The sequence below is a fragment of the Serinus canaria genome, chromosome 25 (genome assembly GCF_022539315.1).
Source record: "Serinus canaria isolate serCan28SL12 chromosome 25, serCan2020, whole genome shotgun sequence".
Lineage (NCBI taxonomy): Eukaryota > Metazoa > Chordata > Aves > Passeriformes > Fringillidae > Serinus > Serinus canaria.
The window spans coordinates 3361362-3431691 of record NC_066338.1 but is presented as its reverse complement, the minus strand read 5'-3'; the positions used below and the strand labels follow the sequence as shown (position 1 = coordinate 3431691).

Sequence of the window (70330 nt, the reverse complement as noted above, 5' to 3'; positions counted from 1 at the left end):
CCCCGAGCCCGAGCCCGAGCCCGAGCCCGAAGCCCGAGCCGCACTCCCCTAGCCCCGAGTCCCGATCACTTCCGCGCGGAGCCCGCCGGGTCCTAGACCCCCCACTGAATCTTTCCGGGACATTCGCGACTCCCCTGTCACCCATCCTTCCCGCCGCCCGGCGGCGCAGCGCCGGGGGCGCGGCCGGCTGCGCGCGGGTCCTTTTGCGGGGAGCTGGGGAGAGGACCACGGGCGCCGAGAGGGCGGCTGGCGCGGACGCGCGGGCGGCCCCTCGCACGCCGCAGCTCCGCCACACAGGCAAAGCACCGCGCGGTGATCCAGAGATGGGCGGGGCGCGCGAGTCCACGGCGGAAAAGCCCGGAGGCGCGAGAGTAGTTGCTGACCGCATGCGCAGGGGAGCGGCAAAGAGCGCAATTCGATCAGGGGCCGCACTCAATACCGCTACCATATAAGGGAGAGATCCGTCCACTGCAGGAGGCAGGGCAAGCCCAGGGGTCGGGAGCGGTACCACCCCCGAAGGGAGGAGCGGGGGTCGGAGCCGAAAGAAACGGCACGGAGCGCCGGAAATTTATCGGCAGTCCACTTCCGACTCTGAGTCAAGCAACAGCTGCTCAGACAGCCCGGAAGAGCTTGGCCGAGTCCGGATGGGACTCGGAAGCTGAAAGAGCAGAACTAACGCGGTTTCAAGCGAAACCGAATAAAGCCTTAAGCAATATCGGGAAACAATCGCAACACAAACTCACCGATTGGGAAAAATAGAATAGCTTTCGCGAATTGGGCACCCGCAGCCGCGATACATGCCTTCCTGGTTAAAGTCACCGGAGCACAGGGGTCCAGTATAGCTGACATGATCAGACACGTTGCAACAAAGAATACCTAGCTCCCTTCAGCAGCAGTTCATCACACTGCAATAACGAGTGTCATGGCACGCTTTAAAGAGGCCAGCCTGGGCAGGCAGCAATAAACTGCCCCCAGTCAGACGTCACCAGCAGCTGCCCCACCACGTCAGGGGAAACCTAGGGACCATGCTGGCGTGGCAGGAAAGGCATGTAGCTAATGAGCAGACCCAGCATCAGGGAAACGGCAGAGGGAGGAGAGGCACCGGCCGTATCCAGCCTCCTCCACTGGAAACACATGCAACGGCCCAGCTCAACCGCAACCCGCAATGGGCACAGCGATTCCTGTGCCCACCACTGCCAACCCCTCCGGTGAATGTCCAACTTTGCTGCCCAGCCAAGGTCCAACCGACCACACCTGCGCCTCCGGAATACCAACCACAAACAAGCCCCTTGGGGGACGAGGTCCCTGGGTGGCTCTGGCCATAGAACGCATGGGAACGGGACCCCGTGGGTGGCCGTTCCAGCAAAACGTATGTGGCAAGCCACCCACTGATTCGTGGTGGGCAGTGGTGTCGGTCTCCACAACAGTCTCGGACGACGACTCGGCCATCTGCCTTCCCTTTTGGGTGGACACGGGGTCAGACGGCACCAGTCATCCCAGGAATCCAGCCTATGGGACCTGTCCAAAACAGCGCTTACCCAATGAACTCGATGATACTCGAGAGGACAACCCTGTGCAGTGCTCGACAGGCAAAAGACTGGCTTCCTTTCGATCCCCCTGCATGCAGACGACAAAGAATCGGTTTCGCCTTGTCCATCGTCTTCCCACACCGCCAGCGGCCTAACCGACGCTTCCAATGGAGGATGCTGTCCACCGGAATGCTCAATTCCCCTACCATCTGCCAGAGCACACACCGTGTGACCGAGCGCTAGCACCTGTCCCGGCAAAGCCGACATCCAACTGTAAAACCATCTTCACAGACGGACGCATCCATGGGTCAGACCTCCACCGGCGGCAGCAAGTGTGGCAGTCAAGAGAACAGTGGCAATGTGTCCAAGGCAAAACCGACCCTACGCGTTGCAGTCCAACGCTTTGAAGCAGCAGCTTGTGGCACTAGCGTGCGGACTGTTCCCCAGAGGAACACCTTCAACATTGTGAACTGAGACTCCATATTTTGTGGGCAAACCTCTGCCTAGCCATGGCCGGACCAGGCGTGTCCGTGTCCCCATTGGCAACGATGGCTGGAGGAGCACGCCAACACTCCTATGCAACTGACAGGCACTATATCAGTCATCCACGTTCAACAGCCCCGACCCGATCAAAGGGTTCTAACCAGATTAGGCAATGACAACGCTGACGGCCGCAGCAAAGGGCGTGATGGACGCTGAAAGAGTCGTCAGTCTGCACGAAAACCCTTCACCATCGGAAGGCAAAGCCGCTTGCGAAAAAGTGTCGGAATCTCTAACTGTCAGACGCAAAGCCGACTCGTCGCAACGTGCCCTCACTGCAGAAGTTTGCCACTGTGTGTCGAGTGGGGTCAACCCCCAAGAGGTCTCAAGCCTCAGAAGTTAGTGGCAAACAGACTTCACCTTATGCCAGCTGTTGAAACCTCGCGCGTGGCTCGAATTTACTGTAGATAACGTACAGCGGCATGAGGTGGCCACACAGCATCCTTCAAGACGGACTTCCAACGCGACATTCAACCTGGCTGACAGCCATGGGGCAGTGGCTTGGGGTTCCAAAGCAAATCAAAACAGACAACGGCACGGCCCAAACTTCATCGCAAGGCAAGTCCAGACCTTCGCCTCGAAATGGCACATCGCCTTGGTTGCAGGGCAGCCCATACAACAGCACCGGACAAGCCATCGTCGACAGAGCAACCAGACTCTGAAAGCTAAGTCTAGAAGTGCTAAGCAAAGGCAGAAGGCTTCTCCAATGCCATTCCCCCCCGGATGACACAAGCGCGCATCCGGCAACGGCGCTGCTAGCGTTTAAATCAACTAACCCTAGGAGGGAATGAAACAAACATCCAGCTCAGCAACACTGGCACCTCGGGCATTAGGGAGGGCCCCCGCGGGTGGGTGATCAAAAACGAACTGGGGCAGTGGGGAACAGGGGTTGGAGATTGGTGCTCACGTGCCGGGGCTGATATGCGGTCTGTCACAATGACGGGCACATTAAATGGTGTCTGCGTAAAGTCAATCAAGCCTGACTTAACCGATGACAGAATGGAGACTGGATGAGAGCTGTGAGTTCTGGTTTATCAGGACATGCTCGTGGGCGTCCCTCGGACGCGTACATCCCCGTTCCAGAGGACGGACCACCAAGCCGTCCGCATCGGCCCAAGAAAACCACGCGGGTGAGACTCAAACGTCAACGTATTTCTGTTCTGTTTGCTGTTGGGGCTTGTCGCCAGAGGGCAAGCCAACCCAGACCACTACCCTCATCATCAGCCATTCAGGTGGGTCATGCGACACCTTAGCAGTGGTAAGGTGCTCAAAGGAGTCACCACACCAAACAAACCATCCTTCATACTCCGCTTTACCGACTTGTTTCCGGGACGACCAAGGTACTACCCCCATTCCTCACACGCCCACACAACGTACCTAACCTACTGTGTCCAGCCTCAACCCAGGAAAAAAGCTACTGCATCACCCAGGGTGGGATACTGGTGGCATGGGGCTGCGAAACCTTGTTTACAGATGCCAGACCGTCAGGGCCAGGGTGGGATCCACAAGAGCCCGACAGGTTCTTGCAGTTCACCTGGGCACCCACTGCTGCAAACACCCTTCTTTTTCCATGGAAATTTCCATCGAACAGTCATAAAATCCCCAATTTCAGAATGCACTAACTACAACATGACCAGTTTTACAGCCAATCACCCCATTGGACCACAGCAGAACTGGACAGTAGCCGTTCAAGGGTCAAAAGAGTGGGTGAATGTGCAAATTATCCGACTCCCAGCCTCTATGTCCCAATCAGTCGGACCCAATCCGTTCTATAGCGAGCAACCCAGGGAAGAGATCACAGTTAACAGTAGTTGCTATCCCCGATACGCAGAAGTCAAACTAGTCTCCCCATCCAGTCTCCTAGCCGAACCGAACCTTTCCAATTCATTCATAAACGTGCTAAATTCTACCTTCATATCTTAAATCAGTCCACCCAAACTCCACAGAATCATGCTGTGTGTGCTATGATGCACAACCCCCTTTTTACGAAGCGTTGCCTTCGATCTCCCATTCATCTTCTCAAATCAAACATCCATGCCAATGCAGATGGGACACCCCCCGGAGAGCATTACCCTGAGTCAGTACGGCCAAGGCAAATGCTTTGGCAATGCAACCTTGGCGAGGCAGACGGGCTGTCTGCAAGAATTTGCAAACTTAAGTGAGGGAAGTTCCAGTGGGTGATCCCATGTGCATCAGGATGTGGGTCTTCACCGATCCGGAGTAAGCCCTGTGTACCCTTGACAATGGATCACTCTGAACGACTTTTGTGTCCAAGTCTAATTTTCCTAGAGTCCTGTACCACTCAACGAAGAAGTGTACAACCTCTTCGAACAAACCAGCCGTCTCCACAAAAGAGAATATTGACAGCGTGTTTTTACCTAGCCGTGCTGTCTCGGCCTGGGAGCAGCCGGACAGCCACAGCTCTCAGCCCTAGCGACCCACACCAAGGACTGTCCCAACTGCAAATGACCATCGATGAGGACCTGCAAAGGATCGAGAAGTCCATCTCTTCGCTGGAAAATCCCTTTCCTCACTCTCAGAAGTTGTCCTCCAAATAGAGAGGACTGGACCTCTTGTTCATGCGCAGGGGGGCCTGTGTGCTGCCTTGAAAGAGAATGCTGCTTTTATGCAGACCACACCGGAGTCGTCAGTGGACTCTATGGCCGAACTGAGAAACCGGCTGAACCAGAGAAAAATGGACAGAGAAGCTCACCAGGGCTGGTTCGAGTCATGGTTCAATCAGTCTCCATGCTCACCACCCTGATCCTCTACCCTAATAGGCCCAGTCACCATAATCTTACTAACCCTAAGCTTCGGGCCTTGCATATTAAACAAACTAGTGTTATTCGTTAAAGGCGTTTGGAAACGGCAAACATTTTGTTTCTCGAGCGCCGACAATTACTTTAAAGCATGCTAAAGTTACTAACACAACGATTTTACATTAATCCTACTAACCCATGAAATTTTGTAACCTTTACATTTTATAACTTTATGAGATTTTTACTAATCATGGTGGGGGGGGAAATGTGGGAGAGTTAGGGATTGCGGCCGGAAGATCTCGGGCTGTTACGCGTAGACAGGAAGACCCCTCCTCACCTTCAGTCTGACCTTGGCTACCTGGCCGCACCCAGGACAAGGGCAGAGGAAGTGACATAAACTACCTAGGCCATAAATACCCCTGAAACCTTTGAATAAACGCCATTTGCTATCCACCATACTGGTGTCAGCAGCACATGGACCGAGTGACTCTGTGTTTGAGTCACCGTGCCGCACTCCAGAACCAGGTCACCTCGTAGCCAGCGGCTACAGTGGCATTTAACAATTGGTTATCAAATGCTTAATGCTAACATGAGACATTTTATCACAGCTGTCCCAAATATTGCAAATCTCACTGCTACACTTTATGTGCAGGCATCTGCACATAAACTAATGGCAGTTTTGGATATAAAATATTGGGTACTCTAGAGAAATTGTGTTCCTGGATTTTCTATAATAGCAAGACCCTTGTACACATGATTGATACATACATCTCAGTTGGTCACAGATCAAATGGATGTCACTGAAGGGCCAACAAAACCTACAAAGTTACAGATAGCTGTGACTCCAGTCCTGTTAGATCTACAACACCCCCATAAGCCCAGTTCTGTACTGGTTGCTCCTGCATTCACTTCAGACTCTGAAGGCAAAGCTGTGTGGTTCACTGATGCCACAGCCAAACACACTGATTGGAAATCTAAGTACAGAGCAGTTGCTTTCCACATTGAAACAGGAGTGGAAGTAGTAGAAGAAGAAATGGGAATTGCACAAGTAGGAGAGCTGAAAGCTGTATTGCTGGCAGTAAAGGAGAAAACAAGATCCAGAATTATTGAGAACTCCCTCTGGGAGGGGCTGAGGGACCCAGAGATACACTCAGCCCAAATACAGGAGTGTCAGAGTGCTTATTGTAAAGAAATAGGACATAGGAAAAAGAATTGTCCTAGGTTATGGATTCCAAATTCAGATTCTTGGGGCATCAGGATACCCTTATGACACAGACAAGGGATTAATTCTCAGCCTGCAGTGATGGCAGAAGTCGAATTATGGGGAGTGGGAAAATCTACGCTAGCAGATCCAATGGTTGCAATTAGGCTAGGGAATCAGAAAAAAGAAACTGAATTTCTGGTCAAAACAGGTGCTTCACATTCAGTGTTAAATCAAGAACTAGATAAAGATAAAGATTTTGTAGAAGTAATAAGAGCCACTGGCCTACCAAAGAAAGTGTACTTTTTGCAGCCAATTAGGTATCCAATAAGTAAACAAACTGGAATACATAAATTTTTATACATGCTGGAATCCCCAAAATCGTTATTGGGATGTGACTTGTTAGAACTCTTATGAGTTGGAGTAACTTTTAGGCAAGGAAAAAAATAAAATCTAAAATAAAGGAAGATCAATTAATCAGAAATACTAAGCTTGGCATTGATGCAACCTGAAGTGAGAAGTAAAGTGCCTCAAGAAGTCCTGGATCAAGTATATCCAGGAGTGTGGGCAGCAGGGACACCAGTACGAGTTAAAATGGAGCTCCAGTAGAAATAAGATTGAAACCAACAGCCAACCCTGTTTAAAATAAACAATATCCATTGAAAGCAGAGGATCAAAAAGAGATAAAAGAAATAATTAATACTTCTTTGGAATTTGGATTACCCATAGAATGTGAACCAGAATATTATACTCCCATTCTTCCAGTTAAAAAAACCCTGATGGTAAGAGGTATAGATTAGTGCAAGATTTAAAAGCAATAAACAAAAATGTGGAGGGTTTTTACCCAGTGGTAGCAAACCCCTACCCCTTGTTAACCAAGTTTAAAAAAATAATCAGGTGTGGTTTCAGGTACTATATTTAAAAGATGCCTTTTCCCATTTGGCTTTAGCCAGGATAGTCAGAAGCTATTTGCTTTCGAATGGGAAAATCCAGATACAGAGTGAAAGACCTCGTTAAGCTGGACAGTATTACCCCTAGATTTCAAGAACAGCCCTACCATAAGCCCAGCAACTGGGACCTTACAAGAGAGCTGTTGCTTACTTCTCTAAGCCATGGGATGAAGTAAGCAAGGCTTGGCCTGGGTGCAATGGCTTATGAGCCATTGCAGCCATTATTCTTAACATTCAAGAGGCCTGCAAATTCACTATGGGCTGGAAAATGACTTTGACACAGTCTCTGCGGTGTTAGAGCTGAAGGGGTCACTGGCTCTCCCCTCCTGGTTCCTGAAGTATCAAGCTATACTGGTAGAACAAAATGATGATAATTTTGTAACCACTAATATTGTAACACAGCGTCTTTTCTCAGTGGAGCTACTTTGGCACCTGTAGCCTCTGACTGTTTGGAAATCATGGAGACAGTTTAGTCCAGCAGACCTGACCTGAAGGAGGAACCTCTGGAGGATGCTGGGGACTCCTGGGCCACAGACAGAAGCAGCATTATGAAGTCAGGGACTCATAAGGCAGGATATTCAGTGATCACTGCCCCCAGGTAATCAAGGCAAAACCTCTACCTGCAGGGATAGCCATGCTGCGAGAAGAGATGATTCATCTACGAGTCCTGGAATTGGCAAGAGGGGAGAGGATTAATAATATATGGACTGACTCCAGATCTGCATTTGAGATAGGGCCTGCTCAGGGTGCTGTCCGGAACAGAAGATTGTGTGAAGGTCAAGGTAAGTAAATTAAACATGCAGAAGAAATTTTATGTCTATTGGAAGCTGTAAATTTAGAGGAACAGGTGGCAGCCATGCACTGTAGAGGTCACCAAAGGGTCAGACTGAACAGGAATTAGGAAACAGATTGTCAGACCGTGAGGCTAAATGGGCAGCAGAAGGGGCTCAGACTGAGGCACTGGCTTTGATACCAGGTGCTAAGCCATGGGTACAGAAAGAGAATACCAGCTCTCAGGTGGTAGGAAGAGGATATGAAGCTGGTGAAGGACTTAGAAGCAAACAAGCATGGAACTGTGCTCATTTACACCTGACAGTCTGGTTCTCATACCTTCAAACATATTGTTGAAGGTTGTCCTAGAGGAACATAATAAAACTCACTGGGGAGCAAATGCATTGTAAGCAGATTTGACTAAATGCATAACAGGCCATAATCTGTATACCATTACCAAACTGATCACTCAGCAGTGTGCAATTTGCCAGAAAAATAACACAAACACTACAAATAGCATAAAATTGGAACAACTGGAAAAAGGAAATATACCAGGCCAGCAGTGGCAAAGTGACTTTTCTGAACTCCCAGGAAAAGGGGGGTACAGGTACCCATTGGTACTGATAGACACCTTCACTGGTTGGCTGGAAGCTTTCCCATGCAGAACAAAAAAAAAATCTATTTTTAGAAGATAATGAAGTACTTTTAATAAAATTATACCTCAGTTTGGGGTACCTTGTGACAGTGGCGAACATTTCTGTGCACAAATAGTTCAACGAGTTAGTATGGCTCTAGGGATAAACTGGCAATTACATACCTTATCACCCACAGGGCAGTGGACAAGTAGAGAAAATTAACCATTTTATCAAACAGCAATTAACAAAGACCTGTCAAGAAACAAATTTGCATTAGAAACAGGACTGCCACTTGCTCTACTCAAAATAAGTCAAACCATGGTCTAAGGAAGGCCTAAGCCCATTTGAAATATTATATGAGAGGTCTTATCAAACTCAATATAGGGGAGAACACATCAGCCAAATAGGAGAAGGATACTTGAGATGGTACATAAAAACTCTGGGAAAACCATTGAACAAAATTCATAAGAGGGTTTTTGAAACCAGGGCTAAAGGTTTGGACCAAGCAATTAGTTGGTTTAAACCTGGAGACTGGGTATTTGTTAAGGCTTTTTCAGGTCAGTGTCTGGAGGAGAAGTGGAATGGATCACACCAGGTGCTTCTGACAACCTTCATGCCAATCAAGATGAAAGAACAGCCTGCCTGGATTCACTATTCAGGAGGCATCCAAAGGAGCATGGACCTCAGAGCCAGTAGGACTAACGATCTGCAAGTTCTGATGCTGACCCTTGGTGTTCTGATCAGTATCATAATTCTGGCTCTAATCTTTACCTTACCCTGGCCATAGTCCCCCACACTCACATCAGCTGTCGGCCGTGATATTTTCTGAAAAATCCCTTCGCCAGGATTTCTTCTCATGGGAGATTGGGAGGCCTTGGAGAGGAATGAAAATAATAATTATCTAATTGCTTTTCCCTGTTTTGCTGCTTTGGAATTTCATCTGGAGATTGTTTGTCCAGCAGGTGGTTGGTTGATTGGTCTCATGTGAATTGTTTTACCTAATGACCAATTCCTGTCCTGCTGTGTCAGACTCTGAGGAATCAATCACAAGTTTTCATTATCATTCTTGTTAAGCCTTCTGTCTCTGTTGTTCTCTATAGTTTAGTATAGTTTGAGTATAGCATTCTTTAATATCATATAATATATCATATATCTTATATCATATATATCATATATCATATATATCATATATCATAATATAATAAATCAGCCTTCTAAGAACATGGAGTCAGATTCAGTCATTCCTCCTTCATCCTGGGGACCCCGGAAACTACCACATTTAGCTATTCCAGTATGGCTGGGAAAAATCTCTCAAATTTTAATTTGGCTAAGGTGGCTATGCACAGAAATAAACCCATTCAAAACATGATGGGAAGAAGAAAAATGGGACTAGTATTCTAATTGAATAATTGGGGAAGAAATACAGATAAGGTGTAGAGGAATCAATACATCCATGCATGGAAAAGGAACTTGTGTAACTCAAATCACTGTAAGGGATTTTACAGAATATAACAAAGGGAAGAAAATTGGTCAATCTGTTTGTGCATCCGATCAATGCTGGCACAACTTTACCTTAGATAAACCAGTTTCCATTGTATGTCTTTGGACAGTACATTGCCATTGCTGCAGTGGCATTGTGACACTGTGGGGCCCCATGGAACCAAGGGCCATTGTTACTTTCCTCATGGAACCATGGAGACCATTTCAAAACTCTGGGGACTTGTATAACCAAGGGTCCATGGTATTCCTCTCCCTGGCACTGCCCTGTTCAGCCTCTCCCTGCCCCAGCAGAGCAGCCCAGCCCTGTGTGGCCCTGCATCAGAAACTGGAGGCACTGGAGGTCAGGGACAGCCATTCTGTGTCTGGAGTGCTTAGGAGATGGTCAGCTCAGGCAGCTCCTGCAGCCCTAGGTCCAGCCCCGCTGCCCAGCACAGCAGCACAGAGTTGGCCCCGGGGCTCCTAAGGCAGCTCCTGCTAGCCCAGGGACAGGGCAGCCTCTTGCCAGGGCTCCTCTGCACACCCACATGCTCCTGCTCTGCTCCTGGCCCATGCCAGCTGCCCCCAGAGCCTTTGCCAGGGGAACACGTCTGTGCTGGCCCGAGCAGCCATTGCTGCAGCCGCTGCCCTGCTCTCCACAGCCTGAGCTGGGACTGCTGCTCTGCAGAGCATGGGGGCTGTGCTGCCCAGGGCCCTGGGCTGCCTCCTCTGGGCTCTGCTACTCAGCCTGGGACACAGAGGCAGCTGATGGTGCTCATTGCACTGACCCCCTCCCACACGGGCTCTGCAGGGCCATGAAAGGGGGCTCAGAGGTGCCTGCCTTGTTCCAGGGCTGCCAGAGGGGCTTAGGGCTGCCCTGGATCCTCCTGGGGGAGTTCCTTGAGGGTCAGCAGAGCCAGTGACCAGACCCCTTTCCCTGTGCCTGCTGTGTCCCCTGAGCTGCAGAGCTCTCCTGGCAGCCCTGGAACAAGGCAGGCATGTCAGGCTCACAGCAGACATTCAGTCCTTGATCTCGGGTGACCCCACCCTGGCCAGGCCTGTGCCCAGCGAGCTCCACTCCCTGCTGGTCCCTGGCACACACTGTCCCTGCAAGTCCCCTGTGTTCTCCTGCAGCTCCCAAGGCCCTCCAGACAAACATTGCCCTGCCATCAGCCCTGGCACAAGCTGCAGAGCCTCAGGAAGGTTCAACACAGACCATTCACCTTCTGATGGGCGCTGGCCACCAACAAGCAAAGCCTGATCCAGACCTGAGTCCCCTCAAGCCCCCAGTGAGATCCTGATCTCATCCCACTGAGCCCTGGGAGAACGAGGAACACGAGGAGCCTCTTGAGAGTCCTGAGAGTGACTCTGGAAGAGGGCAAAACCTTCCTGCCCTGCCCTCAGGAGATGCCCTTTGCTGATGGAGCTGCTGTGCTGGAGCCCAGCTGTGTCCCAGCAGTGCCCATGGCCTGTCCCTGCCTGAGGTCACAGCATGGACATGCAGCAAGACAGTGACCAAGCTGCCAGGAGCTTTTTATAAAGAAATACTATAATTTTTTTTTTTTAGAAAAAACATTAAAACACTAGAAAAATAATAAGAAAAATTCCCAGTAGAAAAACAGTCAAATAGGGAAAAAACAGCTGAGATTGTAAAGAGTTACATTCTGCAGGTTCTTGTCGGGGGACGATCTTGGGCAGTGGGACAGGTTTACAGTAAGCTGTAGGGACGTCCTCTCCTTGAACCTAAGTACAAGGAGGTGATAAGCAAGAAGCTGGGAAGCAAGGGATGTAAAACAGGATGCTGAAAACCGCAAGGCAAAAACAAAGTGCTAAAGCAGCGCAGATGTAACCAGCCAATTAGAAATTGATAAGGACGCGTGCGTGCCTCGTGCACAAAGCGGGCCCTCCAATTATATTTTGTGTGATCGCGTGTACGGAAGAGAAAAACATAAGAATATGAGCTTTGTAAACAATAAACGGAGCTTCTTGGAATTCTACATCGTGTCGGTGTGTGCTCTCCTCTACCTGGCCGCGGCAGAGCTCATTCTTCGCTTCCTGGATTTTTAGTGGAAGGAAACGCAAGAGCAGACAAACTGACAATGGTTATTTCAAACACTCTGCCAAACCTTTTTGAACAAGCTAAGCAGAGTCATGCCTTTTTTCATCAAAATGCACAAGCACTTGTGTGAATGTTTCAGATTTCCAAAAGTCAAGCCAAGGCAATCATCAGTACTTGCCCTGACTGTCAGCTTGTGCAGCCTCCTGTTTCTACAGGAGCGGTCAACCCGCGAGGTTTGCAAAGCCTGCAGTTATGGCAAACGGATATCACTAAATACCCTTCCTTTGGTAAATTTAAAAACATTCATGTTTCAGTGGACACGTTCTCTGGTGTAGTTTTTGCTTCCTTTCACACAGGTGAAACGGGTAATCATGCCTGTCGTCATTTTTTGCAAGCTTTTGCTTCATTGGGTGTGCCCCAAGAAGTAAAAACCGACAATGGTCCCACATATATATCTCAAAAATTGGCCACATTTTTAAAAGAATGGGGTATTCGTCACATCCTTAGTATTCCTCACTCTCCCACAAGTCAGGCAATTATTGAGCGGACACATCAGATATTAAAACATATTCTTGATCAACAGAGGGGGGGAGTAGAGGTCACGCCACAGATGAGGTTGAACAAAGCTTTGTATGTTTTTAATTTTTTAAACAGCTCTGTTGCAGAACCTGATCCACCAATTTTTAGGCATTTTTCAAATAACACACAGGCGAAGCTGGAAGAAAATCCCCCTGTTTTAGTTAGAAACCCTGAGACAGGACAAATTGAAAGTCCTTTCCGACTAATCACTTGGGGCAAGGGGTATGCTTCTGTCTCCACAGGTGCAGGAATTACGTGGGTCCCAGCCAAGAACGTCAAACCGTATTGCACCCCAGAATGTGTTGACGAGTCCAAAACTGAGGAAGCAAGTACGCAGACGTGAGCCGAACAGAGGGATCCCGGGTCACGCCTGACACTCCTTGTTCATTGGTGGAACCTGCAAATGTTACATGGTTTTCTGGGGTCCCAGGATGAGGGAAGAGACGAGACAGTTGACTCCATGCATCAGAAGGCTTGATTTATTATGATATGATATATAAGATATAAAAACTATACTAAAAGAATAAAGCTAGAGATTTCACTACCAAGGCTATCCTAAGAATAGCTAAGAATGTGTAAACTGAAGTCTTCTCAGCCCGAGACGGGCCGAACAGGTGAATTGTGATAGGCTCTTAATTGCAAACAGTCTGACGGGGCCAATCACAGATTTCTCCCCATTGCATTCCACAGCAGCAGATAAGAATTGTTTGTAAACAATTGTTTGTTCTGAGGCCTCTCAGCTCTCAGGAGAGGAAAATTCCTAAGTAAAGGATTTTTCATAAACTATGTCGGTGACATGCAAACTCTGATTTTCTGTTATTTACTCCGTGTGTCAATTGTTGGGTTTGTGGAGCCTGCAGTTTCTGATTTTGTGTTAATGCTATTTTATAAGTGTGTCAATTGTATGTCAAATGTTTGTTTTGTAGAGCTGACTTTTGGCAAAAGTTCAGGGTTTTGTTTTGTTTAAGGCAAAATTTTAAAATTGATATATATGTAAGGATTCTGCCAAAATTTAGCTCATTAAGAAGATGGGGCAAATGCAAGTTGTATGTTGGTTTTGGTGGGTTTTAATTGTTTTTTGTCACGCAGATTTGCCTGTGGAACAACCAAAGACAAATGTTTGGGTGACCTTAGCCAAGGCAGCAGGCTCGGATACAGTATGTTTGTCTAATTTGGAACCAGAAAAGCCTTTCTCAACCTGTCTGGTTGGTGTGCCAGTAAATGATTTGCCTTTGATTAAAAAGCAGTCTAATGGTAAGCCTGGTGAAATTGATAATGGGAGCAATCTTATATTGAATTGGAACATCTGGGTCAAAGAACTTCCCAAAGCAGTATTTGAACCACAAGAATTGGAAATCCTTGGTTCTTTAACAATGGATTTTTGCTTTACCTTTATAGTTAGTGATTGGCGAGAAGCTGATCCTCCAAAATACAGTGGTACTCCCCATTATTTTGCATACAGAAATTTAAGTTTTTGGTGTAATTATTCAAACAGTTGGGATGTGCTTTCTGAGGCTGACCGAAATCCATGACAATTACTAAAAGGATATTGGCTCATCTGTGGAGATAGGGCTTGGCAGGGCATTCCATCACACCTTGAATGTGGCCCATGTAGCATTGGGATGCTCACTGTGATAACACCTACTGCTAAAGCAGTCATGAAAAAGAAACATAGAGGAACAAGATCTGCTCATCGTTATGATGAAAACTGTAGGAGTGATTTCATGCTTTGGAAAGCTGCAAAAAGGGTTTCAGCAGGTTTGTTTTTACCCCAACTGGCTTCAGCAGTGGCATTGAAACAATTGGATTGGGTTGGATGTTGGCTGAGTAAACAGACTAATGCCGCATCCACTGCAATCAGTGATATGTTGACCGATGTTAATAGTGTTAGGCACGCTACCCTTCAAAACAGAGCAGCAATTGATTTTCTTTTACTGGCACAAGGACATGGTAGTGAGGAATTTGAAGGATTGTGTTGTATGAACCTGTCTGATCATTCTGAATCCATCCACAAAAGCATACAAAAACTGAAAGATTTGACAGCTCAAATTAAAGAAGATGGCGGGTCCTGGTTAGATGATTTGTTTCAAGGATAGAGCTTTGCACCTTGGCTAAGGGACCTTTGTAAGACAGGTCTCTGTGTATTGGGTGTTCTGGTAGTTATATTAGTAGTAGTACCTTGCATACTCCGGTGTGTGCGACAAATGATGGACAAAACTATCAAAGAAGTTTTTATCATACAAGAGAGAGGTAGGAAATGGATTCACAGAGAGTTCTCAGAATCTTACCGAGATGGTGGATGAAGGTATAGATTTAGAAGAAGGTTTCGAATTAAGACCTTGGAACCGACAAGACTTTTTTAAACAATGACTCGTAATTATTGTCAGGCATTATTTATGCCCTTTGACCTGACTGGACCTTCACAGCATTAAATTGCTGTGTTGTAATATAGCAATGTTTAGGGCAAGCTAAAAAATGCTTTAAGTAGGTAATAAGCAGAAATGTTAGAGCAAGGCTACGAAACACAAGGTAGTAAACAATGGCACGGTTACGAAGGTTCCTTTTTTAGTGAACCGAGAGGGGGAATTGTGGGAATCCACAAAATTAGAGGGTTTTGGGAAAGCTGCAAAAGACAGGCCTCAGAGACAGCAGAACTGTGATTAGAGCTAAGCAATAGCCATGAGATAGGTCAGCAGAAAAATTACTTAAAAAGCAGAAAAGCAAGGACAAATAGAACAATGGTCCACGTATTAACGCTTGTCTAGGATAACTTCCTAAGCTGCAGAAAAGTTTATCTAGCAAGATATTAGGAAGTTTGAAGCTTAATAATGGAGCTCTGTGCATTGTGTTTTAAGGCTTACAAGCAGGCATTGTATTCGAAATTAGCAAGCATTGTTTTACCAAAGGTACGTGTGCTTATAGAGGTTGGATGGAACCGCTGTCAGTATGCTTTTGCTTTGTGTGATTGGTCAAAAAAGTTATAAAGTAAGTTGTAACATTAAGTTCTTTGTCTGTTGCTCGGGATGTGAGCTGCTGGCATCTTCCCATTGTCATAGCCATGTAATGAGACTGATGCTGAAAAATAAAACAGCTCAAGGCACGTTCCACAGCAGTCCCGTCCCGTTCGTGATTTGTACATAGCCCCCGGCCGGCGGCATGCCACCACAGTGCCACCAGCACCTTCATCTCAGCCATGGTGAAGCTCTACCTGATGCAGTTCCTGCCACCACGTCCCCAATGTCACCATTATGGTGTCCCAGCTGAATGTCACCCCCCACCAGGGCAGGATGGGAACTTGTTCAACTGGTGACAAGTGGTCCAGGAGCGAGTGACAGCCACCGGGGTGTCCCAGGGCCACCACGCTCAGGGGACCCTAACCACACCTGGGGACACGGCAAGGGTCAGTGTCACCCACAGGGGTGACGTGGGCCCATGCTGGGTGTCACTGGAGGCGTGCTGGTGGCACTGTCCCCACAGGTGTGGTGACATTGTCCCCTGGTGTGTGTCCTGGTGGCATCATGTCCCTTATTTGTTGATGACCCAAGTTCCATCATCCTTGTTCTCCTCCCCAGTTCCAGGCTGTTCCCCATTCCCGCTTTCCTATTGGTTCCTGTTCCCTGCAGCTCCTCCCCTCAATCCCAATTGGCTGTTGCCCTTTTGTCCCGCCTTTGCTCCGCCCTTGTTCCCTCTTCCCATTGGCCCTCAGACCCAAAGTGGCTGGAATCTTTTTAAGCTGAAATCTTTTTAAATACAAGTGTTTGTAGGGGTCCCAGGACGAGGGAAAAGACAAGAATCTTGACTCCATGTTTCAGAAGGCTGATTTGTTATTTTAGGATAGATATTATATTAAAAGAAAATGATCTATTTATACTAAAAGAAGAGAGGATTTCATCAGAAGGCTAGCAAAAGAATGATCACAAAAGCTGGTGATTCTCAGAGAGTCTGAGCCAGCTGACTGTGATTGGCCATTAATTAGAAACAACCAGCATGGACCAATCAAAGATGCTCCTGCTGCATTCCACAGCAGCAGATAATTATTGCTTTTCTTTTCCTCTGAGGCTTCTCAGCTTCTCAGGAGAAAAATCCTGGCCAAGGGATATTTTAGAAAATGTCATGGTGACACCAAAGCTCCACCTCCCTTGTCCCATACAAAATCCTGGGCCCTGCTCTGTTCCTGGTTCTTTGTGCCTGCACCCCTTGGGTGTGTTGGCCCATAAACCACCACTGAACTCCAAGCAAGGAGCCCCTCCTTCCTCGTTTTCCACGCACCTGGAACCACCATCTGGTGCTCACTGGGCCATCCCTCCCTTTCCTGGAGGAGCTGCTCCTTGGAGGGCAGTGCCTGGGGCTGGGGCTGGGGATGGGCACTGGGACTGGAGGAGCTGCTCCTTGGAGGGCAGTGCCTGGGGCTGGGGCTGGGGATGGGCACTGGGACTGGAGGAGCTGCTCCTTGGAGGGCAGTGCCTGGGGCTGGGGATGGGGATGGGCACTGGGACTGGAGGAGCTGCTCCTTGGAGGGCAGTGCCTGGGGCTGGGGATGGGCACTGGGGACTCCTTTGGGCTGGGGAGGCTGAACTTCCTTCCCAGGGGCTTCTCTGGGGCAGAGCTTGGATTTGGCCTGGAAAGAGAGGGAAGATCTCAGGAAGTTTTTGTTCCTGCCCAGAGCCAAGGCCTTTCCTGTTCCTCATTCTGGGGGGCACCAGAATGGGGAGAGACACAGCTGGGACAGGGGACCCTGACCTGAGCCCAGGGGATTCCCAGACCATGTGGAAGAAGAATCAGTCTGGAAAGAGGGGGAAGAAGCAGAAAGGGGAGGATGCTGGCAGTGATGGCATTTGTGTCCCCAGGTCACCATTCCCTGGGGTGGAGCCCTGCTCACCTGGGGATGGATGAACACCCACCTGCCCGTGGGAAGCAGGGAATGAATTCCTGGGTTTGCTGCCTTGCACAGCTTTTCCTTCCCCACTGACCTGTCTGTGTCTGAGCCCAGGAGTTTGGTCTCTCACTCTCTGGATTCTCCCCCATCAGGTGCTCCAGAGAGACACGGAGAGGTGGAGCTGTGCACTCCATTAAAATCAGGCACAGAAAGGGGCAGATGGGTTTTACACCCTTCCCTGCTGTTTGCATTTCCTGCAAGCTTGCTGTGTGTTGCTGGCAGTATTTTTGTACTTTTTTAGGTGATTTACTCAACACCTCACAGGACACACACACAGCAGCAGGAGGATTATATGACATACCCTGGGAAATACCAAGGCTTTAATTGATTAGTTACTGTTTGAGTCTAAAAGTGGGCACTGCAAACTTTAATTTTTCACTTTCAAGTGCTCACAGCATATCCTTCCAGATCTTTGCACAATATTTGTTAGCTACATACAGTAACAAATCTCACTTACATCACTGCTCAACAGCTCAACATAAAGAACCCAAACTACTGCCCTATCCCTAAGACTACACAAAAAGAATAAAACAAATATGGTTTGCTTCCCACTTTGGCTGAATTTGGGATTTTTGAGTTTTCATTACATTTTAAGATGTACTTGTAGTTTTCTTGTTGTGGCCCGGCTCTGAAGTCGAGTTTGTCATTGTTGTGAAACCAAGATTAATCAAGGATTAATACAGAAATAGATTTCTAATCTATCCTTACACTTCTGCTGGTCCCTAGGTGATTTCTGTCTGTGTTCAAATATTTAAAGCAACACCATATAATTTCACACTTTACATTTCAGAGAAACAATTTAATGGCATCTTAACATTGTTTTTACTGTCTTATAACGTGCATATTTTACTCCTTGTGAAGCTGAAATCTTTTTAAATACAAGTAATTCTACTGAAATTTTAGAAGTTTCAAAACCATTTTAACATCCTGAAAACAAAACAGTCTAAAAAGACAGGTCCAACAGCCATTAAAATGCAGGAAAAAGCAAGAGGACTTCAGGTAAAAGCAAATACATTTAACAGCTACATTTCTTCACTAAGTATTTATGTGCTAAGAAAAACAGAGTAAATTTAAAAGAACAGAAGTTCTTTAAAGCCAGAATTTCTAATGCCAGCTTTGAAACAACCTTCCATGCAGTTCTATTTATTTCAAAATGTAAAATTGGCTGATTTGTGTCCCAACATTCTGAAGCACCAGGGAGGAAAGGTGGGAAGGGGTTGCAGTTCTAGATCTGTAAAGTTTATCAATGTAAAGGAATGTTGAACACACTGAGTAGGACAGGAAAATGCAACTGAGAGAAAAACAACCCTGCAAGCAAAGCCAGGGCACTGGGTGTCTCTGCATTTTAAGCAAAGAACTTCACAACATCTTTGATTTTCCTTTTCCTGTCGGTTTTGGAGAGCGCGGTCCAGCCGGCCTCGCGCATTCTCCTGGCGGTTTTGAGCTTCAGGGCAGAGCCTGGAGACTTCTCACTGGATGGAGCTGGGGTCTAGGAAGGAAAAGAAATAAAAAAATAAAATAAATCCATTGGTTTCTGTAAACCATCTGAGGAACTGTTTGGTTTAATCTTAGGGAAGGCTCACGTACCTTTTTTGGTGCTGCGGAATGGAATTGTGAAGCTTGGGGGTAATCTTTGTACAGATTTTTAAACATTTCTTCTTCTGAGACTATGCTCTAATAAATGAAAAAGTTACTTAGTCACATTATATTAAAAAAGACTTTTTCTCCCTAAGGATATTAAACTATTAAAAAAAAAAGTTAAGATGTCTTTATGAGGCAAGACAATCCAATAAAAATAATCTTAATTATGTACATCCAAAGAACCAATAAATTAAAAATATGCACATAAATATTGGCTTGAGTGTGGAAGCCCAAACTCTTTATTTTCATTCCTAGACCCACAAAGGAGTGCTCAGCACATGATTTGTCCCCTGACTTACCAGGAGGTCGGCGTGCTCAGAGCTGTCTGACTGACTGTCCAGCTGCAGAAGCACTCTCTGCTTTTTCCTGCTGCTCTGCTCTGAGGGCAGGTTTCTGCTTCTTCCACTCTGCATTTTATCTGCTGGAGGAGTCTTTATAACGTAGGTCTGGCAAAGAAAATGTATTTTTAGATTCTATTTTATGGTGTAAGCGTGGAATCTAAACCAAAACTCCTGAGCCAGTTCACAGTCTGAGTGTCCAAGAAGACACCTGAGAGAAATGGCTGAACTATTATTCATCCATCCAAACATGAAACCAAGACCCAAACAAACTGGGGTGGGGTGGAAATATCATTTTTTATCTTCTTTTTGTTGCCAAATGAGGAGAATGAAGCTATGGAAGAGCTGAGTTTTGTGGCACATTGTATTTAAGTTCTTCATTCTTATCAGCAGAAATTCAGGTTATTTTGAACACCTGCACTAAATGGCAACAAAGAAAACTGCAGGAAAAAGCTTTCAGAGAAAGTTTGATGGCTGAATCAAGATTGGTGGTAATTAAAATAGTCTTTTTATAGAAGTTCAACTGAGAAGCATTGCAAAGGTCCAGTGCAATCCTTTTTTAGACAGAAAGCATCAAAATGGTGCTGGATTCACTGCTCCAATGTGAAAAGCACAAGTGAACTCCTGACAGGCAAGAAATCTTTGATAGTTTGATCATTTTTACAGCTAGAAAAGCTTTTTTCTCTTCCATAGACAAAAAGTGCCTTTACAAATGGACACTTCTAAGACTAAGTAAAACAATTTTAGAGACATAAAGCAAGAAAAATGACACAGTGGGAGCCCTTCCAGAAACTGCTGTCTAATATCTCCATGGAATGGTTTGATCCTTTAAAATCCCTTCTTATCCCAAGGAAAAAAAATCAGAGATGTAAGAAATACAGGCAGAAAAATGCAACAAGAAAAAAATCACTGTTAGGAGTTACCAAACTTCAATGTTGGACTGTCCAAGGGGCTTCCTGGAGAGGAGACATTTTTTATTTTCAATTTTTTTGACTTCCATAGGAATATAATTTGGAGACTTCCTATTTTTAACATGAATAGATTCACTCTAGAGCTATAACCAAGGTTTAGGAGTCAGGAACAGAAGTTTGTATTTCCTATAATTTAAAAAGTTTTAAATCCAAAGCATTTTAATGTCTTTTGTGGAATGCAAATAAATGATGATGGCACTTCAACTGATTCTACCCAAATTCCAAACCAATTCAAAAGTTAAATTTACCTTGTGTTTCTTTTCACTTTCAGGAATCACACTGTGAGAGTGCTCTTTTATAAGATTCTCCTACAAAAGAGTTATTTGACAGGAAGGAAAGATTTATTTGAATTCAGTCTGGAATCACAGAGTGTTACAAAGTTCACACAAAAACATGACCAGATTTTGTACAACCTCATTCAAAAAACACTGGAAAAAAAAAAACTACAGTTTAGGGAACTTTTTTGTTTTAGCTAGTTAAAATTAACTAAAATAAAGGAGAGTTTTGTATTGTTTGTTTATTTATATTTAATCTATAATCAGAGACTGTTACAAAGTTGACACAAAAACATGACCAGATTTTGTACAAGCCCAGCATTCAAAAATCACTGCTTTTCTATCCAGTTTCATTTCTTATCCAGCTTCTCCCACAGCACAAGCCCAGGCCACAGCTCTGCTCAGTGAATAAAACAACTCCACCTTCTCTTCAGTTGCTGCTTTCAGTTGTTCCTTAAGGGAGGACAGCTCACTTTTCAAACAGGACAGCTCATTTTCCTAGAGACCATTAAAGAAAGGACAGGGTTAACTGTGCACAGCCCAAAGGAAAACAGTCCCAAATGAGACCCTAATTAACAGGGATACTCATTAGACACACGAGATAATTCTGTTTGCTTTCCAAGTCTACACTTTGCTGTAGCTTGTTTAGAAAAGACTGAGGTACCAAAGGAACAGGAGCTTGATCAGAAGTGTTCAAGGGAATTTTTTTCTCCTTAAAACCCTTGGAAAAGCAGGGGTGAGAGGGCACAATCCAAATATTTAAAACAAAAGTTTCCTGCTCCAAGTGGGAAGTCAGAACAGGACACAGGAGCAGGCACAAACACACTGCTGCTCCAGTTTATTTGGAGAAACATTTGGAGTTTTCAGTGCCCAGAATTAGATCTGGTGGGTGGGACTGCTGCTGGTAAAATTAAAACCAGGCTGGAAAAGCTCCCAGGGCACAGCAGGACAAAGAAACTCTAAGCAAACTGAAAAAAGACTTTTAGAAGCCACCAAGTGACTGAAGATCACATCTTTTGTCTCTCTGTGCTGTCAGGAGGGAGGGATTGGGAAAAAAAGTGTTTTAAAGGTTTATTTCAATTCTCATTGCCCATTTTAAATTCTATTATTAATAATTTTTTGATACTGTTGAAGTTTGAACCTGCTTTACCCTCAAAGTGTTTTTCTCCTAATCCTTATCTCAACTCAGTCCTTGAATTTTTCTTTCCCCTCCTCTGCTCAACTACAGCAGAGAAAAACGAGTGATTTTTTTTTGTGTGTGTGTGTGTGCCTGGCACTTAGCCAGTATAAAACCTCTACACAAGGCCCTTGACTGAGTTATTTACCACTGGAAAATCTTCCTTACCAGTGCTCTTTCTGATGAGAACTGCTTCTGCTGTTTCATTTTATAGACTTTCAACTCTGCATCTTTTTCTTCAACCACTTTATCATATTCATTCTGTGTTGAAAAAAACCAAACCAACAACAAACTCAAACCATGGGACTCAATGTTACAATTCTAGAGCTACCCAGACTTAAAACATCATTTTTTTTTTTCAAACCAGGTTCTTAAAATTCAGAAAGAAAAATTTCATTGGTGCTTCTGCAGAAAGTGTAAAACAGAAAATGCTCAGTATTTTATTTTATTTTATAAAATTTTATTTTATTTAATAAAATTTTTATAATAAAATTTTATTTTATTTTATTTTATTCAAGGTTGTAAGCACCTTGCAAATCTCTCACCTTGTGCTTTTCCATCAGTGCCATCATCTCAGCTATCTTGTGCTGACATCTGAGATCAGTTTCTCTCTGGATCATTGCAGTTTCATCATAAAGCAACCTCATCTTTTCTACCTGTCAGTAATAAACTGCATTTCATCCATCAACAGGACAAGATCTATTTTAAATATTGAAAAAATATTTAAAATATTTAAATATTTAAAATTTTCTTCCTCCCCCTGGGGGGGCAAAGCATGCAGTCCCATTTTTGCTTTTAAGATCCCTTTCAAATCCCTCATCTTTTCTGCAGATGATTCCAATTTTTAATGGAGTTTTTCTTTTCAAAAGCAAATTCAAATTCTTCATCTTAAGCACCTGAGGTACTAAAGCTTTGCTCACAGGCAACCACAACAAATTCCACTGCTGGCTGAAATGTAAGAGCAAGGACTCTGGCCCATAAAGCTTCACAAAAACGTTTTAAATTAAAAAAAATTAAATTGCAGTAAAAAGTAACACCTCTCACCTCTTCGCGAAGTTTATTTTCATTTACTTTTCTTGTTTCTATGTCTTTCTGATAGATGTCAACTGCTTCCTTATGCTGCTGGTTCATATTTTCCATCTCTAACTGCAATTTATTCACCTTTGGAGAATGCAGAACTGCTGCTGTTATTTGTTTAGGGATTACTGTGTTAAGGATTTGTTCTTACCTCTTATTTTTGAGCAGAAACACCCTGTTACTTTTCAGGTATATGATTAAAATGTTTCCTATTTAAAAGTTCAGCTTATTTTTTTAATAAAGAGTTGAATTTTGGCCTGAAGTGAGTTAGAAAATACTCCAAGAAACAATGGGGAGCACTGCCCTGAGCAGTCACCCAAAATGCTGTGAATGCCTTGGAAAAAAACCAAAACCAGATGGAGATTTTCTTCCCTCTCTGGTAAATCTGTCTAAGATTTTCACAGGTTTTATGGTACATTTTCCTCCCAGCTGTGCATTTGATTTCATTTTTTTCCTTTTATCATATGAATATCCTCCAAAAAATCCACTTTTCTTCAAGTGCAGTGCCCAAAGCTGGACACAATATTCCCATCAGAGGGATTGCCACAGCAGAAGACATTTAAAGAGCAGCCTAAAAAGATTAATATATATGTATATATCTGTGTCTTTGAAATGCTTTTCTGTTACAATGAGGTTGCTGAACCCAGTCCACTGCCAACAAAAGAATTAAAAAAGAAAGGAACAGATTAGAAACACAATTAATTGCAATGTGAAGTCCAGCTCTTAAATGTCCAACAGTCAGAGCCCAATGATTAAAAGTGGAAGCATCTTCTAAAAACTATGAGCTCATTCCTGCAGGATCTGTATCCCAGTTCAGAGGGTGTTGGCATTAAAAACACTCACCTCATCTTCTGGGATGTTATTTAAACCTACCTTCCCTTCATAAGAAATGCTTTTCTTGCTTTCTGCAGCAATTTTCTTTTTCAGCACTTTATTCTGTTGAAATAAAACAGAACAGGCTCTGTTCCTTCATAAATGAAGAGAATCATGTCATGGTTTAAGTGCATCAAGAATGTCAGAATCTCAGAATCTTCAAAACTTCAAAGATTTCATCAGGCAAATGATTCCCCATTGTGCAGCTCAGCTTCCAGAACAATTCTTCAAACAAATCAATCATCTAATCTAATCTAATCTAATCTAATCTAATCTAATCTAATCTAATCTAATCTAATCTAATCTAATCTAATCTGATCTAATCCAATCTAATCTATTCTAAACTAATCTAATCCAATCCAATCTATTCTTATCCAATCTAATCTAATCTAATCTAATCTAATCTAATCTAATCTAATCCAATCTAATCCAATCTAATCCAATCTAATCTAATCTAATCTAATCCAATCTAATCTAATCCAATCCAATCTAATCTAATCCAATCCAATCTAATCTAATCTGTTGTGATCTAATCTAATCTAATCTTATCCAATCTAATCCAATCCAATCTAATCCAATCTAATCTACTCCAATCCAATCTAATCTAATCCTATCTAATCTAATCTAATCTAATCTAATCTAATCTAATCTAATCCAATCTAATCCAATCTAATCTAATCTAATCCAATCCAATCTAATCCAATCTAATCTAATCTGATCCAATCCAATCTAATCTAATCTGATCCAATTCAATCTAATCTAATCTAATCTAATCTAATCTAATCTAATCTAATCTAATCTAATCTAATCTAATCCAATCTAATCTAATCTGATCCAATCCAATCTAATCTAATCTAATCTAATCTAATCTAATCTAATCTAATCTAATCTACTCCAATCCAATATAATCTAATCCTATCTAATCTAATCTAATCTAATCTAATCCAATCTAATCCAATCTAATCCAATCCAATCTAATCCAATCTAATCTAATCTAATCCAATCCAGTCTAATCTAATCTAATCTAATCTAATCCAATCTAATCCAATCCAATCTAATCTAATCTAATCCAATCTAGTCTAATCCAATCCAATCTAATCTAATCCAATCAATCTAATGTAATCTAATTTAATCCAATCTAATCTAATCCAATCTAATCCAATCCAATTAAATCTAATCCAATCTACTCTAACCCAATATTTTAATCTAATCTAATCCAATCCAATCTAATCCAATTTAATCCAATCTAATCTAATCTGATCCAATCTAATCTAATCTAATCTAATCTAATCTAATCTAATCTAATCTAATCTAATCTAATCTAATCTAATCCAATCCAATCCAGTCTAATCTAATCCAATCCAATCTAATCTAATCTAAATCTAATCCAATCTAATCTAATCTAATCTAATCTAATCTAATCTAATCCAATCCAATCTAATCTGATCCAATCCAATCCAATCTAATCTACTCCAATCTAATCCAATCCAATCTAATCCAATGCAATCCAATCTAATCTGATCCAATCCAATCCAATCTAATCTAATCCAATCCAATCTAATCTGATCCAATCCAATCCAATCTAATCTAATCCAATCCAATCTAATCTGATCCAATCCAATCCAATCTAATCTAATCCAATCCAATCTAATCTGATCCAATCCAATCCAATCCAATCTAATCTAATCCAATCCAATCTAATCTGATCCAATCCAATCCAATCTAATCTAATCCAATCCAATCTAATCTGATCCAATCCAATCCAATCTAAATCTAATCCAATCTAATCTAATCTAATCTAATCCAATCCAATCTAATCTGATCCAATCCAATCCAATCCAATCCAATTCAATCCAATCCAATCTAATCCAATCCAATCCAATCCAATCTAATCTAATCTTCTAACTAATTTCTGTGATAATTACTATTTCTTCATGGCCTTAAAGGCTCCTTCTGAGCAACAGCAGGGAATAACAAATGAGGTGCAGAATGGGAATTAAAACTAAGATGCTGCTGACAGAAGGTGTGAAGATGTCATGACAAGTTATTTATTTTTACAGTGAAGTTACTGGAATTTGTGCTAGTTATTTATTTTTACAGTGAAGTTATTTATTTTTACAGTGAATACAAGTTATTTATACAAGTTATTTATTTTTACAGTGAAGTTACTGGAATTTGTGCTAGTGCAGAATTCTTTTCTGCTAGCAGTAACTGAGATATTTATTGCAATTATATAAATAATGCAGTGCACCAAATGAAAAGGAGTAGAAGTTTTTTAAAGATGTTATTTTTGTAATTGCTTTTTTTCAAATTAAGCCTCATTTAACAAATCAAGTGATTCCAAAGATGACTCCCTAATTTGCTCAGGGTTAGGATAAGAAAGGGAAAATTTTTAAATTACATAGGTGTATCTAAAGATGCCACAGCAGATTCAAACCTGCTGAAATCCAACCCAAAATCTAAAGTGTTTATGTATTTGTGAAATAAAAATCTCCACACACCTCCTGCTGCAACTCTTCAATGCATTTGGTTTTATTTTCCACCTGTTTCTTTAAATTATTCATCTGAAAGAGACATTTCAAACATGAATTAGGAAGTTTTAAAAGTGACTCTCTGTGTTAGCAATCCCTGTAAATGTTCTCAAACCTGCACCAGTCTGGGTTATTCCAATGGGACTGAAACACAAGGGGACACGTTAGAATAATCAGAGTTTTTACAAGATGTTAACTAATAGCAGTGAACCAGTTCCTTAGTGGTTATAGAGTTAAAAAAGAAGAAAAAAACCCCAGGATCCTCACAATTTAAAAAATACACTTGTATGAATTTCCCTACATCCATGAAAAAATGAATTTTCCCAATCATTTTCTAGAATCTTCAATTGCTTTTCCTTCCTTGCCATTTCATTTACAGTACTCTCCACCTGAAATTACAATTGTAAATCTCTGACTTTTACAATGAAATTTTGAAATCCATTCTAATGCTAAAAACCCCAGGTTGCTCTGAAAAACTAGAAAGAAAGTAAAAATGTTTGAATGTATTTAAGCTAAAACTCAAAGTATATATAAGAAGCTAATCCAGAGCCCATCCATCACTGAGTGGGTATTTGAAAAACCAGAAAAGCAGATTCTCTGTTTGCCTGAAAACAAACCAATCTTTAATATTAATATTAATATTAATATTAAACTTCCCAGCAAAGAGTAAACATCCCAGTGGCTGTGCCTGTCTTTAGAAATCCCAGGGCTCAGCATGTGCACAGAAGAAACCTCTGGCAGAGATCACATCCCCCAGGCAGAGCTTTGCAGAAAAAAAACCCCAACAAAGATTTGACATTTAATGCTGTCCTACAGGTTATTATTAACACATTTTCATGACACCACATACATTTTCTTCTCTTTCATCCAGTGTGCTTTTCATCTCTTCACCTGTCTTTGCCATTTTCTCCTTCAAAGACTCCAGCTCATTTCTAAGTGCCAAATTAACAAGCATTAGTAAATATTTACTTATTGCCTTTAACTTATTTTTCAGTACTTCTAATAAACCCAGATTTTATTTTCTAAAAAGAGCTGCTAATGTTGATGGGAACTTCATCATCTGCTCAATGAAAATGTTCTTAAAATGAAACAACATGCCAGTAAGTCAATATGTGAACTGTCTATATTTTTAAATAGGAAAAGATGTTCCAGCTAAATTAAGGAAAATCCTAACCTGGAATATTGGAATGCAGCTGTGAAAGATGGGAGTTGCCTGTCTTGCCTTGTCACATTTAATCCATAACCTTCAACTTCCATTTGAATTCCCTTCCCACCTGAGATGTCTAATGCAAAACAAGGCAGCTCCCACTACATAACACAAACTGATGGCAAACATTGCTCCTGTAGCAGTAGGTGTTTCTAATCTGAGAATATTTCTATTTGGCCAACAGCAATCCTGAATAATCTAGAAAAACATTACTCAAAAAGATCCCAGAAAGCAGCATTTGAACACAACTCACTCTTTGAGTCTAATTCCTTGAACAATAGCAGATATTAATATTTGGGTTTACTTGCCTTAGCTGGCTGTTTGCCTCTTCTAGATTTTCAACTAACTGCTTTGTATTTTCTTCTTTCTTCTTACTATCCTAAAGAAAGACCCACGAGTCAGCAAAGAAATAAAATTCAAAGGGACTCATTAAAGAATCCAGAGACATCCAAAGCACACTGACCTGCCTTGTTCACAAGTGTAAATACACTTCCTTCCCAATTCTAACACAAAAACCAGCTCAGGCACTCTACAGAACCAAATCATGTTGAAGCTCATCATCTAATTAGTAAAACTGATTTTTAACTCAATTTTAAATTGGAGTATTGTCCTTTCAAAAATCCTGGAAGTTTACAACTTGCCTCTTTCTGTTCTTGTAGCTTCTGGAGTTCTGCAGCCACAGCATTTTTCTCTTGTGCTGTTTGTTCTTTCTCCAGGGAGAGCTTAGTGAGATACACTGTCAGCTGTTCATTCTTTAACCTAATTTAAAACAAAGGGCCAAGAGGAATAAGAAGATGCATTTTGAAACCTCCTTTTAAATGAAATATACCCATTATCAAGAGTTATTCCATGCTGGAAAAAGTCCAGGCCTTTATCTACAAATACAAGCTTTGCAGCAGAGCCACAGTGATATAAAAAGGTGACAGAAGAAGGAAAGAAAATCAGAGTTTTATAGAAATATAATAGTTAGTAAAGGTGATGTAGTTCAAAGCAAGATTATCAAAGAATTCAGCAACTTTCTCTTCTTGTAAAATAAGTCAAAGAGAGATGGAACAACTACACATGCCATGGAATACATACAAACAGAGCAAGTGTAATTTAGAAATATAAGTATATAATTAATGGCATTAAAACTTCCATTAGAAAACAGTCATGGTTCATTTCACTGTGTATTAAAGCTACTTCTAAATTACACCAGAACTAATGAAATATTTTATTTTCAAACTGGTCATACGCCTCTTGTTCCAGGTCTGTTTTCAGAGTCACAAGCTGCTTTAAATAATCTTGCTCCTTCTCAGCTGTTCTTGTCAGCTGGGCTTTCACATCATGGAATTCTTTCTGCAAAATGAAGAGTTTTGAGGATTTACACAGTTTACCTGTGTAAACTGCAACTCCTGGAGGTTACCAGGCATGAACTAAGAGCTGGAGGCTTTCAGAAGAACCAAACAACATCCATGCCATGGATTCTCCAGATTGTGACTTTCCAATCTCTGGTGGGACCTGGAAGTGGGGTGAGATCCTGACCTGTGACACCAGGGCTGGTCATGTTCCCTGCTGTGAGTTCAATGCCCATGTCTGCAAATTTAGGCTGGGACACTGCTGGGGGTGCAGTTTCTGATCTACAAACTGTACACAAGCCATGACTGGACCTTCACTATGTCTAAAAACAACTTACTACTGCTCTGCTTCAGACCTCTCTCATGTGGAGAGCATTTTCATTTCTCTCCTAATTCTTCTCTCTCTGCAAATTTTCTACAGCAGCCTCAAAATTCTTCTTCAGTAAAAGTCCTTCAATTTGCCCATTTTTAGAAAATTAATTTAGAACTCAGTTCAGGACACTCAATGCACACAAGCAAACAGAGTAAAATGCACACCTGATTTCACACCACATTAACTTCAGCTGATATGGATCCTTGTTAGACTTGTAAATATAAATTATAATGAAAATAAACCTCTGTTAGGAGTGTATTTCATGTAGCTTAGACTTCTGTGGCAGAAAATGTCACAGCACAGGAAGGTTCACAGAGGCCAGAGCTAACTGTAAGGAAGGAAAAATGGGAAAACTTTCTATCCAGAGGGAGTGGCACTTGAATGGGCATGAACAAAGAAAGAAATAACCAAAAACCTTGAGAAGGAAACCAAAAGCACAGGAGACAAGAAAAACCAAAAGAAAAGGAGACAAGAGAAACCAAAAGCACAGGAGACAAGAGAAACCAAAAGCAAAGGAGACAAGAGAAACCAAAACCACAGGAGACAAGAGAAACCAAAAGCACAGGAGACAAGAGAAACCAAAAGCACAGGAAACAAGAGAAACCAAAAGCACAGGAAACAAGAAAAACCAAATCTAAAAGAGACAAGAGAAACCAAAAGCAAAGGAGACAAGAGAAACCAAAAGCAAAGGAGACAAGAAAAACAGAGGCAATAAAGAAGTTCTTTAAAGCAAACACTGAAATTGTGGGAGAAAGTTGAGTAGAAATGTTCAGGTAGATTAGATGGTGTTTATTTATGGCATTTAAGGTACTTCCAAAGTAAGAGGAATTTCATATGAAGAGCAAATGCCATGAGATGAATAAAATGAATATTTACCAGAGTTTCTGACAGCTCTTCAAGTTGCACTTCTTTATCACATTTTACTTTAGTCATCTCTTCTACAGCACATGGAATGTAAAATTAATAGAACAGAAATCATTTTTCATATTTAGCAGGCAATATAAAACATTTACCCAGTTCTCAAAACTTGTTGGATTAAGTTAAGAAACTGAAAAGCTAATTTATGACTTCATCTAAATGCAGACTTGAAAAAATGATTCAGACATTAAAAAAATCTCTATCTGAAGAGAAACTAAATATTTATCTTAAATAAAATGTAGAACCTATTATGTTTTCCACAATTACAGTTTCAAATCAACTGTTGGAGCTCTGCACAGGTGCTGTAAAATCATTTCTCCAGCTACTCCATTTCCAGAACATTTTTATTACTGCCTAGCTCATGTTCTGCCTTTCTACAAGCCTTACCCAGTTCAGCAGATTTCTTCTGGAGCTCCAAGGTAAGCAGCTTTAAATCATCTTCAAATTTCTTGAATCTAAGGAAATGGTAATTTAAAAATCCCAAATGTAGAGTACAAAGCACTGCACTTGAAACTTCAAGGACAAGAACACAAAGTCTTGCCACAAGCACTTTAAGAACATTTACCTTGCAACAAGCAGATGATAAATCTGCCTGCAACACACATCAAATTTCACTTTTACAACCTCAGAAAACAGCAGACATAAAAGTAAACAAATATATACTTATAGAAATCTGTATTTCTTAAAGACAGAGATGGAGGGGGCAAAAATTTACTTTTTATAGACCAGCATCAACTATCACAAACAAAAAAATTACATTAAATTCTCTGTATTTAGACCACTCTGTCAAAAAACCTCCACATTTCAGCTTTGTTTCCAACTGTTCTTGATTCTGTCATAGACTGCAACCTGTAAGATCACTCTTGGAATTTAAACTCTTTCATTTACCTATTTTGCTCTTCTTGCAGCAAGCTTTTCAAATTGGCAACAGAAGTCTCAAACTCCTCTGTCAGGGCTGCAAGCAAAGCCTTCATTTTTTTACATTCTTCCTCCTGCTCCTCCTTTTCCCCAGTAACCTGAATTAATGTTTTCATTGTAGTCTGGAATTCAGTCTCTAAGTTCTTCTGAGTAACCTTCAAAACATGAAATCTTTTCTAACCATGTTTTGTAACAAACAGCTACAGCTGTTTCATATCTAAAGCATCCATAATTATTGATGCAAACACTCATCCAGGCTATTTACACTGTAAAACTGTGAGCAAGGTGTACCTCTGCCTTTTGCAATGAAATTTTAGCCTCTTCCAGCTCTGCCCTCAAATGTTCATTACTGACCTGGGACTCCTTTAACATTTCTTCATTATGTACTAAACAAAAAAAAAAAAAGATGGTTTGATTTTTAAAAATAGGATATTGACTAAAAAATGCTGCTAAAATGGAAAAATTACATACATTTAGAGAATTTAACAAAGACCAATGGTACTGACATCATATACTATAAATTAATATATAAAATTTGAATATAAATAGCTTAAAACATATTGAAAATCAAGTTTCCTCAGTGACATCTGCCTGTAAATTTGCAATACTGAAGCAATGTATTTTCCCCTTGCAATTTTCAAAAGCTCTCCCTGCTTGACTCACCCTGAAATCCACCCTCCCACCTGAGCAGCTCCTGCTCCAAACAAAAATAAAGCCTTCAAGGCCCCAAAATTCTGCTGCCAACCAGCACCAGAATGAAGCCATCATGACCCTGTTTCCTATGCTTCTATAAGCAATTATATACAAGAAATATACAATTAGAAACAATTTGAATTCTATAAACAATAACATTTGTACTAGCAGGCAGAACTCTTACATTTTGCTTCCATTAAATCAGCAATCTTATTTTGTGCTGTCTGCAGCTGAGCCTTGATGTCTTTTATTACATCATCTTTTTCATCTCTCTGTATGGTAAGAGCTGAAATCTGGCAAAATGCAACAAATATCATCATCAAGTCTGGAAAAGGGACAGATATTTATTCTTATTTGTACCCCAGGTATGATAAGCACATATTTTGCTGTCATTCAAGTAGATAAATAATATTTGGCTAGATATAATCTTAGCCAAATATTGATCCAGTCACATTAAACAAAGAAGTTCTCCAATTCAAAATCAAACCATTAATTCCAGTAGACTAAAAGTATTGAAACATCACTAAACTTAGCAGAATTTGACTTAAATGCAGCTTCAGATGTTATTTTGACTTTTTTACTAATACCCAGAAACACTTCTTGGCTCTTGCACTGCCCCTTTAGTCACAAATAAAACTCTACACATTAGATGGTAAAACGGAGCTAACCTGCTTTTCCTTTTGACTGACTTCCAGTTTGCATTCTTTTTCAAACTTGTCCACTTTTTCTGCTTCTTCTTTTACTTTTGAGATACAGTAACATCCACAGTTAACATTCTAGCTGAAATACACTCCAAGTTCAATACAACTTCAGTTTAAGATTGCTTGGCATTGTACAGCTGTACCATTTGTTCCCCAAGAGTAATTGTTGAGGCAATGATTGATTTTATAATCAAAATATCTTTTTGTGCCAGCTTTCCACAGAGTTAGTCCATTGCTCCATGTTTGTTACAAGAAACTAACAGAAAAGAGCAAGTGAAAATGAAACAGGAACACAGCAGGCTGCACATACAGAGAGAGCATTTAGCTGAATTTCCTGGAGCTTTACATTAGTGCATTATCATTTAAATAAACAAACATGAAATAAGGATTGATCTCTAGACTGCACTTCACAAAACTTGGACTTCCGGGGACTGTTTGAAAAATAAAGTTCCAAATTTAAAGTTCCACTAATGTTCCAGTGAACAACAGAAGGGGCCAGGCAGTGAGCAAAGGCAGCAGGAATAAAAGAAGGGTCCCAGTGTCTCAGTGTGAGCTGCTCACCATTCCAGCATTTCCCATCTGTCTGCCCTGACAGGTGTAATAAAGTATGAAGGTGTAATGAAGTAGGTGTAATAAAGTATGAAGTACAAAATTGAACACAATAAACAGAATTCTCACATTTGAAACTCATTTCCAATCTGTCGTTCTCTGCTTGCACACGAAGCTCTTCAAATGCCACTGTCATTCTCTAAAAACAAAATTTAATATTGGAAGTTCAATATTGGAAATTCTGAAACTTCTCCAGAGGCTGCTGCCCACCTCAGCCACTCTGAGAAACCAGCAGGGAGGTGGAAGAGAGCCCAGAAAGAAGGCAGAGGTTGTGGCAGTCAGGCAGCACTCAGCACACACCCCACAGATCACAGGATCTACATCCCTCATGCTTTCCCCACTGAATGTGCCTTGTAGAACACCAAAATCATTCTTGAAAAGGGATTGAAAACCCAACTTCCTGCATCACACATGACCTGATACCCACACATGATGGGTACAAAGAGTTTCTCAACAGAAACATGGAGCTCAGCTCACCTAGCTCACTTTCCTTCCATCACTTACTTCAATGTTGCTCTGAAGTTCCTCATACAATTGTATTGTTTCTTCTTTTTCCTGTTCATCTATCAAAGCAAGAACATGTGAGGAAGTTTTTCTTTTGAACAAGAATGCCAGCTATCTAAGTGATTATACTTAATCAGCATAATGAATTAAAAAAGGAATTATCAGCTCCATTCTGATTAAATAAGTCATTATGAAACATGGTGCCAAAGTTATAAAATCTAAGGAATTGTGTATTTCATTGAAACATTAAACTCAGCTTTTAAATTTCCTTCCCAATGTATTTTTTCCTGCGAAAAGTGTAATCCTGGGTCAGTGTGTGTAACCAGATTAATTATTATATTATTCATGCTGTTGAATAATATTGTATCAAAACTGTTAGTATTTGATAAAGTGTAATCCAGGGTTCAGCACCAAATTTCCTCCTATCAGTAGATACCTCTAACCACAGAACTGTCATTATAAAATTGCAACAACACTCCATGTCCATATTTTCCTTCTTTCATTTCACTTTTGTAATTTATACTATTTTTCCCTAAGAAAACAATTTAAAAGAGAACAGTAAAAGAAACAGCTATCAAAAAAGAACAGTACATCTATACACAAGTGTTTCTAGAAATAAGGCTAAAAAGAAACAGACACTTCTTAAATATCCACAATCAAGTTAGTAAAATTTTAATGATTTTAATAACAATCCTAAATTGCATATAAAGGAAAACTCCCAATCAAGAACATATTTTAAAACCTCAAGAATTTAAACTTCATTAAGGTTTTTTTCCAGCTTGTTCAGTTCCATGAGGAGAATTCTAGTTACTCATTAGACCTTGGGGTTAAAACCTTCACTTCCAGTTTTGGGAGCCACTTAAAAATCACATCTCACTCTAAGAGCCACATCCAGTCAATCTCAACTGGAGAATTTACCTCAACAGCACAAGAATGTGTGAATTTAGAGCAAGTTAGAAGGACATTTACTCTGATAAATAAAAATTAAAAAAGCATTTACATCTGCTGGTCTTCTCTGTGAAGTGAGTGCAGGTTTCCTTGAGCAGGTCACACAGATGCCTCGAAGCAGCAGCTCTAAAGGAGGGAAAAATATCCTGTTTTCAGGGGAGTGCACAGTACTTTGTGTACCTAAGGATTAACAATGTAAATGACCTTCAAAATTTAACAGCTACATAAACCTGCCCACATGAAAACTGATTATTTGCACCACAAAAATACAGACTTGGTTCTACTACTCACTCTTTCAAGAGATCTTTGTTTTCACATATCTCATCTTCCAGTTTCAAATGGAGTTTTTCATTTTCAAACTGATTTCACAGGGAACAAATGCAAAAAGACACTGTTACTGAAAAATATATCAGAAATGCACTTGGACTTCTCAAATCCCTCATGAAAAAGTAATCTTGGGCATCAGGAGACAGATGTCTGTTTTATCTGGTTTTATATGCTGAGTCATCTTTTGCATGAAAGATGTGATAATTAATGAACAATCATTTACCAGCAAATGAGACACTTACAGGTATATTCTTCATACACACACTCACACAGCACAGGTACCTGCAACTTCTCAAAATACTCATTTTCTCAAGGCACAAACCAAACTGCAACAGCCTTTAAGATTTAACTGTATCAATAATACTGTCATACTGAATCAGGCAGCACTGAACTTCATCTATTCAATGTGTACTATACAATACTGGCCTGCAGTTCCTGAATGGTTTTATTCTGTGCTTCAATAATCTTTTTATTCTCTTGCAGTTGTCTTTCTTTCTGGTTTAGTTCTGATTCCACAGTCAGTTTCCACTGCTTGATCTTCTCAGCCTCTTTGTAGAGTTTTGAGAACAATTCATTCATTGTTTCTGGATTCTATTAAAATGGGTTCCACAATTTAATCTCAAACACTAACTAATTAATACTGTTGTAGATAATGTATTTATCTCTTAGGAACATCACAAGAGTAATAAATATCCCAAACTCCCTTCAGACATCACCAGACAGATGGGCTTAAAGACATGGATAGCTGCAGCCAACCAAAAATCAATGACAGTTTTGCCAGAATTATCAGTGAAGCCAAAATTCCTTCTAGCAGGTTCTTCACACCATTTCTGTCCTCTCCTTCTGACAGACACTGCTGAGTTCAATCAAAAGCAGCTTCAGAGACTTTGCCCAAGAGTTCCTGTGAGATTGCCACGAGCACACACAGAATCACAGAGTAATGAGGTTGGAAGAGACCTCTGAGATCATCAAGTCCAACCTGTGCCCTAACACCTCTCAGCTAGACTGTAGCACCAAGTTCCACGTTCAGCCTTTTTCTAAACACATCCAGAGATGGTGATTCTCCCACCATCCCTGGGAAGAGCATTCCAGTGCTTTGTTATTCTTTTGGTGAAAAATTTCCTCCTAATATCCAACCTCTGCCTTCCCTGATGTAGCTGGAGACTGTGTCCTCTTGTTCTGCCAGTGCTGCCCTGTGGAAGAGACCAACCCCACCTGTCTGCAACCTCCCTCCAGGAAGGTGTAGAGAGCAGTAAGGTCACCTCTGAGCCTCCTCTTCTCCAGGCTAAACACCCCCAGCTCCCTCAAATGTTCCTCACAGGGCTTGTGTTCCTTGTTGCCCTCCTCTGGATGTGCTCAAGCATCTCAATGTCCTTCCCAAACTGAGGGGCCCAGAACTGGACACAGCACTCAAGGTGCAGCCTCACCAGTGCCAAGCACAGGGAAGAAAGCTCTCCCTGCTCCTGCTGGCCATGCTATTCCTGATACAGGCCAGGATGCCATTGGCCTTCTTGGCCACCAGGGCACACTGCTGGCTCATATTTAACTGGCTGTCAGCCAGCACCCCCAGCTCCCTCTCTGCCTGAACACTGTCCAGCCACACTGTACCCAGCTTGGATAATGTTGTAGGGGATTTCTGTGGCCAAAATGTAGAACTTGGCACTTGGACTTATTAAATTTCATGCTGTTGGACTCTGCCTATCCACCCAACTGATCTAAGTCTCTCTGCAGAGCCCTCCTTCCTTCCAATAGACAACACAAGCTCCCAGCCTAGTGAAAATTTACTAAGGACTCGATGCCCTCATCCATGTCATCTATAAAAATATTAAATAAACTGGTCCCAGAGCCCTGAGGGACACCCCTGGTGCCTGGCTGCCAGCTGGAGGCAGCCCTGCTCACCAGCACTCTCTGGGCCTGGCCATGCAGGCAGTTCTGAACCCAGCACAGAGTGCTCCTGTCCCAGCCCTGGTCACAGAAGGTTGGTCAGACATGACCTACCCTTCATAACCCCCTGCTGGCTGGCTCTGACACCCTGGCCATCCTGTGAGTGCTGTGATAGCACTCAGTATGAACTGCTCCATTCTCTTACCTGGCACTAAGGTCAGCCTAACTAGCCTGTAAATTCCAGGATCCTCCTTCCTACCTTTTTTGTAAACAGCTGGCCAGTGTCCAACCATCTGGAACCTCAGCAGTGAGCCACAGCTCCTGATAAATGATGGAGAGCAGCTTGGCAAGCTCATCTGCCAGCTCCCTCATCATCCTAGCATGGATCCCATCTGGTCCCATGGATTTATAAAAATCCAAGTGTCCCAGCAGTTCTCTGCTCACACACAGAGCAGGAAGGAAAACCACCACCCTTGTGCCCTTAGAAAACTTTGAAAGTGTCCTACAAGCCAGTGGTGGAGCCAGTGAGAGCCCAAAGAGCTCTTTGGTTCACTTACAACACCCCCAACACCATCCTTGATTTGGCTCCATCACAGGATTGTTACAGTCCTGATGGTTCTTGAATTAAAAAAGTCTAAAAAGTGGTCAGGGATATGAAAATCAGCAGGGAGAGTGCAGGAAATGTGTTTTATTTTGTGGTAGCAAACAGTGTTTTGTAGCTGCAAAGTACAGAAGCTATTGCAAAAAACAAAGAGCTTTACTGAGTGGTACTAAAGCAGAGATCTGCTGGGAAAGACACTGTGAAAAGAACCCAGAGGAAAGCACTAAATTAATTGTTTTACAGATAAAACAAAGCCAGAAAGGCAATTGGGATAATCTGCTTCAGTTTTCCAAAGAATACTCTGACTTCAACCTTTCTGCCCCTCAGCAGAATATTCAGAACCAGCTCCACAAGGATACTTAAGTGTTTAAATCTTACTCTAATTCAAGCTCATAGACTTCACAGGCACTTAAAACAAAGAAAAAACAACAACAACTTTGCAATCACCTTAACTTTTAAAGATTTGTCTCCAGGCATGTTCACTAAATCACAAATATCTCCTCTAAGTGATTCAGCTTTAAACAGGAGACAGAAACCATGATTCCCTTTTGACCACTTCCTTTAGCCCTGAAATATCTACTAAATAATGTTTTAGGGACTGTTTGGGAACAAATTCAAAAGACCCCAAGGAATTAGATTTGCAGAGTTGATACTTAGCTGACCTCTTCATCTACTTCAGAGCAAAGTTTCACTTGCTGTGAAATTGTATCTGAAACATGAAGAGATTTTGGTCAATATATTTCTAAAGAAAGTAAAAGTGAAACTGTATTTAAAGTTACAGATATGAAACTGTGAGACTACTCATGAAAGTGAAAACTTGACAATGTATAAAAATCTAAAGAAGGTGCAAGGCAAATATTTCAATCGTACCTGAATCAGGGATTTCACCACGGTTTGACACATCAAAGGGCAGCTTAAATTCATCATCTGAGCATTTGTTAAAACCCTGCACAAATTTAAAAATTAGTTTCTTATAAGAAAAATTATAAAATCCAGGAAAAAAATAAATCCCCACAGATGATGTGAAAATAGAATTTTTCATTAATAAAACAGCTGCCTACAAATTTCAAAGTATTGGTAATGGCTTTGGAACCCACTTCTTACTTCACATTGGTTTATAAAACTGTTGGTGTCCTGCAGTTTGCTTTACAGACTGTGGCCAAAGGGGAGCTTTCAATGCAGGGAACTCAGCAGCTCCTTCCTCTCTGGGCACTGGTGCATGGTAAATGACTCAAGGAGTCAAATTATTTTTTTGAAGACCAGTAGTTGATATTTTGTTCTTCCTTTACTTCCAAGGGCAGTTCTAAACCATATCTGATTATGTTTCAGCATGAAAATACCCTTTTCCAAGGTTTTTAAGTCCCAGAGGTTCATCCTGTAAACAGCTAACTCATTTGCTGTCAGAATATCCCATTTGAATCTCAACATATTTCATAAGGAGATATGAAATATCTCATCACCTCTCTACATTATGAATATTTCATTTTTCGACATGAAAAATAACTTGTTGAATTCCCATAACTCAGTGTGGGGACAGAACATTTCCACTGAACACCTGATCTGGTGAGACCAAGAAATCAACGCCGGTGTGAGCATCTGAGTGGGGAATCCATAAAATCAGAGGGTTTTGGGAAAGCTGCAAAAGACAGGCCTCAGAGACAGCAGAACTGTGATTAGAGCTAAGCAATAGCCATGAGATAGGTCAGCAGAAAAATTACTTAAAAAGCAGAAAAGCAAGGACAAATAGAACAATGGTCTGTGTATTAACGCTTGTCTAGGATAACTCCCTAAGCTGCAGAAAAGTTTATCTAGCAAGATATTAGGAAGTTTGAAGCTTAATAATGGAGCTCTGTGCATTGTGTTTTAAGGCTTACAAGCAGGCATTGTATTCGAAATTAGCAAGCATTGTTTTACCAAAGGTACGTGTGCTTATAGGGGTTGGATGGAACCACTGTCAATATGCTTGTGCTTTGTGTGATTGGTCAAAAAAGTTATAAAGTAAGTTGTAACATTAAGTTCTTGGTCTGCTGCTTGGGATGGGAGCTGATGGCATCTTCCTAATTGTCAAAACCATGTAATGAGACTGATGCAGGAAAACACAACAGCTCAAGGCGCGTTCCTCAGCAGTCCCGTCCCGTTCGTGATTTGTACAGAGATCCCAGGCTCGCTCTCGGTGCTGAATTACCCACACCAAACGCAGACTTACAACACAGAGCAGATGCTCGAGAAGATGATTCCCTTCATTTTTGACAGAAAACAACAACAAAAACCTTTAAAGTTCAAAACCACTCTAGGCATACGCACAGAAATGAGTCCAGCACAGGACTTTGCCCTTTGCAGGACTAGGGGTGTGTGTGTGTGTGTGTGTGCTCCAGCTCGGGGCTCTGCCGGAGCAAGGGGCAGGTGTGTGTGTGCTCCAGCTCGGGGCTCTGCCGGGGCAAGGGGCAGGTGTGTGTGTGCTCCAGCTCGGGGCTCTGCCGGGGCAAGGGGCAGGTGTGTGTGTGCTCCAGCTCGGGGCTCTGCCGGGGCAAGGGGCAGGTGTGTGTGTGCTCCAGCTCGGGGCTCTGCCGGGGCAAGGGGCAGGTGTGTGTGTGCTCCAGCTCGGGGCTCTGCCGGGGCACTCCCTGAGCCCAGCACTATCCCCGTGTCGCTTTCCTCCCGCTCCCCCTCAGCCGCGGCCTCCAGGCCAGCACAGCCTGAGGGGGCGGCCGGGGGAGGAGGTAGCTGTGGGCCGCCCTCAGCGCCCCGCGGCCGAGCGCTCACCTGGGATCTGCCCGCAGACACCTGCCCAGCGCTCAGGCGCGGCGGCATGAACAATTTAAAGCGGTTTTCCTTCTCCATGGCTCCGAAAACAGGGGCGGTCGGGGCGGCCCAAGCCCTCGTCGGCCGCTGAGGGAGGGCGCGAAGGGCGGGAAGGTGCAGCGGCCCCTCAGCGCTGGGGCGGGGGCGCCACCTAGCGGAGCTCGCGGGGCACGGCCCGGCCGGACGGAGCGGTGGCCGCGGGGCCAGCGGGACCCTCAGCGGGGACATCAGCGGGGACATCAGCGGGGCCATCGGCGGGGTTTGCTCGTCGCCCATGGACGCCAAAGAGGTCTCGGGGCAGCCCGGAGGGCCGGGAAGGTTGGGGATGTCGCCGTGGTCGCCGGCCATGGTGGGGGCACAGCGGGGCTTGAAGGCGGGAAAGCTCTGAGGGGAAGGGGGGGGGGGTCCCGGCTGTACAGGGAATAACTGGGGGAGCCCTGTCCTCCTGTGTGACAAATGCGTGTTTTAGCATTGGCTTTTGGCAAATATTGAAATGAATATTGTATGTGTGATGTCAGAAAGTTACGCTGTGTTAATTTTCTTAAGTAGTGTGTTAAATATAATTTTAGGTTATAACATAATGTTAAAATAGAAACTATGCTATGTAATATAATTCTCTTAAAGAGAGGGCTCGCACCAGATAGCAGCCACAGGCACCTCAGTCTTTCAGAGAAAGAGAATTTATTGCTCTCTTATCAGAAGAAATGAACTTCTTCCTGCTTCACTCAGTCATAAAGACGCCATTAGGATTAAGAGGAAGAAGCTGACACTGTCCAGACAGAATCCTGCTTTTGAATGGAATTTATGCACCATGTATGAGATGTATCAATATGGAACAGGTGATTGTTTTTAAGGGTTAATCCTCTATTAACAGGTGTCCTTTTTTGGGCTTATGTTGCCCAGAAAAAGGTACCTGGACTGTCTGTAACTCTTTGTTTTTATTGTCTCATAGTGTCCTAAATCCTAGTTGTCCAAATTATTATTGCTCTAATTATATTGCTATTTTTATAACCATTTTATTATCATTAAACGCTTAAAATTTTAAAAACAAGTGACTGGCATTTTTCACATCCTGTGACCTCCCCCCCATGTTGTAAATGGCTCCCCAGAAATGTTGGTGCACGGGATGTTGAGACTGTGTGAAAAACACCAATTACTTGTTTTTAAAATTTTTAAAGTTTAATAAGATTTGCAAATCTGGCAAACTGATGTCACACACATCCCTGAATTTGGCCATTTAAAATACACACATGTGTCAGGTGTCACCTTTTTCTCAGCAGTGTGGGCTACACACAGGTGAAAGAGGACGGGATACCATGGCACACTGGCAATCAGCTTTTGCAGCCTTGGCCATTCCTCAAACCATCAAAACTGATAAAACCAGACAATTTCTACAGCTCTGGGGTGTATCACACCAAACCAGCACCCCTCATTTACAAGCAATAGTGGAAAGAGCACATGGTGCCTGAAAAGGGGTACTTAATAAAGAAGAGGGAGGTATGTGGTGAGACCCCACAGAGCAGAATAGCTAAAGCTCCAAACACATTAAATCATTAACAGTATTAGGAAAGTCCAGAACCCAGTTATGCTAAATCACTCCTTATTAATGCAATCATGGGATGTTCAGCTGCCCAAACCCAAGGTAATGGTACAAGATCTCCTTCCCAATACATGGGGGGGTCCCTGGGATCTCATTACCTGGGGGTGGGGACATGCCTGTGTTCCAGCAGACAGTGGGACACAGTGGGTACCTGCCAGCCTGCACTGCCTCCTGCTTGGGATCACAGCAGGATGCAGTGATCCCAAGCAGGATCCACAGGCAGCACCCTCCTGATCAACCCTCAGCAGACTCAGAGCCGTGTGATCAGTGATTGATGACAGCCTCATGGAAATCTGGGACTGCAGTTCACATAATCTGTTTACAAATTATCTCCCTGTTTACAAACTGTTTTCCTTGTCTACAGATTGTTTCCTAGGTTTTGAGTTGTTTTTTTTTTCTTCTTTAATACGGGTTGGATGATTCTTGTTCTTACAGACTGTTTTATTTTCTTCAAGGGTTAAATGGTTTGTTGTTTTTACAAATAAGTAGTAATCTGCAACCTGTAAGCCTAATGCCTGTGGCATGTTTACCTGAGCTCTCCCCTAGCAGGTTGTGGACATAAATGTTGCAGCTATAATGCAAATCAAAATTATAGAAAAGAAAGGATGAGCTGTTGGTGTCACGTTGCCAGCCCTGGGCTCAGTGACAAGGGCTTTGGCCAATTAGATCTCTCATAAGCCTGCAGGCATTTCAGTGGCCCAGGACCTGAAGGGCTGTGGAGTTCAAACCAATGAGAGCATCCAGACTGGGCCTTTCAAATGCTCCATATAAAGAAGGAGTGGAAAATAAAACTCTCTCTTGCCACACGAACATCAGGGTGAGTGGTCTCTGTCTCCTGTGCCATTCACCCCCCCTCACATGGGACCTAACACAGTGGCAGATCCAGCTCTGGATCACCTCCATGCAGATGAATCCTGGTGTGTGATCCATGCTGGAATCTCATGGATCTTCTCATTCTGCAGAAACAGGCAGAGAAACCAATTGCTTGACCACGGGTACAGAGCAGAACCTGTGTGGGATTCCAGAAGGAATATAGGGCAGGATTCCAGACCAGGGCTGGATTCCAGGATCAGGCAAAAATCTAAAGTGTATCTGGGCTGGATGGAGCAGCATTGGACTGGGATTCCAGAACAGGACTGGGGGGATTCCAAAGCAGATCAGGTGGTATTGATGGAGCAGGATTGGGGTACAATGGATGCAGTAGGATCTGGTGGGATCCTTGCTCTCTGTGGGCTCTTCAGCCAGATCCAGCCCATGGGCTGGGGACAGAGACAGGGTGACACCAATTCTTACTCTCATCCTGGCAGGAATCACCAGCTGAATGATCCCCTTCCCTCTCCCTGCAGAAAGCCACAAATTGCTGGCAGAGGTCATCCTGCTGTTCTCACTCATCACACAGTAGCCCTTCCTGACTGACTTCCTGTTTTCCCATGTTTTAAACACAAGAATCACAGTTGTTCAAAATGTTTTAATTCTGTTGTAAAAATACCCTGGTTTGGGCAATAAATCCCAGTTCCCTCCTCCAGTGCCCAGCACTTCCTCTCGGGAAACAGGAATAGAAAAGGGGACATTAGGAACTGGGATGAAGACACTGGGGATTGGGAGACTGGGAAAGGACTGGGGACACCAGGAGCTTGGACTGAGCACAGCAGGAGTGGGATGAGAACGTTACACCCATGCCTAGATCCATTCCTTGGAATTCATTTCCCACTCTGTGTCCCATGTCCAGGAGCAGACACGGGGACCAGGGATCATGGGGACATGGTGGATACAGGGGACAGAGACATCCAGGGAACACAGTGGGGACATGGGGGACACAGGGAATTGGGATCCAGAGGATGTGGAGATAAGGGATTCACAGGACACTGCGACAGGGACACCAGCAGCTGGCTGGTGACACCAACACCGGGAATGGCCACACTGGGGCTAATTCCCCTTTATTCCCTGCCAGATGCAGCCCCCGTCTTGCTGCCCATCCTGGGGGCCTCGGGCTGCCCAGTGCTGCCTCCTCCAAGGAGCAGGCGGCTGTAGGCGCCCCGGCGTTCCCGCAGCTCCGCCGGCGTTCCCGTCTCCATCACAGCCCCGCGCTCCAGCACCACCAGGCGATCGGCCCCATCCAGCACCCGCGGCCGGTGGGACACAACCAGCACGGTCTGGGCCAGCCCAGTGCGCACCCAGCGCTGTGCCTGGAGCCAGAGAACTCTCATCCCAACCCATCCAACTCAGAGAACTCTCATCCCAACCCACCCAGCTCAGAGAACTCTTATCCCAACCCATCCAGCTCAGAGAACTCTCATCCCAACCCATCCAGCTCAGAGAACTCTCATCCCATCCCATCCAGCTCAGAGAACTCTCATCCCATCCCATCCAGCTCAGAGAACTCTCATCCCAACCCATCCAGTTCAGAGAACTCTCATCCCATCCCACCCAGCTCAGAGAACTCTCATCCCACCCCACCCAGCTCAGAGAACTCTCATCCCAACCCACCCAGCTCAGAGAACTCTCATCCCATCCCATCCAGCTCAGAGAACTCTCATCCCATCCCATCCAGCTCAGAGAACTCTCATCCCAACCCATCCAGCTCAGAGAACTCTCATCCCAACCCATCCAGCTCAGAGAACTCTCATCCCAACCCATCCAGCTGTCCCAGCTGATCCCACCCAGTCCCAACCAACCAATCCCACCCCACTGTCCCATTTCTCTCAGTCCCACCCTAACCCCATCATCGGGTTCTTACCATCCCACCTTCCTGTTCTCCATCCCCTCCCCTTGCCCACTATGCCATCCTGTCCACACCATCCCCATTCCCACTGTCTCATCCCATCCTACTCCCAACCACCCCAACCCTTCCCATTGCATTCCATCTCTCTGTCCTCATCCCAGCATTCCTATCCCCTTCATTTCCACCCCATCCCATCCCATCCCATCCCATCCCATCCCATCCCATCCCATCCCATCCCATCCCATCCCATCCCATCCCATCCCATCCCATCCCATCCCATCCCATCCCATCCCATCCCATCCCATCCCATCCCATCCCATCCCATCCCATCCCATCCCACCCTATCACATCTCCTTGTCTTCACCCTTTGATTCTACCTTCCTGCCATCCTACACCCCTGGTCTCTATCCCATCCTCACCATTCCCATCCTTCTTTCCTGTCCTATTTCTTCACGTTGTTAACCCACACCACTCATCCAATCCCTGTCTTCATCCCATCATTCCCACTCCATCCCAATCATTATCCTTTATTCCCACCACCCCATCCCTCCATCCCATTCCAGCCCTACCATCACACCCCATTTTCACCAACTGCCCCCCTTTCCAGACCAACCCCCTCCATCCCACCCTGCTCACCGCTCCGTCGTCTCCATCATCCAGTGCCTCGTCAAGGATGAGCACGGCCGGACGCCGGAGCAGAGCCCGGGCCAGGGCCACACGGCGCCGCTCTCCTGCCGCCAGCCGCCCCCCACGCTCCCCCACCTCTGTGGGAGCAGTCACATGGCATCAGTGGGACCCAGCCCTGGAGTTCTCCCCTCTTCTCCCACCCCTTGTGCTTCCCCACCTCTGTGGGAGCAGTCACATGGCATCAGTGGGACCCAGCCCTGGAGTTCTCCCCTCTTCTCCCACCCCTTGTGCTTCCCCACCTCTGTGGGAGCAGTCACATGGCATCAGTGGGACCCAGCCCTGGAGTTCTCCCCTCTCCTCCCACCCCTTGTGCTCCCCCACCTCTGTGGGAGCAGTCACATGGCATCAGTGGGACCCAGCCCTGGAGTTCTCCCCTCTTCTCCCACCCCCTGTGCTCCCCCACCTCTGTGGGAGCAATCACATGGCATCAGTGGGACCCAGCCCTGGAGTTCTCCCCTCTTCTCCCACCCCCTGTGCTCCCCCACCTCTGTGGGAGCAGTCACATGGCATCAGTGGGACCCAGCCCTGGAGTTCTCCCCTCTCCTCCCACCCCCTGTGCTCCCCCACCTCTGGGGGGATCCTGGGATCAGCGGGATCCCAGCCTGAGAGGTTGCCCCCCCACCCTCCCCTACCCCCCCCCACTCCCTCACCCCTGCGTGAGCAATCCCATGGCATCAGTGGGATGTGACCTCAGGGATGCCCTGCACACCATGTGCCACCCACCCCGCCCTCCCATCACTGACAGAGGATCAGGAGGATTTGCCCTAGGGGTGCCCCATCCCCCTGGCTCTCACCAGTGTCCCAGACCTGCTCCAGCCCCTGGATGAGGTCCATGGCTCCAGCAGCAGTGGCGGCCTCCTGCAGCTCTGACTCCTTGCAGTGCTCCAGCCCCAGTATGATGTTTTCACGGATCGTTCCAGAAAACAGGACGGGATCCTGCTCCACCAGCACCACCTGCCCCAGCCCCAAACCCTGTGATGCTGTCTTGCCTCCTGGTGTCCCCATCCCTGTTCCATGACCCCATCCCACCTTGGTGTCGCCATAGTTCTCATCCCGGATCCCATTGTCCCCATCTGTGTCCCCACCCCTCACTTCCCACTTTTCCCATCCCCATCCCTGTCATCCCCATCCCATTTCCCAATGTTCCTATCCCATTTCCTGTTGTCCTTCTCCTATTCCTGATGTCCCCATCCCTCTTCCCGGTGTCCCCATTCCTGCTCCTGATGGCCCCACCCATGCTTCCGTGTTCCCAGTTCCATTTCAGCGTCCCCACCCCAGTCCCCATTTCCCCCATTCCATTCCCAGTGTTCCCAGTGTCTCTGCCGTCCCCACCTTGCGGTGCAGGTACTGGTGTTCATATTCTGGCAGCGGGATCCCGTCCAGCAGCACGGTCCCACTGCCAGGATCCCGCAGCCGCTCCAGCAGTGCCACGGCCGTGCTCTTCCCGCTGCCATTGGGCCCCGCCAGCGCTGTCACCTCCCCGGAGCGCACCTCAAAGGTGACGTCCTGTGGGATGGGGACAGGTGATGCCAGAATTCTGACCCCTGGGAAACCCCACCTCCCCCCAGACCCACCTTCAGCACAGGGTGCTCTGGATTCCCAGGATATGTGAAGGAGACCTTCTGAAAAGTGACATGGCCCTGAAGCTCGGGGGGCTCCCGTGTCCCCCCGACATTCCCTGAGGGTTTCCGATCCAGGTATTCCCAGATCTTCTGTCCAGCAGCTGCGTTGGTCAGGAATTCGTTGAAGCCGTAGAGCAGCACCTGGGGAGAAGGAAGGGGGTGGCACCAGGATGGACATGGACAGAAGCATGGCTGGATGGACAGACACGTGCATTCCATGGGATCACCTGGACATGGCCACCAACTCTGTCCTGGTACAGCAGGAAGGTGACGAGGACTCCAGGAGTGATGTGTCCATCACGGAGCTGCTGGTGGCTCCGGAAGAGCACCATGACCCGGATGGCCAGTTTAATCACCTGCGGGTGGGACAGGGATACTGCTGCCCCCAACCCACTCCTGCTGTCCCCATCCCACTCTCGGTGTCTTTATCCCTGTTCCTGGTGTCCTCATTCCAGTTCTGGTGTCCCCATCTCACTCTTGATGTCCCAATTCCTGATCCTGATCTGTCACAGACATATTTTCTGAAAAATCTTTTCATCAGGATTTTTCTCCTGAGAAGCTGGGAGGCCTCAGAAACAAAATGTAAACAATAATTATCTGCTGCTGTGGAATGTAGCAGGTGCATCTTTGGTTGGTCTCATGTGGTTGTTTTCACTTGATGACCAATCACAGCTCCAGCTGTGTCGGATTCTCTGGTCAGTCACAAGATTTTATTATTCCCTTTTTTCTAGCTTTCTAATGTCTCCTTTTTCTTTAGTATAGTTTTAGTATATAATTTTCTTTTAATATAATACATATCATAAATAATAAATCAGCCTTCTGAAACATGGAGTCAAGATTTTCATCTCCTCTCTCGTCCTGGGGACCCGCAAACACCGCCTACACTGATGTTCCCAACATTTATCCCAGTGTCCCCATCCTGTTTCTAATGTCATCATTCCCATTCCTGCCATGCCTGTTCCTGATCTCAATGTCCCTGTTCCAATGTGCCCATTCCTGGTGTCCCCATTCTGCTCTGAGTGCCCCCATCTCAGCCACTGGTTTCCCATTCCTGGTCCCAGTGTCCTCATTCCTGGCACCCCCATTCCCCGTGTCCTCATCCCTGATCCTGGCATCCCCATTCCCTGGTGTTCCCATTCCCAGTCCCCTCTGACCCTGTGGACAAGGGTGAAGAATGCCAGCTCCAGCTCTATCTGCTCCTTCAGCCTCAGCTCCTTGGCCAGGTTCCATCTGTGCTGCTCCTCCTCCTCCTCCTCCGCTGAAAAGGTTCGAATTGTCTCGATGGCGGCAACAGATTCCTGCACCCCCGAGGCCGTCCGGGCGGATGCTTCCAGCATGGATCGCTGAAGGGCCTGTGGCAGCAGCAGTGAGGGATCTCCAGCTTTCCCAGGTCACCCTCCTGGCCCACCATTCCCATCCCACCACACCCACTGCATCCCCACTACTGCATTCCCGCCATGTCACACCCTTCTCTCTCACCTTCACCATTCCCATTCGTTCTCCCAGTCCTAATCCCACCACCCCCATCCCCACTGCCTCATCCCGTCCCCACCATCCCACCTTATCTCATCCCTCTCTTCCCATCCACACCATTCCCATCTCCACCATTCCATTCTATCCCCAAGTCAGCACTCCCCTGCTCTTTATTCCCTTTCATCTCACCATGTCCATCTCCATCGTCATCCTTTCCATTCTCCATCCCATCTCCACCCTCCCATTCCCCTAGCCTCCATCCCATCCCCACCATTCCCACCTTATCTCATCCTTCTCTTCCCATCCACACCATTCCAATCTCCACCATTCCATTCTATCCCCAAGTCAGCACTCCCGCCATCCCACTCCCCTGCTCTTTATCCCCTTTCATCTCACCATTTCCATCTCCATCGTCCTCCTTTCCATTCTCCATCCCATCCCCACTCTCCCATTCCCCTAGCCTCCATCCCAGCTCCACCATTCCCACCTTTCTTCAGTCCCCTCCCACTCTTTCCCTCCTGCACTCCTGACCTGTTTCCGGGTGGTCTGGATGCGGCGGTTGGCAATTCCAAGGGGCACCTCCAGCAGTGCCAGCAGTGCCAGGCCTGGTGCCAGCCTCACCATGAATCCCCCCACCACCAGGGCCATCAGCAGGCTCCGGAGCAGCTGGTTGGCTCCAGCTGGTACTGACCTGCACACCCGTGGCACTTGCATGGAAAACTGAGCCAAGAGCTCAGCTGCAAGGTGGAAAAGAGGTTGGGATCGTGAGACAGGATGGGAATGATGTGATGGAGTGATGGGAATGGGTATGGAGATGGCCAGGGTGGAATGGGATGGGACAGGGAGAATGGGATGGCAGGAATGGAGATCATGGGATGGGGTGATGGGATGGTGGGAGGACGCTGGGAATATGCAACAGGGTGGAGGCATGGGAATGAGAATAATGGGTATAGAACAGTGGCTGGAATGGGAAAGTAGGATGGGGACAGGATGGAACATTGGAGTAGAACGAAGGCAGGAAGATGGCATAGGATGGAATGGGAAGGGATGGTGGAAATGGGAATGATGGGGATGGAGTGGTGGGATGGGACAACCAACAGGTGGGATAGGATGGGATGGGGACTGGGGGCTGGGATGGTGGGGACAGGACTGAATGCTGGGATGGGGACTGGGGTGACAGAATAGTTGGGATGGGATGGGTCAGGTGGGATGGGTCAGGTGGGATGGGGCCGGGCCGTGCCCCGTTACCTGCTGGTGTGCCCTGGAAGAAGTCCAGGTCTTGGTGCACCAGGTGGGAAAAGAGCCGGAGGCTCAGGCTCTGACGGAGACGTGCCATCAACAGCATGAAGAGAGACCCCCGGCACCCAGAAAACAGCACGCTGTGGGGACGCAGGGACACGGTGACATCAGAGCCACTGGGGACGCGGGGACAGGCCCTGGGAATGCTGCAACCCACCTTGTGGCTCCAGCAGCCGCCACCATCCCGACAGCTCCGGCGGTGACTCCATCCCCACTCCCGATGGCATCCAGCACATTCCCGGTGACGTACGGCCCCGACATCTCCCCTGGGTGTCACCGAGGCTGTGTCACCAGGGGTGTGACCACTGACACAGGGGGACCCTGATTTGTGAGGGGCAGGACCCAGTGTGGGGAGCGGGGATCTCATTTTGGAAAGGCGGGACACGATTTGGGCAGGAGACAATTTAGAGAGGCCAGGACCCAATTTGGGGGGTTTAGGGACAAATTTAGGGATTTACACCCAATTTAGGGTGTCAGTACCAATTTTGGGGGGTTCAGCACACAATTTTATGGGTCAGAACCTAAACATAGGAGATCAGGACCTTAAGATCCCAGCCTTAGAGGTCAACATACATTTTTGGGCATCAGACCCTAAGTTTGAGGGTGAGCACCCAATTTTGGGGGACCAACAGTCAAGTTTGCAGGGTCAGAAGCCAATGTGGAAAGTCAGCACACAATTTTGGCAGGGTCAGCACCCAACTGAAGGGGTCAACTCGCAATTTATGAGAGTCACCACTCAATTTCAGGGTGGTCATCACCTATTGAAGGGCTCTGCACTCAAGATTTAGGAGCCAGCATCCAATTTGGCAGGGTATCCCAAATTGGGGGGAGTTCCCATTTTGGGGCTGCAGAGCTCAAATTTGGGGTGTCAGCGCCTGTCACCACCTGTCAGTGTCCCAGGGTGACGTTAGGATGCTTGTATCCCCATTCCTGTGTTCTGTTCATGCTGGATATTATGTTCTGTGCCTTCAAGACTGGCTCTGAAGCAGGAATTTTTTGTTTTGGTTTTGTTATCAGCTGCTCCCCCTGGCTGGTGGGACACAGAGACAGGACAGTACCTTGTGCTTCTTCTGCTTTTTGCTTTGCTCCTGCTTTGCTCTTGCTTTTGCTTCTGCTCATTAGTCAGTTTAGCTAAGCAATCCGAATTTTTCCCTGGACTGTTTTTCCTTTCCCTTTTTTTTGGAACCACTCAAACTGCTCTGGACTGGGACTGGGAAGCACCAAGAGTTTGCACCTTGTACCTGCAGCAGCCATCCCCAGCTGCAGAGGGGACTGATAACAGAGAGACCACCCCCAAGAGAGACTTTCTGAATTTGTCACCTTTTTCAGAGTGCTGTCACCTGGTATTGTTCATTTTGTGTGCTGTGCCTGTTAAACAAACAGGTTCTTTCCACTTCTCTCTGAGGAATCCTTCCCAAACCGGTTGGGGGGAGGGGTTTGCTTTCTGGACGGGCCCCTTTTGGAGGTTTTCTCCCAAATTTGCCCTAAACCAGGACAGTCACTCACCAACAACGGCCAGGATGAGGCAGAGGACAGCAGCTCCAAGGACCTTCCGCTCCTCCCAGGTCAGCGCCACAGCGCGCCGGACGCTGCCGGGAGCCTTGGGGACACCTCCGGGGGTCTTGGGGACATCACCAGGGGTCTTGGGGACACCGCTGGGGGCCGGGGGCGCAGCCCAGGCCAGCATGGCCAGGGTGGCAGCGGCATGGGTGACCCCGAGCCAGGCGGGCGCCGCAGCTGCCAACAGCCCCGGGCTGGCACCGGGCGGCCCCAGGAGGTGCCGGAACGTTCCGAAGACCGCGGGGGTGGCGGCGACCGTGACGGCGGCCGCGGTGGCCCCGGAGGGACGGCGAGAGGCCAGCAGCCAAGTGGCCACGGTCAGGATGGGCAGGCGCAGGGCGGCCTCGAGCCACAGGCCCAGCACTCCCAGCGGTGCCAGGACGGGCACCAGCGGCACCAGTAACACCAGTGCCAGGGCGTCGGCCACCAGCAGAACACCGGGCAGGAGGCCAGCGGGTGGCAGTGCCATGGTGGGACTGGTAGGGACAGCGCTGCCTGTGTGGCTCCCGGGGAATGAGCAACAGCCTGTGAAGTCACCATTTAAAACCAGTTAGGACTGGGGCACTCCCCAGTTCACACCAGTGCTCCCAGTTCAGCCCTCTCAGCTCCCCAGTCCACACCAGTGCTCCCAGTCCAGCCCTCTCAGCTCCCCAGTCCATACCAGTGCTCCCAGTCCAGCCCTCTTGGATTCCCAGTCCATACCAGTGCTCCCAGTCCAGCCCTCTCAGCTCCCCAGTCCACACCAGTGCTCCCAGTCCAGCCCTCTTGGATTCCCAGTCCATACCAGTGCTCCCAGTCCAGCCCTCTCAGCTCCCCAGTCCACACCAGTGCTCCCAGTCCAGCCCTCTTGGATTCCCAGTCCATACCAGTGCTCCCAGTCCAGCCCTCTCAGCTCCCCAGTCCACACCAGTGCTCCCAGTCCAGCCCTCTCAGCTCCCCAGTCCACACCAGTGCTCCCAGTCCAGCCCTCTCGGATCCCCAGTCCATACCAGTGCTCCCAGTCCAGCCTAGGGTGCTTGCCAGTCTGGACACGGCAGTCACCAATCCACACCAGTGCTCCCAGACCAGAGTATGGTGCTACCAGTCTAGACCCCTGAGCTCACCAGTCCACACCAGTGCTCCCAGTTCAGCCCCCTGAGCTCCCCAATCCACAGCAGTGCTCCCAGTTCAGCCTGGGGCATTCCCCAGTCCAGCTTGGGGCACTCACCAGTCCACACCAGGGCTGCCAGTTCAGCTCCCTGAGCTCACCAGTCCAGACAAGGCACTCACCAGTCCACACCAGTGCTCCCAGTTCAGCCCCCTGAGCTCCCCAGTCCACACCAGTGCTCCCAGTTCAGCCTGAGGCGCTCCCCAGTGCACACCAGTGCTCCCAGTCTAGAGTACAGTGCTACCAGTCTAGCTCCCTGAGCTCAGGAGTCCACACCAGTACTCCCAGTTCAACATGGGGTGCTCACCAGTCCAGCTTGGGGCATTCCCCAGTCCAGCTTGGGGCACTCCCCAGTCCACACCAGTGCTCCCAGTTCAGCCTGAGGCGCTCCCCAGTGCACACCAGTGCTCCCAGTTCAGCATGGGGTGCTCCCCAGTCCAAATGAAGAACTCCCCAGTGCAGACAGGACACTTCTTAGTCCACACCAGTGCTCCCAGTCCAGCTTGGGGCACTCCCCAGTCCACACCAGTGCTCCCAGTCCAGCCCTCTCAGCTCCCCAATCCACATCAATGTTTCCAGTTCAGCCTGGGGCACTCCCCAGTCCAGACAAGGCACTCACCAGTCCACACCAGTGCTCCCAGTCCAGCCTGGAGTGCTCCCCAGTCCACATCAATGTTTCCAGTCCATCTTGGGGCACTCACCAGTCCACACCAGGGCTCCCAGTTCAGCCCCCTGAGCTCACCAGACCACACCAGTGCTCCCAGTCCAGCCTGGGGTGCTCCCCTGTCCACACCAGTGCTCCCAGTCCAGAGTACACTGCTACCAGTCTAGCTCCCTGAGCTCAGGAGTCCACACCAGTACTCCCAGTTCAACCTGGGGTGCTCACCAGTCCAGACAAGGCACTCCCCAGTCCAGCTTGGGGCATTCCCCAGTCCAGCTTGGGGCACTCTCGAGTCCGGACGAGGCACTCACCAGTCCACACCAGTGCTCCCAGTCCAGCCTGGGGCGCTCCCCAGTCCACACCAGTGCTCCCAGTCCAGCTTCGGGTGCTCCCCTGTCCACACCAGTGCTCCCAGTCTAGAGTACAGTGCTCCCAGTTCAGCTCCCCTGAGCTTAGAGGTCCACACCAGTGCTCCCAGTTTAGCATGGGGTGCTCCCCAGTCCAAATGAGGAACTCCCCAGTCCAGACAGGACACTTCTTAGTCCACACCAGTGCTCCCAGTTCAGCCTGGGGCACTCCCCAATCCGACAAGGCACTCACCAGTCCACACCAGTGCTCCCAGTCCAGCCCTCTCAGCTCCCCAGTCCACACCAGTGCTCCCAGTCCAGCCTGGGGTGCTCCCCAGTCCGGACAAGGCACTCCCCAGTCCACACCAGTGCTCCCAGTCCAGCCTGGGGCGCTCCCCAGTCCACACCAGTGCTCCCAGTCCAGCCTGGGGCATTCCCCAGTCCAGCTTGGGGCATTCCCCAGTCCAGCTTGGGGCACTCACCAGTCCACACCAGTGCTCCCAGTCCAGCCCTCTCATCTCCCCAGTCCACACCAGTGCTCCCAGTCCAGCTTGGGGCACTCACCAGTCCACACCAGTGCTCCCAGTCCAGCTTGGGGCACTCACCAGTCCACACCAGTGCTCCCAGTTCAGCTCCCCGGTCTCTCCCAAAAGGGTCCGTTGAGGTTTCGCTTTCGAGCCCCGCCCATCCCGCTCTGCCCCGCCCCGACCCCGCCCTCTCCCCGCCCACATCCCCGCCCAGACCCCGCCCCCCCGGACCAGACCCCGCCCAGACCCCGCCCCCTCCTGGCACCGGCTCCTTCCCCTCACAACCCGCTCCGGCCCCCTCTGCCTAGCAACCGATGACGTCACCTCCCCTTTGACCAATCACGAACGTTGTTCCGGGAGGGAGCGCGCCAGGCGGGGATTCCCGGGGATTCCCGCCGGCCCCGCCCCTCCCTCCGCGCGCGCTTTCCGGGAAAAGGCTGCGGCTGCTGGGAAGGGACCGGGGCGACATCGGCCACACCGGGACCCTCCGGGACCGGGACACACTGGGAGCAGCACCGGGACCCGCACGGACCTCCGGGGCTCCCCGGAACCACCGGCGAGAAGAACCGCGAGCGATTCTTCCGGGAACCGGGAGGCAGCAGGACCAGACCGAGACCCACCGGGAACCGGCAGGAGCAGACCGAGACCCACCGGGAGGCAGCAGGAGCAGACCGAGCCCCACCGGGTGGCAGCAGGACCAGACCGAGACCCACCGGGAGGCAGCAGGACCCGACCGAGACCCACCGGGGGCCAGCAGGAGCAGACCGAGACCCACCGGGAGGCAGCAGGACCAGACCGAGACCCACCGGGAGCCAGCAGGACCAGACCGAGACCCACCGGGAGCCAGCAGGACCAGACCGAGACCCACCGGGAGGCAGCAGGAGCAGACCGAGACCAACCGAGCCCCACGGGAGCCGGCAGGACCAGACCGAGACCCACCGGGAGGCAGCAGGACCAGACCGAGACCCACCGGGAGGCAGCAGGACCAGACCGAGACCCACCGGGAGGCAGCAGGAGCAGACCGAGACCAAACCGAGCCCCACCGGGAGCCGGCAGGACCCGACCGAGACCCACCGGGAGCCAGCAGGACCAGACCGAGACCAAACCGAGACCCACCGGGAGCCAGCAGGACCAGACCGAGCCCCACCGGGAGCCAGCAGCACCCCCCGGTCCCCATGTCCCCGGTGCTGTCTCCCCCCATTCGGCGGCTCCTGGCCCTGCTGGGCCCCGAGCGTGGGCGCTGGACGCTGGTGGGGGGGCTGATGTTGGCTTCTGCTCTCGGTACGGGGGGACCGCGACCGGGGGGAGGGGGGCAGGACCCCTTTGAAGGGCTTTGGGATCCGATGTGAGGGGTTTGGATGTAACAGGACCCCTTTGAGGGGCTTTGGGATCTGATTTGGAGGGTTTGGATGTAACAGGACCCCTTTGAGGGGCTTTGGGATCTGATTTGGAGGGTTTGGATGTAACAGGACCCCTCTGAGGGGTTTTGGGATCCGATTTGGAGGGTTTGGATGTAACAGGACCCCTCTGAGGGGCTTTGGGATCCGATTTGGAGGGTTTGGATGTAACAGGACCCCTCTGAGGGGCTTTGGGATCCGATTTGGAGGGTTTGGATGTAACAGGACCCCTCTGAGGGGTTTTGGGATCTGATTTGGAGGGTTTGGATGTAACAGGACCCCTCTGAGGGGCTTTGGGATCCGATGTGAGGGGTTTGGATGTCACAGGACCCCTTTGAGGGGCTTTGGGATCTGATCTGGAGGGTTTGGATATAACAGGACCCCTCTGAGGGGCTTTGGGATCTGATCTGGAGGGTTTGGATGTAACAGGACCCCTCTGAGGGGCTTTGGGATCCGATTTGGAGGGTTTGGATGTAACAGGACCCCTCTGAGGGGCTTTGGGATCCGATTTGGAGGGTTTGGATGTCACAGGACCCCTCTGAGGGGTTTTGGGATCTGATCTGGAGGGTTTGGACATAACTGGGGGGGGACAGGATCCAATTTAGAGGTTTTGACCACGCGGTTTGGGGAATTAGGATCCGATTTTGGGGATCAGCACACGATTTTGGGAGTGGTCAAGATCCAATTTCCGGGCCTCTGTCCCCAGCTCAGGTGTCACCGTGTCCCCACAGGTGAGGTGGCCGCCCCCTACTTCACGGGCCGTGTCACCGACCGGGTGGCCGAGCAGGACGCGACAGCGGCCGTGTGGCCCCTCGTGCTGGTGGGGCTCGGCAGGTGGGTGACACAGGTGACACCCCGAGGTGCCGGTGACGCTGTGCCCGCGCTGACCCCGCTGTCCCCGCAGTGCCATCACCGAGCTGGGCTGTGACAGCCTCGCGGCCGTGGCGCTGACACGGAGCCGGGACCGGCTGCAGCGGGCGGCGGTGGCCGCGGTGCTCCGAGGGGACGTGCCCGGCCCGGGGGGCATCCTTGGGGACACGCCGGGCGCGGTGGCCGCGCGGGTGACAGGGGACGCCGAGGCGGCGCACTCGGCGCTGGCCGATGAGCTCGTGCCGGGGCTGTGGGCGGTGACACGGGCTGTGTCACTGCTGGCCACGGTGGCCTGGCTGTCCCCTCTGCTGGGGCTGCTGACGCTGCTGGCACTGCCCCTCTTCCTGCTGCTGCCACGCGCTGTCGGGCGCATCCAACAGGTACCGAGGGGACACGGTGTGTGAGGGGCCCTTGTCACCTCCCTGTCCCCACTGTCACATCCCTAGACCCATTGTCACCTCCCTATCCCCACTATCACCTCCCTAGAACCATTGTCATCTCCCTAGACCCCTTGTCATCTCCCTGTCCCCATTGTCACCTCCCTAGACCCATTATCACCTTCCTGTCCCCATTGTCACCTCCCTAGACCCATTGTCACCTCCCTAGACCCCTTGTCACCTCCCTGTCCCCACTGTCACCTCCCTGTCCCCATTGTCACCTCCCTGGGCCCCTTGTCACCTCCCTAGACACCATTGTCAGCTCCCTAGTCCCCTTGTCACATCCCTGTCCCCACTGTCACCTCCCTAGACCCCTTGTCACCTCCCTGTCCCCATTGTCACCTCCCTAGGCCTCTCGTCATCTCCCTGCACCCTGAGTTCGCTCTGAGTCCTTCCTGTCCCCTGTCCCTGCACTTGTCACTCCCTAGACCCTGTCACCTCCCTGTCCCACTGTCATCCTGATCCCCTGTACCTCCCAGGCTCCTGTCCCCCATGCCCCTGGTCCGCCTGATTCCCCGCCCTGTCCCCCCGTGTCACCCCCAGACCCTGTCTGACCCATCCCTGTCCCCGTTTCCCCTCATGACCCCCTGGTGACCCCCAGTGACTTCCCTGTCCCCTCATGACCCCATGGTGACCCTATGTCACCCCCTGCCCCTCATGACCCCCTGGTGACCCTGTGCTGACCCTGATGTCACCCCCCTGTCCCCTCGTGACCCCCTGGTGACCCTGATGTCACCCCCCTGTCCCCTCATGACCCCCTGGTGACCCTGATGTCACCCCCACTGTCCCTCTGACCCCTGGGACCCTGGTGACCCTGATGTCACCCCCCCGTCCCCTCTGTACCCCCTGGTGACCCTGTGCTGACCCTGATGTCACCCCCCCCTGTCCCCTCATGACCCCGGTGACCCTGTGACCCTGTCCCCCTGCCCTTGACCCCTGGACCCTGATGTCACCCCCCTGTCCCCTCATGACCCCTGGTGACCCTGTGCTGACCTGATGTCACCCCCCTGTCCCCTCATGACCCCCTGGTGACCCTGTGCTGACCCTGATGTCACCCCCCTGTCCCCTCATGACCCCCTGGTGACCCTGTGCTGACCCTGATGTCACCCCCCTGTCCCCTCTGTGACCCCATGGTGACCCTGATGTCACCCCCCGTCCCCTCTGTGACCCTATGGTGACCCTGTGCTGACCCTGATGTCACCCCCCCCCCCGTCTCCTCATGACCCCATGGTAACCCTGTGCTGAGCCTGATGTCACCCCCCTGTCCCCTCTGTGACCCAGAGGGTGACCCTGGTGACCCTGTGCTTACCCTGATGTCACCCCCCTGTCCCCTCTGTGACCCCCTGGTGACCCTGTGCTGACCCTGATGTAACCCCCCCGTCCCCTCATGACCCCCTGGTGACCCTGATGTCACCCCCCCTGTCCCTTCATGACCCCCTGGTGACCCTGTGCTGACCCTGATGTAACCCCCCTGTCCCCTCTGTGACCCCCTGGGTGACCCTGTGGTGACCCCCTGTCCCACTCCACCCACCCCATGCCCCCCCATCCTTGTGGTGGCCCCTCTGCCTCCCCATGGTGACCCTGAGGAGACTTCCCTGTCCCCTCTGTGACCCCCTGGGTGACCCTGTGGTGACCCCCATGGTGACCCTGTGGTGACCCCCTCTCCCACTCCACCCACCCCATGTCCCCCCATCCTTGTGGTGGCTCCTCTGCCTCCCCATGGTGACCCTGAGGAGACTTCCCTGTCCCCTCATGACCCCCTGGGTGACCCTGTGGTGACCCCCTGTCCCACTCCACCCCGTGTCCCCCCACCTTCGTGGTGGCCCCGCCGTGACGCCCTTGCCTCCATGGTGTCCCCAGTGTGACCCCCTGTCCCCTGTGTCCCCAGGACGTGGCACGGCAGGTGCGGGCGGCTCAGGCCAGCACCATGGCGGTGGCCCTGGAGTCCCTGGGGGCCATGGGGACCGTCAGGGCCTTCGGGCACGAGGCCGGTGTCACCGAGCGCGTCCGGCAGCACCTGGCCCGGGGACACCGGCTGGAGCAGAGGGAGGCGCTGGCCTACGCGGCCGGGCTGTGGGCCAGCGGGGTATGGGGATACTGGGGAGGGGACAGGGGCTGGGGACACTGGGGATGGGGACACTGGGGATGGGCCAGCGGGGTATGGGGACACTGGGGAGGGACGGGCTGGGACACTGGGATGGGCAGGGGTTGGGGACACTGGGGAGGGGACAGGGGCTGGGGACACTGGGGATGGGCAGAGGGGTATGGGGACATTGGGGATGGGCAGCAGGGGCTGGGGACACTGGGTATGGGCAGCGGGGTATGGGGACACTGGGGATGGGCAGCAGTGGCTGGGGACACTGGGGATGGGCAGTGGGGTATGGGGACACTGGGGATGGGCAGCAGGGTATGGGGACACTGGGGATGGGGACACTGGGGATGGGCAGCAGGGTATGGGGACACTGGGGCTGGGGACACTGGGGCTGGGCAGCAGGGTATGGGGACACTGGGGATGGGGACACTGGGGCTGGGGACACTGGGGATGGGCAGCAGGGTATGGGGACACTGGGGCTGGGGACACTGGGGCTGGGGACACTGGGGCTGGGCAGCAGGGTATGGGGACACTGGGGATGGGCAGCAGGGTATGGGGACACTGGGGATGGCCAGCAGGGGCTGGGGACACTGGGGCTGGGGACACTGGGGAGGGGACAGCGGTGTATGGGGACACTGGGGGTGGCCAGCGGGGGCTGGGGACACTGGGGATGGGACGGGCTGGGGACACTGGGGCTGGGGACACTGGGGAGGGGACAGCGGGGTATGGGGACACTGGGGGTGGGCAGCAGGGTATGGGGACACTGGGGATGGGCCAGTGGGGTATGGGGACACTGGGATGGGCAGCAGGGGCTGGGGACATAGGGGATGGGACACTGGGGTATGGGGACGCTGGGGGTGGCCAGCAGGGGCTGGGGACAAGGGCGTGTGGTGGCAGGGGGCTGGGGGACATGGGAATGTGGCAGCATTGCAATAGGGGACATGGAGGTGTGGCAGCAGGATGTCACCTTGGATGTGGTGGCAGGAGGATGAAGATGGGGGTACAAGGGCATGGGGACACAGCGATGACAGATGTGGTGGCAGAGGGCTGGGAGGCATGGACACGTGGTGGCTTTGGAATAGGGGACGTGGAGGTGTGGCAGCAGGATGTCACCTTGGATGTGGTGGCAGGGGGATGAAGACAGGGGTACAGGGGCATGGGGACACGGGGATGGTGGCACCAGGATGGCGGATGTGGTGGCAGGGGGCTGGGGGACATGGGCATGTGGTGGCATTGGAATAGGGGACATGGAGAGGTGGCAGCAGGAGGTCACCTTGGGTGTGGTGGCAGGAGGATGAAGACAGGGGTACAGGGGCATGGGGACACGGAGATGGTGGCACGGGGATGGGAGATGTGGGGACAGGGGACACAGTGGCAAAGGGTCAGGGGTCACAGGGAGATGGTGGCATGGGGCTGGGGGACACAGTGACAGGAGGCTGGGCCAGCACCCTGTGTCCCTGTGTCCCCAGTTTCCTGGACTGGCCCTGAAACTGGCACTGCTCTTCTTGGGGGGACGCTTGGTGGCTGCAGGGAGTGTCACCCGTGGGGAGCTGGTCACCATCCTCATGTGCCAGCTGCACTTCACCAGGGCTGTGGAGGTGACAAGTGTGTCCTGTACATGTCCCCAGTCTGTCCCCAACCCCATTCCCTGTGTCCCGTGTCCCCCCACCATGTCCCCACATCCTCACAGGGATGTCCCCGTGTTTTCCTGTCCCTGTCTCCTGTGTCCCCAACCCCACCCTGTTGTGTCCCCTCACTTATGTCCCAGTGTGCCCCTGCCATGTGCCCTCCAGCTCCCTGTGTCCCCATCCATGTCCCCAATCCTGTTCTCCATGTCCCTAACCTGTCCCAGCCATGTTTTAACCCCTCAGTGTCCAATGTGACCCCGCTGTGTCCCCTCCATGCCCTCCAGCCCCATTCTCACCTTGCTGTCCCCATGTGTCCCCATGCTCTGCCATGTCCCTCCATGTCCCCATCATGTTTTATCCCCCCAGTGTCCCCTCCATGCCCTCCAGCCTCATTCCCACCTTGCTGTCCCCATGTGTCCCCCAGGCTCTGCCATGTCCCCCCATGTCACCATCATGTTTTATCCCCCCAGTGTCCCCTCCATGCCCTCCAGCCCCATTCCCACCTTGGTGTCCCCATGTGTCCCCAGGCTCTGCCATGTCCCCCCATGTCCCCATCACACCACCGCGTCCCACTGCCTCCTGTGTCCCCAATGTCCCTTGTGTCCCCCAAGTCCTCCCATGCCCTCAGGCCCTGCCATGGCTCCCCCATGTCACCTCGTGTCCCCAGGCTGTGCTGCTGTACGTCCCGACCCTGGCCAAGGCCGTTGGCTCCTCTGAGACACTCCTGGAACTGCTGGAGCAGGCCAGGACAGGGACAGTGGCAGGGCCACCGTCACCTGTGCCCCCCCAGAGCTGTGACACCGCAGGGACACGAGGCCTGTGCCTCAAGAATGTCTGGATGTCATACCCTGGGCGGTCCGAGCCAGTCCTCAAGGTGTGGGGGACACAGGGACGGGGGGGTGACAAGGGGACAGGGGGGGACAAAGGGGTTTTGGGGACATGGGGGGACAAGGGGACAGGGGGGGACAAGGGGGTATTGGGGACAAGGGGGGACAAGGGAATACTGGGGATGTGGGGGGACAAATGGGACAGGGGGTGACAAGGGCACATTGGGGACATGGGGGGGACACATGGGACAGGGGGTGAGAAGGGGACATATGGGACACAGGGGGACACATGGGACAGGGGTGACAAGGGCACACTGGGGACATGGGGCACACATGGGAAAGGGGGTGAGAAGGGCACAGTGGGGACACAGGGGGACACATGGGATAGGGGGTGACAAGGACACATTGGGGACACGAGGGCACATGGGACAGGAGGTGACAAGGACACATTGGGGACACATGGGGACACATGGGACAGGGGGTGAGAAGGGCACACTGGGGACACAGGGGGACAGGTGGGACAGGGAGTGACAAGGGGACAATGAGGGCACATGGGGACACATGGGACAGGGTGTGACAAGGGCACACTGGGGACACGAGGGGACACCTGGGAAAGGGGGTGACAAGGGCACACTGGGGACACGAGGGGACACATGGGACAGGGGGTGACAAGGGCACATTGGGGACACGGGGGGAAACATGGGACAGGGGGTACAGGGACATTGGGGACACGGGGGAAACATGGGACAGGGGTGACAGGGCACACTGGGACACGGGGGGCAATGGACGAGGTGACGAGGGCGAGTGGGGACACAGGGACACATGGGACAGGAGTCAGGCCCAGTGGGAATGGGGCACACATGGACGGGGTGACAAGGGACCATGGACAGGGGGACACGGGACGGGGTGACAGGGCACATTGGGGACACGGGGGACACATGGGACAGGGGTGACAAGGGCACATTGGGACCGAGGACCATGGACGGGTGAAAGGCCATTGGGGACTGGGGGACAGGGAGTGACAAGGGCACATTGGGGACATGGGGCACACATGGGAAAGGGGGTGAGAAGGGCACAGTGGGGACACGGGGGCACACATGGGACAGGAGGTGACAAGACCACATTAGGGACACAGGGGGAAACATGGGTCAGGGGGTGACAAGGGCACTTTGGGGACACGGGGGCACACAGGGGACAGGAGGGCACACATGGGACAGGGGGTGACAAGGCCACATTGGGGACATGGGGGGACACATGGAACAGGGTGACAAGGGCACATTGGGGACAAGTGGGACAGGGGGTGACAAGGGCACATTGGGGACACGGGGCACACATGGGACAGGGGGTGACAAGGGCACAGAGGGGACAGGTAGGAACACATGGGACAGGGGGTGACAAGGGGACATTGGGGACACAGGGGGACACATGGGACAGGGTGTGACAAGGCCCCAGTGGGGACATGGGGGGACACATGGGACAGGAGGTGACAAGGGGACACATGGGACAGGTGGGGACACATGGGACAGGGGGTGACAAGGGCACAGTGGGGACACCGGGGGACACATGGGACAGGGGGTGACAAGGACACATTGGGGACACGAGGGCACACATGGGACAGGGGGTGACAAGGCCACAATGGGGACAGGTGGGGACACATGGTACGGGGTGACAAGGGCACATTGGGGACACGGGGGGACACAAGGGGACAGGAGGTGACAAGGCCCCAGTGGGGACATGGGGGGACACATGGGACAGGAGGTGACAAGGGGACACATGGGACACAGGGGGACACATGGGACAGGGGGTGACAAGGGCACATTGGGGACACGGGGTACACATGGGACAGGGGGTGACAAGGCCACATTGGGGACACGGGGCACACATGGGACAGGAGGTGACAACGGCACAGTGGGGACAGGTGGGGACACATGGGACAGGGTGTGACAAGGGCACATTGGGGACATGGGGGCACACATGGGACAGGGGGTGACAAGGCCCCAGTGGGGACATGGGGGGACACATGGGACAGGAGGTGACAAGGGGACACATGGGACAAGGGGGGACACATGGGACAGGGGGTGACAAGGGCACATTGGGGACACGGGGGGACACATGGGACAGGGGGTGACAAGGGCCCAGTGGGGACACGGGGGGACACATGGGACAGGAGGTGACAAGGCCACATTAGGGACACAGGGGGAAACATGGGTCAGGGGGTGACAAGGGCACATTGGGACACAGGGGGACACATGGGACAGGGGGTGACAAGGCCCCAGTGGGGACATGGGGGGACACATGGGACAGGAGGTGACAAGGGCACATTGGGGACACCTGGGACAGGGGGTGACAAGGGCACATTGGGGACACCTGGGATAGGGTGTGACAAAGACACATTGGGAACATGGGGGCACACATGGGACAGGGGGTGACAAGGGCACACTGGGGACATGGGGCACACATGGGAAAGGGGGTGACAAGGGCACAGTGTGGACACGAGGGCACACATGGGACAGGGTGTGACAAGGGCACATTGGGGACACCTGGGAAAGGGGGTGACAAGGACACATTGGGGACACGGGAGCACACATGGGACAGGGGGTGACAAGGGCACATTGGGGACACAGGGGGACACATGGGACAGGGGGTGACAAGGCCCCAGTGGGGACACGGGGGGACACAAGGGGACATGGGGATGTGCCGGGTGCCATTCCCGTTCCTGCCACCAGGATGTGTCGCTGTCGCTGCGACCCGGGGACGTTCTGGTCGTGCTGGCGCCCCCTGGCGGCGGGAAGAGCTCCCTGGTGGCGGCCGCGCTGGGGCTGCGCCCCCTGGCGGCGGGGGCGGCGCTGCTGAACGGGACCCCCCTGTCCCCTCAGTCGGACCCTGCTCTGCGGGAACAGGTGACACACACGGGCCACCCCCGGGCCACCACCACCTCCCCTAGGTCACCATCCATCCCCTGCTGTTGTCCCCAAGAGGTCCCCACTGCCACCCCTGAGTCCACACCTGGTCCTCAACAGGCCCTCACTGCCCCCTTCAGGTCACGCCTGTGTCCCAAATGGGTCCCTGCTGCCACCCCAAAGTCCCCAGTGGGTGCCTCAGTGCCACCCCCTGGGTCCCCAGTTCCACCTCTGTGTCACACGGGTCCCCAGTTCCACCCCTGTGTCACCAGTGGGTTACCATGGCTACCCCAGGTCAACCATTGTCCCAACAGCCATGGCTACCATGTCACCCTGTGTCCTCAGCGTGTCCCCATTGCCACCCCCCAGGCCAGTCCTGTGTTCCCATCAGCTCCTCACAGCCATCCCCGTGTCATCAGCCACCCTCACCATGACCCTGCCACCACCCCGTGTCCCCTCCTTGTCCCTCCCAAATCCTGATGGGGTCCCACGTTCCCCCCTGCTCCCCCATGTCCCCTGTCCCCACAGGTGGCTGGTGTCCTGCAGTGCCCGTCCCTCTTGTCTCGCATCCTCAGCGCCAACATCAGGCTGGGTTGGGGACACAAGGAGGGGACACCGGTGACAGCGGCGGTCCTTGTCCCCTCCTTGTCCCTCCCAAATCCTGATGGGGTCCCATGTTCCCCCATGTCCCCTGTCCCCACAGGTGACTGGTGTCCTGCAGTGCCCGTCCCTCTTGTCTCGCATCCTCAGCGCCAACATCAGGCTGGGTTGGGGACACAAGGAGGGGACACCGGTGACAGCGGCAGCGCGGCGCGTGGGGGTGCACACCTGGGCCCAGCAGCTGCCGCAGGGTTATGACACAGGTACAGCCCCTGCAGTGTGTCCCAAAGATGTCCTAAAAGTGTCCCAATGGCGTGTCTGAGGTGTCCCCTTGGTCTCCGTGCTTTTCCCAATGTGTCCCCATCGTGTCCCCATCGCGTCCCCATTGTGTCCCCTGCTGTTCCCGTGATGTCACTTCGCCACCCCCAAGGTGTCTGTGGTGTCCCCACAGTCTCCCTACCCTGTTCCTTCTGTCCCTTCTCTGTTCCCTCACTGTCCCTATGGTGTCCCCATGCTGTCCCCTCCATGTCCTCTCTGCCACCTCGCTGTTTCCTCGCTGTCCCATCTCTGTTCCCCCGTGTGTCCCAGAGCTGGGGGTGCAGGGGGTGTCCTTCCTAACATGTCCCTTGGTGTCCCAAATGTGTCTCCGTGGTGTCCCCTCAGTGTCCCCACGCTGCCACCACAGTGTCCCATTGTTGTCCCCTTGCTGTCCCCTCACTGTCCCCGGAGCAGCAGGTGCACAGTGGGTGCAGCTCCCCAGTGTGTCCCTGCAATGTCCTGTGGTGTCCCCACAGTATCCTTGTGGTGTCCCCACGGTGTCCCCTCTGTCCCCAGAGGTGGGCCCACGGGGGATGCAGCTTTCAGGGGGACAGGCACAAGGGGTGGCACTGGCCCGGGCACTGCTCAGGAACCCCCAGGTGCTGGTGCTGGATGAGCCCACGAGGGCACTCGACCCCGTGACACGGCGCCAGGTAGGTCACAGCCCTGTCCCTGTGTCCCACAGCCCCATCCCCCTGGTCCCCTGGGTCCCCAATCCTCGTGTCCCCCATATGGCCTGTGTCCCCTGGGTCCCCATGTCCTCTGGGTCCCCACTCCTTGTGTCCCCTGGGTCACCATGTCCCCTGGGTCCCCACTCCCCGTGTCCCCTGGGTCCCCATATCCCCTGGGTCCTCACTCCCTGTGTCCTCTGGGGTCACCATGTCCCCTGGGTCCTCACTGCCTGTGTCCCCTGGGTCCCCATGTCCTCTGGGTCCTCACTCCTTGTGTCCCCTGGGTCCCCATGTCCTCTGGGTCCTCACTGCCTGTGTCCCCTGGGTCCCCATGGTCCACCTCCTGGGTCCCCTGGTCCCATTCCTCCCCGTGTCCCCTGGGTCCCCATGTCCTCTGGGTCCTCACTCCCCGTGTCCCCTGGGTCCCCATGTCCTCTGGGTCCTCACTCCTTGTGTCCCCTGGGTCCCCATGTCCTCTGGGTCCTCACTGCCTGTGTCCCCTGGGTCCCCATGTCCCTGGGTCCTCCCTCCCTGTGTCCCCTGGGTCCCCACTCCCCATTTCCCCTTGGTTGCTGCCCTCCTTGTCCCCTGGGGTCTCCTAGGTGGCCAAATTCCCTGTGTCCCTGCCCCTGTGTCCCTTTGGTCCCTGTGTATTCCCTATGTCCCTTCCTTGTCCCCTCTGGGTTCCCATTTCCCATGTCCTTTGGGTCCCCAATCCTTGTGTCACCCATGTGCCCCATGTCCCCTGGGTCCTCACTCCCTGTGTCCCCTGGGTCCCCATGTCCTCTGGGTCCTCACTCCCTGTGTCCCCTGGGTCCCCATGTCCCTGGTCCTCACTCCCTGTGTCCCCTGGGTCCCCATGTCCTCTGGGTCCTCACTGCCTGTGTCCCCTGGGTCCCCATGTCCCCTGGGTCCTCACTGCCTGTGTCCCCTGGGTCCCCATGTCCTCTGGGTCCTCACTCCCCGTGTCCCCTGGGTCCCCATGTCCTCTGGGTCCCCACTCCCAGTGTCCCCTGGGTCCCCATGTCCTCTGGGTCCCCACTCCATTTCCCGTGTCCCCCTGTGTCACCCATGTCCTCTGGGTCCCCACTCCCCGTGTCCCCTGGGTCCCCATGTCCTCTGGGTCCTCACTCCCTGTGTCCCCTGGGTCCCCATGTCCTCTGGGTCCTCCCTCCCTGTGTCCCCTGGGTCCCCACTCCCCATTTCCCCTTGGTTGCTGCCCTCCTTGTCCCCTGGGGTCTCCTAGGTGGCCAAATTCCCTGTGTCCCTGCCCCTGTGTCCCTTTGGTCCCTGTGTATTCCCTATGTCCCTTCCTTGTCCCCTCTGGGTTCCCATTCCCCATGTCCTTTGGGTCCCCAATCCTTGTGTCCCCAATGTGCCCCGTGTCCCCTGGGTCCCCACTGCCCCGTGCCCTGTATCCCCTCTGTTCCCACTCCCGGTGTCCCCTTGGTTTCTGCCCCCCCCCCGCCCCCATGTCCCCCGGGGTCTCCTGTGCCACGTCCCCTGGGCCACCAAATCCCCTGTGTCCCCTTGGTGCCAATGTCCCCACCTACCCTGGCTCCCCACATCCTCATGACCCCAATCCCAGTGTCCCCTTGGTCCCACCTGTCACCACTCCCCAGGTCCCTGCTCTCCACCCGAGCTCCCCTGACCCCCCCCATGTCCCCCCGTGTCCCCACGTGCCCTGTCCCCTCTGTGTCCCCGCAGGTAGAGCAGGAGCTGCTGTGTCCCCGCCCAGGGGAGGGCCCGGCCGTGCTGCTGGTGACAGCGTGGGTGGCCCTGGCACGGCGGGCACCGAGGGTGGCCCTGCTGGAGGGGGGGCGGCTGCGGGAGCTGGGGAGCCCCGAGGAGCTGAGGACCCTCCCGTGGGGGACAGCGGGGGACACTGAGGATGGGGAGGGGGATGACTAGGGCTGGGAGGGGGACACCCAGCCTGTGACAGCCGGCATGGCGACACCGCGGGGAGGGGGTGACTTGGGGACCAGAGCTGTGACAGCGACCGAGATCGGTCAATAAATGCACAAACCCGCGCGACAATGGAGAAAGGGAGCGGTGAAGGCGCCGGGGGTGGGGGTGGGGATGGGGCCGGGACCCCCCCCCGGCGGGGCCCCGCCGCCCCTCCCCTCCCCCCCCTCCATGAGCTCATCGTGTTGATGGAGAAAATTCCTCTGCGGGGGCGGGGGGGACACGGAGGGGGGAAAAGGGCGAGGAGAAGGGCGGGAGAGCGGGATATCGGGATATCGGCTGGGCACGGGATATCGGGATATAGGGATATCGGGATACAGGGATATCGGGATACAGGGATATCGGCTGGACACGGGGTATCGGGATATCGGCTGGACACGGGGCGGGATACCGGGATATCGGGATATCGGCTGGGCACGGGGTGGGATATCGGGATATCGGCTGGGCACGGGATATCGGGATACCGGGATATCGGCTGGACACGGGGCGGGATATAGGGATATCGGCTGGACTCGGGATATAGGGATATCGGGATATCAGCTGGACACGGGGCGGGATATCGGCTGGACACGGGGCGGGATATCGGGATATAGGGCTACCGGGATATCGGCTGGACAGGGGTTATCGGGATATCGGCTGGACATGGGGCGGGATATCGGGATACCGGGATATGGGCTGGGCACGGGTTATCGGGATATCGGCTGGGCACGGGATATCGGGATATAGGGATATCGGCTGGGCACGGGATACCGGGATATGGGCTGGACACGGGATATCGGGATATGGGCTGGGCACGGGATATCGGGATATGGGCTGGGCACGGGATACCGGGATATGGGCTGGGCACGGGATATCGGGATATCGGCTGGGCACGGGATATCGGGATATAGGGATATGGGCTGGGCACGGGATACCGGGATATGGGCTGGGCACGGGATATCGGGATATGGGCTGGGCACGGGATATCGGGATATCGGCTGGGCACGGGATATCGGGATATAGGGATATGGGCTGGGCACGGGAAACCGGGATATGGGCTGGGCACGGGATATCGGGATATGGGCTGGGCACGGGATATCGGGATATGGGCTGGACACGGGATACCGGGATATGGGCTGGGCACGGGATATCGGGATATGGGCTGGGCACGGGATATCGGGATATGGGCTGGGCACGGGGCACTCCCCCCGCTCTGACCCCGCCCCCGCCTGCTGTCCCCCCGCCTTGTCCCCCCCCCCCCAGGCCTTTGGGGGGCCCCAGGAGCCCCCCCCGCTGTTGTTGTTGCTGCCGGGGCAGTGAGTCACGGCCACGCCCGGACTGGGAGCACTGGGAGCACTGGGAGGGGCTGTGCTGGGAGCGCTGGGATGAGCCGCGCTGGTGGTACTGGGAGCCCTGGGTCGGACTGTGCCTCAGTACTGGTGTGACTGGGAGCACTGGGATGGACTGTGCCGTGTTACTGGTGTCACTGGTGTCACTGGGATGGACTGTGCCGTGTTACTGGTGTCACTGGTGTCACTGGGATGGACTGTGCTGTGTTACTGGTGTCACTGGGATGGACTGTGCCGTGTTACTGGTGTCACTGGGAGCACTGAGGCAGGCTATACTGGTGTGACTGGGAGCACTGGGGTGGGCTGTGCCATGTTACTGGTGTCACTTGGATGGACTGTGCCATGTCACTGGTGTCACTGGGATAGACTGTGCTGTGTCACTGGGAGCACTGGGATGGACTGTGCCGTGTTACTGGTGTCACTGGTGTCACTGGGATGGACTGTGCTGTGTTACTGGTGTCACTGGGAGCACTGAGGCAGGCTATACTGGTGGTACTGAGAGCCCTGGGTCGGGCTGTGCCTCAGTACTGGTCTCACTGGGAGCGCTGAGGCAGGCTATACTGGTGTGACTGGGAGCACTGGCATGGACTGTGCCGTGTCACTGGTGTCACTGGGATGGACTGTGCTGTGTTACTGGTGTCACTGGGATGGACTGTGCTGTGTTACTGGTGTTACTGGGAGCACTGGGACAGACTGTGCTGTGTTACTGGTGTCACTGGGATGGACTGTGCTGTGTTACTGGTGTTACTGGGATGGACTGTGCTGTGTTACTGGTGTTACTGGGAGCACTGGGATGGACTGTGCTGTGTTACTGGTGTCACTGGGATGGACTGTGCTGGTTACTGGTGTCACTGGGATGGACTGTGCCGTGTTACTGGTGTCACTGGTGTCACTGGGATGGACTGTGCCCGGGTTACTGGTGTCACTGGGATGGACTGTGCTGGGTTACTGGGAGCACTGGTGTCACTGGGATGGACTGTGACGGGTTACTGGTGTCACTGGGATGGACTGTGCTGTGTTACTGGTGTCACTGGGATGGACTGTGCCGTGTCACTGGTGTCACTGGTGTCACTGGGATGGACTGTGCTGTGTCACTGGTGTTACTGGTGTTACTGGGATGGACTGTGCTGTGTTACTGGTGTCACTGGGATGGACTGTGCCGTGTTACTGGTGTTGCTGGGAGCACTGGGATGGACTGTGCTGTGTTAACTGGTGTCACTGGGACAGACTGTGCTGTGTTACTGGGAGCACAGTCATGGACTGTCCTGGGTTACTGGTATCACTGGTGTCACTGGGATGGACTGTGCTGGGTTACTGGTGTCACTGGGATGGACTGTGCTGGGTTACTGGGAGCACTGGGATGGACTGTGCTGGGTTACTGGTGTCACTGGGATGGACTGTGCTGGGTTACTGGTGTCACTGGGATGGACTGTGCTGGGTTACTGGTGTCACTGGGATGGACTGTGCTGGGTTACTGGGGTCACTGGGATGGACTGTGCTGTGTTCTGCTGA

The 70330-nt window shown here is 50.2% G+C and overlaps 3 protein-coding genes and 1 long non-coding RNA gene across 16 annotated transcripts; 2 read left to right on the top strand and 2 right to left on the bottom strand.

Moving 5' to 3' along the window:
- Window positions 1-7576: 7576 nt before the first annotated feature.
- On the top strand, window positions 7577-9606 carry LOC127060569 (uncharacterized). Its single transcript, XR_007779783.1, has 2 exons — window positions 7577-7761; window positions 8933-9606. It is a non-coding gene; the product is annotated as an uncharacterized LOC127060569 (long non-coding RNA).
- Window positions 9607-18205: 8599 nt separating this feature from the next.
- On the bottom strand, window positions 18206-40466 carry SYCP1 (synaptonemal complex protein 1). The gene is given in 29 exon segments (XM_050984315.1): window positions 18206-18924; window positions 19023-19109; window positions 19376-19522; window positions 20634-20693; window positions 21084-21158; window positions 22006-22098; window positions 22383-22493; window positions 22882-22998; window positions 23788-23850; window positions 26289-26351; window positions 27169-27250; window positions 27834-27904; window positions 28167-28284; window positions 28760-28863; window positions 29219-29322; window positions 30108-30173; window positions 30541-30608; window positions 31042-31226; window positions 31363-31457; window positions 31949-32057; window positions 32433-32506; window positions 33144-33213; window positions 33579-33637; window positions 34579-34652; window positions 34818-34885; window positions 35280-35444; window positions 38001-38047; window positions 38209-38292; window positions 40080-40466. Coding segments are annotated over 29 exon segments (2940 nt in total). The 5' UTR covers window positions 40417-40466; the 3' UTR covers window positions 18206-18780.
- Window positions 40467-43188: 2722 nt separating this feature from the next.
- On the bottom strand, window positions 43189-53951 carry LOC103825036 (antigen peptide transporter 2-like). Of its 11 annotated transcripts, none has more exons than XM_050984292.1 (12): window positions 53823-53951; window positions 51050-51628; window positions 49701-49809; window positions 49493-49623; window positions 48776-48981; window positions 47926-48123; window positions 46999-47127; window positions 46724-46912; window positions 46482-46655; window positions 45944-46103; window positions 45099-45226; window positions 43189-43926 (listed from the first exon to the last, which is right to left on the bottom strand). In XM_050984292.1, exons 2-12 carry the CDS (start codon window positions 51570-51572, stop codon window positions 43678-43680), a joined length of 2196 nt encoding a protein of 731 aa, XP_050840249.1. In that variant the 5' UTR covers window positions 51573-51628; window positions 53823-53951; the 3' UTR covers window positions 43189-43677. The 11 variants fall into 11 exon arrangements, with proteins under 11 accessions (XP_050840249.1, XP_050840253.1, XP_050840250.1 ...); XM_050984296.1 differs by having other exon boundaries at window positions 53864-53951; XM_050984293.1 differs by having other exon boundaries at window positions 53741-53938.
- Window positions 53952-54150: 199 nt separating this feature from the next.
- Window positions 54151-67562, top strand: LOC127060435 (antigen peptide transporter 1-like). 3 transcript variants are annotated; one of them, XM_050983672.1, is made up of 11 exons: window positions 54151-54659; window positions 54793-55066; window positions 55914-56016; window positions 56087-56432; window positions 58378-58575; window positions 60051-60179; window positions 60877-61083; window positions 63763-63936; window positions 64640-64799; window positions 65371-65511; window positions 67237-67562. In XM_050983672.1, exons 2-11 carry the CDS (start codon window positions 54961-54963, stop codon window positions 67434-67436), a joined length of 1764 nt encoding a protein of 587 aa, XP_050839629.1. In that variant the 5' UTR covers window positions 54151-54659; window positions 54793-54960; the 3' UTR covers window positions 67437-67562. The 3 variants fall into 3 exon arrangements, with proteins under 3 accessions (XP_050839629.1, XP_050839628.1, XP_050839627.1); XM_050983671.1 differs by having other exon boundaries at window positions 54731-55066; XM_050983670.1 differs by having other exon boundaries at window positions 54151-55066.
- Window positions 67563-70330: the final 2768 nt, after the last annotated feature.

Coding starts and splice junctions, on each gene's coding strand:
- LOC103825036 (XM_050984290.1), bottom strand. CDS start 53,397: ATGCTAAACTGGGAGCACTGGTGTGGACCTCTAAGCTCAGGGGAGCTG. Junction 49,810..51,049: donor CCTCATCCTGGCCGTTGTTG/GTGAGTGACTGT, acceptor GGTGACACCCAG/GGGAGATGTCGGGGCCGTAC. Junction 47,128..47,925: donor TCTTCACCCTTGTCCACAGG/GTCAGAGGGGAC, acceptor TCCCACCCGCAG/GTGATTAAACTGGCCATCCG.
- LOC127060435 (XM_050983672.1), top strand. CDS start 54,961: ATGTCCCCGGTGCTGTCTCCCCCCATTCGGCGGCTCCTGGCCCTGCTG. Junction 60,180..60,876: donor ACTTCACCAGGGCTGTGGAG/GTGACAAGTGTG, acceptor TCGTGTCCCCAG/GCTGTGCTGCTGTACGTCCC. Junction 65,512..67,236: donor CGTGACACGGCGCCAGGTAG/GTCACAGCCCTG, acceptor CCCCGCAGGTAG/AGCAGGAGCTGCTGTGTCCC.